This window comes from Nansenia antarctica (assembly GCF_963989245.1).
Source record: "Nansenia antarctica genome assembly, chromosome: 3".
Taxonomy (NCBI): Eukaryota; Metazoa; Chordata; class Actinopteri; order Argentiniformes; family Microstomatidae; genus Nansenia; species Nansenia antarctica.
In genome coordinates this window covers 7459459-7526177 of record NC_137688.1, presented here as the reverse complement: position 1 = coordinate 7526177, position 66719 = coordinate 7459459, and the positions used below count along the sequence as shown (strand labels likewise).

At 43.5% G+C, this 66719-nt stretch overlaps 5 protein-coding genes across 8 annotated transcripts; 3 read left to right on the top strand and 2 right to left on the bottom strand.

Moving 5' to 3' along the window:
* Positions 1-6043: 6043 nt before the first annotated feature.
* Positions 6044-22500, top strand: clnk (cytokine dependent hematopoietic cell linker; the record flags this gene model as incomplete). The annotated part of the gene is made up of 6 exons (XM_080526330.1): positions 6044-6091; positions 17349-17502; positions 21418-21512; positions 21665-21742; positions 21899-22054; positions 22348-22500. The coding sequence occupies 6 exons, from the start codon at positions 6044-6046 to the stop codon at positions 22498-22500; spliced, it is 684 nt and encodes a 227-aa protein (XP_080382456.1).
* A 371-nt stretch (positions 22501-22871) lies between these two features.
* On the bottom strand, positions 22872-25488 carry znf518b (zinc finger protein 518B; the record flags this gene model as incomplete). The annotated part of the gene is made up of 1 exon (XM_080526329.1): positions 22872-25488. The coding sequence occupies one exon, from the start codon at positions 25486-25488 to the stop codon at positions 23707-23709; it is 1782 nt and encodes a 593-aa protein (XP_080382455.1). The 3' UTR covers positions 22872-23706.
* A 4332-nt stretch (positions 25489-29820) lies between these two features.
* gsr (glutathione reductase) lies at positions 29821-38670 on the top strand. Its single transcript, XM_080526714.1, has 14 exons — positions 29821-30024; positions 30794-30980; positions 32434-32460; positions 33479-33567; positions 34079-34148; positions 34411-34558; positions 34984-35038; positions 35138-35237; positions 35374-35460; positions 35883-36050; positions 36194-36305; positions 36584-36715; positions 36953-37086; positions 37372-38670. Exons 1-14 carry the CDS (start codon positions 29951-29953, stop codon positions 37519-37521), a joined length of 1533 nt encoding a protein of 510 aa, XP_080382840.1. The 5' UTR covers positions 29821-29950; the 3' UTR covers positions 37522-38670.
* A 335-nt stretch (positions 38671-39005) lies between these two features.
* Positions 39006-51384, top strand: slc30a9 (solute carrier family 30 member 9). 4 transcript variants are annotated; one of them, XM_080525644.1, is made up of 20 exons: positions 39006-39082; positions 40005-40161; positions 40284-40493; positions 40837-40851; positions 40959-41006; positions 41230-41323; positions 41637-41729; positions 42276-42358; positions 42766-42824; positions 43509-43573; positions 44259-44361; positions 44489-44544; positions 44810-44945; positions 45054-45093; positions 45227-45298; positions 45648-45755; positions 46745-46910; positions 48239-48368; positions 48708-48821; positions 49392-51384. In XM_080525644.1, exons 2-20 carry the CDS (start codon positions 40053-40055, stop codon positions 49434-49436), a joined length of 1746 nt encoding a protein of 581 aa, XP_080381770.1. In that variant the 5' UTR covers positions 39006-39082; positions 40005-40052; the 3' UTR covers positions 49437-51384. The 4 variants fall into 4 exon arrangements, with proteins under 4 accessions (XP_080381770.1, XP_080381769.1, XP_080381768.1 ...); XM_080525643.1 differs by having other exon boundaries at positions 40956-41006; XM_080525642.1 differs by having other exon boundaries at positions 40834-40851.
* Positions 51385-56575: 5191 nt separating this feature from the next.
* Positions 56576-59624, bottom strand: grxcr1a (glutaredoxin and cysteine rich domain containing 1 a; the record flags this gene model as incomplete). Its single annotated transcript, XM_080526342.1, has 4 exons — positions 56576-56755; positions 57424-57489; positions 57691-57930; positions 59214-59624. 4 exons carry the CDS (start codon positions 59622-59624, stop codon positions 56576-56578), a joined length of 897 nt encoding a protein of 298 aa, XP_080382468.1.
* Positions 59625-66719: the final 7095 nt, after the last annotated feature.

The following is a 66719-nucleotide window of genomic DNA, read 5'->3' as shown; positions in this document are numbered from 1 at the left end:
GAAAACTAGGGTTAGGGTTAGGTGCTACGTCGACTTGGTACATGCTGGCATGTCTAACCCTAACTCTAATCCTAACCCTAACCCTAACCCTACCCCTAACCGTAGCACCCTAGCACCTAACCCTAACCCTAGTTTTCCCACATGTACCATAACATATACAGTATATATATATAATAGTTTATTATTATCTATAGTTTATCTATATACTCACAGGACACTGTATTAGGAACACATGTACACCTGTCAACAGTCTAACCTGATGGAGGTGGTGTAATGGTGTGGGGAATGTTTTCACACAACACAATAATTGTGTTAATACCAATCAATCATCCACATGCCAAATGTCAAATCCAAATGTCACCATGTCACAAAGCAAAAGTTATCTCAAACTGGTTTCATGGACATAATAGGTTCAGTGTAATAGGTTCAATAATGAGTTCAGTGTCAGGGTCTTCCCCAGTCACGCGATCTGAATCCAATAGAACAACTTTGGGATGTGGTAGAACGGGAGACTCACAGCTTGAAAGTGCACCTGAAGGGATTGCAGGAATTGTGTGATGCAATCATATCATCATGGTCCAGAATCTCAAAGGAACGTTTCCAACATCTTGCAGAATCAACGCCACGAAGAATTGAGGATGTGTTTGAGAGCAAAGGGAGGCCCTGCCCAGTATTTGTATAATGTTCCTAATGAAGTGTTCGTGAGTGAATGTCTGTTAATAGAGTAAATAGTAAAAGTGTTAAAGTGCCAGAATCTGTCCTTTCTCGGCATAGAGCATGATGGTGTGTGATTAGTGGCGTCACCTAGTGGTGACCATGAGTAGTAAAAGAAAACAAAGACACCATTGCAAAGGAGGATGATAACACACCATACCACACTGTGCTGTAATGGAGAACACCTTAGGGAATGCATTAAAGAGGAGAGGCTGGGCAGTGCTCTCAGATCCATTTAGGAGAGACTGAAGGTGAAGCTGACACCCATGTGTATTCATGTCTTCCCTGTTGGGGAGGCTGCTTTTGAAATTACCAATTACTTTACAAGGAAAGAAGTTGAACTACACTGAAGCTACCCTTAAGAGAAATATTGTTTGTCAAGCTGAAAATACTTAGAAAGTGTAAGTACCCTTCACTACATTGAAACTACTTTGTCCAACATACACCAGTCAGTTACTGACAGATGAACCAGTTCGTACGACAGAAGACAGTGAAGCAAAGTGGGGGAGACAGGAAGCAATGAAAGAAGAAATGCTAGAAAACATTTGAAGTTCAAGGGCTGGAATTCCTGTTATGTTATTTGAAGATGTAGTGAATTGTGATGATAGCTAAAGTTAGCTAAAAAAAATAAAAATAAAGCTTAAGTAACTACTAAAAAAGACTGTTTTACACAGTAGGAGATTTACAGGAGCTACAGCTTGACTTATTACCTGGAAACGGGTCTCCTCTGCCATGTCTGCATCTGTGGACATAATGTAAGGTACACTCATAGCACAGGTGTTTGTGCTCTACAAATGATCCAGGGAACATGGGAAAGCACGGCTTATTCCAATCTAACCACCGAGTTGAATTTATTATTATTTAGTGACTGATAGTCAGTCATGTTACAGATTTACCCCTTGTAATACACCACATATCCTTCTAATTACCTCCCTCTATCTCACAGGCAAGTTCAATTTCAATCAAGTCATTATAACCCCACTCCCATCCATTAATGTTCATTCCCTACGTATATGTTTAGGTGATAGGACAGTCGTAAGCCTACCTCCCCTAACGGGCCTCAAACACATGGCTTTTGTTAATTGAACGGCTGTCCAACTCTCAGACACCGAGGGGCAACGGGGATGAAATACCTCACGGCTGCTGAAGTTAATGTAGATGGATTAGGTCCGGAGTGATGTGGAGGCACATTTACTTGACGCTGCACCACTGCACTCTGGAGAGACGGATGCCTACTCCACACATCCTATTTCACATGAGACCTGGTGGGGAGAGGCGAGGCCAAGCCAGGCAGGTAAAGGGAAGTGCAGGATAGATTATGCTCCACAGGCTACAGACATTAACCTAAGGGGTCAGGATCCACATCAGTTAGTGCTGAGCTAATACCTGCCTGCTTACTTGGAATCACTGGAGCATCAGCTGAGCACTCTGCTTCACTTACAGTTACTCTACCAGAGATTTGTGGGATAATAATTGCTGAGTGTGTGTGGGTGTGGGTGTGGGTGTGGGGGCGGGTGCGCGGGGGGCTGGGTGGGTGTGTGTGTGTATGTGTGTGTGGGGTGTGGGGGTGTGGGTGTGAGGGATGAGGGTGTGAGGGTGGGTGCGTGGGGGGCTGGGTGGGTGTGCGTGTGTATGTGTGTGTGTGTGCGTGTAGGCGGTGTTCGTGCATGAATATGTATGAGAAAGTTATTTGTTCTCCTTTTTCCCACTTATTCCATTAGAGTGGAGGAAAGTATGCCAGCAAGCAAAAGAGGAATACATAATTTAAACTTAAACCATCACACACCTCACTCGTCTCATAAAACGGTTTAGAGAACTACTCAGCATTTTGAATGTATTCAAATGCAACAGTACTGATTTATCATAAGATCATATGAATACAGGTTTTAAACTGGGGCACCAATGTCTTTTACATTTTATTTTTTTCGCATTTAGCAGACGTCTTTATCCAAAGCGACTTCAGTCATCATAAGAAAAAGTAATCTATGCTAGGCACAGAGGCTGGTGGCAGGGACAATGCTAGAAGAAGGAAGAATTACTTGGTTTTTTTAATAGTCGAGAAACTGAGTGATACTCACTGTTTCACTGCCTGTTGTCTCCCATTTGAGACATTCCACTCAGAGCTCCATACCATTTTGAGAGACCATGGCTGGAACAACCATAGAATTAGAATGAGTAGTTAAGTTGCTTGCTAATGATATATGTATATACCTAATAATGTAGATAATGTATATACCTAATTCCTACTGTACTTATCATACTGTACCGTTTCACAGTGTTATCATTTCATACCCTGTACACATCCTATTTTGTCTACAGTATTGTGTCTTTGCACTATATCACTATTTGTGCTTCTGGTTAGATGTGAAAATTACAATAAAGTTGAATCTAATTTAAAACCCTAACCCTAACCCTAATCTAATGATGCCTTATTAAAACTTAAATTGTACACCAGGCACAGCCACCAGCCTAGGAAACGCTTTAACGAAGCTGTGTATACCTGAGTCACAGGCACCAGGTGTGAAGATACTAAATAAAAACATTAGGAGAGCCCCCTTACATGAGCTAATGTTAGCGTGCAGCGGCTAAGTGAGATGCTGGGTATTATCATTTGAATGAGTGCTGCTAACAGTTAGCCCACTGCATATCATGCTACACCCTGCTAGCTATCAGCATCATTCTGTAACACTGCAGCTCATTAGCTTTGGCTCTTCTCGGGCACATCTTTAGGGGAGTCCACAACACAGCAGGAGGAATGACTGGGATGAATAAGGGGGATAATCAGAGAGTCTTTCCGGCTGTGATATGACCTGGATTCAGGCTCCAAACTGGCAAGAAGTGTTGACTATTCTACCAGAAAACCATCATCAGCTCCATGAATGGATGTAGTGAGACTCCTGAGTGTGTGTTGTACATATGAATGTAACAATGCATGTAGGAAGCTTTGGGTAGTTGAGAGGTTTAGAGTGAGAGGTGTATTCCCCTTTTCAAAGGTTATGTCATGACACAAGATGCATAGATGAGTGGATGAGATTTCAATCTGTACACATTTTAAGACTCCAGGGCAGCTTATGAGTAACACACCAAACTACCTGTGATTAAGTTAACCAACTTAACCCAAAACCATAACTTCCTGTCAAACGTTCTCACTAATGTAAAACTGTAGATCTTAGGTCAGCTCAGTAACGTTAGGCACAAGTTTAGAATGAATGTTAGAGTTGCTCATTTCGTTATTTGCAGTACAGTATCTAGATGGCTCAGTTGAACCCCCTCCATCAATGCAATTGCACATCTAAATTATAGAGAGTTTTGACTGAGTCTGAGCACTTTGTATGCTTCTGCAGTAACTGGGTAACTGTTTGTGTGTTCAGAAGGGGCATGTGTTCTTATATATATCTAATATAGTCTGCTGCATAAGCTCACAAAATGTTGATGGAGGTCTTCAAAAGTCGAACTTTCTCTGAGGTGTGCACATTCACCTCAGGGAGCTGATACGTGTCTCGTATGAAAATAAGAACAAGGTTTCCACCGGCCTCTTGATATTGCTCATAAATCTGTAAATAGCCCCGATGTCTTTCAAAGGCCCTTTGTGGTTTAAGTACCGTATTGCTCCACTCAGTTGTCGTGTGAAAAACCACACACTCAAATAGTAACCCTGACCCTAACCCAAAATAGTAATAGCTCTGAATGCAAGAGATACAAGAGGCTTCTCAAAGACCAAGAGGAACACAGAATCCACAGAATCCAATCTACCCTGCTGCTGGAGATGGCAGACTCACCGGTGTATTCTTTTGCCTGTCACACCAAAACCAGAAGACCTTGCAAGAACTTGTGAATATACATGCAGTAAGAACACTTTTCACTAATGCAAAATGTATTTTGGTTATTTTGTCAAAACACCATACAATGACACTGTTCTTTATTTCATCTATGCATTACTATTATAGCTGTCTATGCCATTTCAGGAAATAGTACTGTAGCTAAGGGTTTTGTTTATATTTTATAGTCACAAAGTACTTCTCTTTCATACCCCAGAGTCACAGAACAAAAAAACATTCAGACTTTCCTGGGAGCTCTCAATGAACAACAAAAAAAAGAACGTAGTAGAAGGTTATTTTTGATGACCATGAACTGGAAAAAATATGTCAGCAGGTTTTTATTAAAGCAATGTACAACAACACCTAGTCATCAAATATAATAAGTATCCACCATTGGTCCTGGCTGCATTTCAGAGAGGCCTTACTGTAGGACTTATGTGTGCAACTATTTGTGCAGTACTGTATGTTTACTTCTTATTCATCCTTGGAGTGTTACTTTGTTGCAAAATGTATCTCTGAAAATTAAGTAATATCGTAAATTAAGTAATAGTGTAGCTGATGATAGCTTCAGCCTTGGTTCTACATTTGGGCAGGAAATAATGTATGTGGATGCGAGTAAGCAAGTATTCTGGTCAGATTCTATGTCTGTGAGAGATGCTGGGTCAGCCTTGGACATCCGCCTGTCCATCCATCCATCCATCCATCCATCCATCCATCCATCCATCCATCCATCCATCCATCTCATCCATCCATCATCCCCTGACCTTGACCATGGTGCCCTGGGTCTGGGTGCCCAGGGCTGGGCCTGGGGTGGTTGAGTAATGATGCAGCCCTCTCCCTCCTAGCCTGGCCCTGCCCCAGAGCCCTGTGTTCTGATATCCCTCCAGCCCTGCAGATCCCTATCTCTACCCCGGTGTCTGTCTGCAGATCCCTATCTCTACCCAGCGTTAATTATTCACACTGCTGAATCACACACTCTTATCAGAGAAGATAACTCACTGGCCAGACGCCCTCCTCGGTAGGCCAATACACACACACGCACACACACGCGTGCACACACACACACACACACACACACACACACACACACACAAACACATTCCGCACATATACAAAGATCATGGGAAGGACGATTCCAGGGCAGTCTATGAGTAACACACCAAACTACCTGTGATTAAGTTAACCAACCTAATCCAAAACCATAACTTCCTGTGAGACTTTCTCACTAATGTAAAACTCGGTAGATCTAGGTCAACTCAATAGTTACTGTTAGGCACAAGTTTAGAATAAATGTTAGAGTTTGTCAATACTTTATTTACAGCACAGCAGATGGTTTCAGTTGAACCCCCTCCATCAATGCAATTGTATTTGCATAAATTATGGAGTGTTATTATTTGTTTTAGCTGGTTCCTTGCCTTTCCTTGCTGTGCTGTACTGCTTTTTCTTAGTGTGTTCAATACTTTTTTCCTGTTTCATTACACTTTATTACACATAACTGTATTTACATAAAGATGGCATCCTCCGTCGGTAGGCAAACTGGTGGGGATCCAGTGTGGAAGGTAGGTGGTCTTTAAGGTGAGCCAGGACCAACCTCTAGAAGCACTTCATAATGATGGGAGTTATATTAGTGCAACCGGGCGGAAGTCATCTATCATCCTGCTCAGCTCGACACACCTGGGGGATGTAAGATTCAGCATCAACTACCTTTGAGACTTGTATAATATAATAATAATAATAATAATAATAATAATAATACATTAGACTTATATAGCGGTTTTCGAGACACTCAAAAAAGATTGAGTAATAAAAAGAAACAAAAAATAAATAAAAGAAAGTATAGGGGCCTAATTAAGGTACTTTTACCTGCTCGCGGCTCTGTCAGTATTGATTGATTGATTGACTGATTGACTGAACATTTTCATTGTGTGAAGCGCATTGAGTTACATCTTGTAAGAAATGCGCTATACAAATAAAATTTGATTTGATTTGATTTGAATTAAGGTAGTGCTGGGGACACATGGGAAGGGGAGGGGGAGAGGGTTAACTGATGAAGGCAAGCTTGAAGAGGTGGGTTTTGAGGGCCTGTTTAAATGTTGTATCCTTGACTCTATTGGAATCTAGTATTCAAGTTGGAAGAAATGACTAGACTAAAGTTCCAGTTTGCTTTTTGGTATGCAAACTTCACCAGGCAACAACCGACTGGGGGATGTTCCAGAGAGTCCACGGGGAGGACATAGATGGTCTGCTAGACTGTGTCACAGACTATATCAAGTTCTGCGAGGAGAGCATCGTCCCCATTAAAAAGGTACGGTGCTTTCCTAACAACAAGCCGTGGATAAATGGGAACATCAAGAACCTTCTGAAAAGGAAGAGGAGGCTGTTTAAGGCAGGGGACACTGAGGGAGCCAGGGCCACTCAGAAGGAGGTGAAGAAGGAGCTGAGAGCAGCCAAAGAGGAATACAGGAGGAAATTGGAGGGCGGGCTAGTGGCCCACAGCTCCAAGGAGGTGTGGAAGGGTTTCAAGAAGATCACGGGCCACAAGCAGCCACATACTGTGGTGGAGGGGACCCGAGAGCAGGCGGATGACCTGAACTGCTTCTTTAACAGGCTTGACCAACCATCCCCCTGTCACCCCCCACAGCCCCCGACCCTCTCCTCCCCTCTCCAATGTACCGCACCCCTGGCAACAGTAGCCCCCACTCCCCCTGACCCCCTCACACCCCAGCAGCAATTGCCTCCCCTTACCAACACCAGGAGCCAGGGAGCATGCTTCACACCTGGAGACACCGGTACTCACAGCTTTATAACATCTGAGCAGGTGAGAAGGCAGCTCTCCAGGGTGAATGTGAACAAGTCCAGAGGTCCAGACAACATCAACCCCAGGGTTCTGAAGGTGTGTGCTGGAGAGCTGGCGGACACATTCCAACATCTCTTCAGTCTATCTCTAAGACTGAGGAGGGTGCCACAGCTCTGGAAGACCTCTTGCATCGTCCCAGTGCCAAAGAAGGGACGGCCCAGCACCCCAAACGACTACAGACCTGTCGCCCTGACACCACAGGTCATGAAGATCCTGGAGAGGCTAGTGCTGCAACACCTTAAGCCCCAGGTGAAGGACTTCCTGGACCCCCGGCAGTTTGCATACCAGGAGAGCATGGGGGTGGAGGATGCCATCATTTACATGCTGCACAGGGCCTACACACACCTGGAGAGGCCACAGAGCATGGTGAGGACCATGTTCTTCGACTTCTCCAGTGCATTTAACACTATCAAGCCATCACTGCTGGCTGACAAACTAGCAGTGATGTGTGTGGAGGACTCCCTGACGGCTTGGATCCACAACTACCTCACAGACAGGCGTCAGTATGTGAGACTGCAGGGCTGTCAGTCTGAGGTGGTGGTGTGCAACACCGGTGCCCCCCAGGGAACTGTTCTGTCACCCTTTCTCTTCACCCTCTATACCTCCGACTTCCAGTTTAGCTCCGACCAGTGCCACCTGCAGAAGTTTTCGGATGACTCCTCTATCGTTGGTTACATCACAGACGACAGGGATGAGGAGTACAGGGCCCTGGTGGAGAGCTTTGTGCAGTGGTGCGACACCAACTACCTTTTGCTTAACACCAGCAAAACAAAGGAGTTGGTGGTGGACTTTAGGAGGAAGAGAAGGACCCCAGCCCCCATCACCATCAAGGGGGTGGAAGTCGAGAGGGTGGACTCCTACAGGTACCTGGGAGTACAAATTAATAACAAACTGGACTGGACTGACAACACCGAGGCTCTTCTCAGGAAAGGGCAGAGCAGACTGTTTTTCCTGAGAAGGCTGAGGTCTTTCGGTGTCTGCAACAAGCTGCTGCAAATGTTTTATCAGTCGGTGGTTGCCAGCGTTCTGTTCTTCGCCGTGGCCTGCTGGGGTGGAAACATCTGTGCCAGGGATGCTGCGAAGCTAAACAAACTGGTGAAGAAGGCCAGCTCTGTGGTGGGGACCGGGCTGGACAGCCTAGAGGTGGTGGCAGAACAGAGGATGGGGAAAAAACTGGCGGCCATGCTGGCCAATCCCTCCCACCCGATGTACTGCGAGCTGGCGGGGATGAGGAGCAAGTTCAGCCACAGATTTGTTCTCCCCCGTCAAAGTACAAAAAGATTTGGACAGTCCTTTGTTCCAGCTGCACTCCGACTCTACAACCAGGCCCTGCAGGGTGGGGGAGACCTGGAGCTGGAACTTTTGGAACTTTTTACTTATTGACCCTGCACTGTTTTATGTATTTTATTGAATGTTTTCTGTTTTCTGTATTGAATGTTTTCTGCCCTAACTGAGCTGTTTGACAACAAAATTTCCCCATTGGGGACAATAAAGGTTTTCAATCAATCAATCAATCAATCAATCAATCAGGCCCACACTTTCATCCAACTGGACTATTCTATTAAGAATTGCTAGTTTGTTCTATAAAAAAAAATATCTAACTCAATCAAAGTCAATTCACACAGCAGCCATAGCCCCCACACCAGACCACACCAGACCTGTCCAAACCATCCCCCTTACATCACCTCACCACCCAGGCTGGGTAACTGGAGATATAACTAGGAGGCGGGGGGTATTTTTGCTGGTGGGTTGAGGGTGCCAGATTGACAGTGCGATGAGGGTGGGGTGTGTGTGTGTGTGGGGGGGGGCTGGGGGTGCTCACAGCTCACAGATAAGCATCATCGAGAATATGAGAGGCCAGATGGTAATCTCTTTCAGAGGAAGTGAGGCTATACCATAGCAGAGGAAACCGCAGGAGAGAGGTTGACCTTGTACTTGCAGCGCACGCCTTGCCTCTTACTGCAGCTGCACAGCTTTTTGGGTTAGACAGGAAGGCACTGTGTCCTAATACCTTTCTCATCAGAAACGAGTCCAAAAAAGTTTAAATATCACTGACTGATCACTGATCTTTACTGCTGGATGGTAGTGGTCTGGTGTTGTGTGCCCTGCTTGTGAGGTAAGTTTTTCTGTAACACTTGTTTTGGAAGTCTGAGTGCGCGGCTTTATATGTGGTATGACCATTTATCTCTAAGCTTGAATATATTTTTCTCTTCATAGACCGGCTTGAGTGTTTATTCTCCTGGAATAGCAATCAGCCCAGATGGAGAGTAAATATAGTGAAAACAAATGTCAAAATGCCTCTTTGGAGAGCAAGTGTTGAAATGTCATGATGCTCGCTCTGACTAAAATGTAGAGCCTGTAAAGAGAAGACATTTGCAGCCCATCTATTTTGAACTTCAATAACTGAGTGGCACATTATCATTTCAGATGAGTGGATATGAGTGGTCAACACTCTCTGTTTCATATGAGAAATGAGTGTCTCTGAAGATTGATCTAGTGCCTGGTAGCATGGTGGCATGACAGTAACTGTCGAACCAGTTATTCAGCTGCGGCCCGCAGAAAAAGAGTGCAACGTGTACTTGTTGAAACCATCAACTCAAATCCTCAATTCATATACAGGAGCTATTTTCTGTTCAAAACTCAGAGGAGAGCTCACAGTATTGAGGCCAAGCTACTCTAGCTAGACCACATCATCTCAAGGATGTCCCTTAGCCCCCCTGTCTGCAGTCTTTGACATTTCTCAGTGTAGGCCTACGAAGGAAATTGTCACCACTACAGGAAGTGTTATGTGACTGTTCCAGTGGCCTGCTAAATTTAGCTTTTAGGTAGACTTCTTTGCAAAGAGTGACATATTATTTGTAATGTTTCAGGAATTATGAAAAGGCTGTAAGAAACACCTATCGGTATGTACTGTTGATTCCCTGTTAATTGTTTTACAGTTAGTTTCAGATTAAACTTGATAAATGCATACCCGTTTTACTGATATTGTGCTTGTTCTACTATTGTAAGCATGTTCAGAGGTAGAGGAAGTTTGTCATTGACTAATAGATGACATTGTAAATCTCTTATTTTTGTTGTCCATTTCAGGCTCAGCGTTGTCTAATTTGGTGAACATGCAATAGCAACCGTGTAGCCTAGCGAAGAATAATTGATGGGCTGTAGTGGAAAACAAATGTGGATACAAAGAGAGTAGACAGGGTTTGAAACTCATAACAAAATAAAAATGTGCAACCCAGGACTTTTACATCTGAGAACAACTTCGCCGAGACACTGAGAGTGTTGTTCGTTTTTTCATAAATTATATGGTTATTTCTTTCCCCCAACTGTATCCATTGTCCTTGTTGATGCTCTACCATCTCAATCACTTGTACAAGGCTCTTTTTCATTGCTTTATGGTTGTTTGCTTCTAGCTGCCGTTTAGTTAAAGTGTCTTGTAAATGTATGACAATGGCAATGTTCACTTTATCCTCTGCTTGGCTTATGATACAGTACATGGCACTGTTGACGTATGGTGTTTTCCCCAGTAAATAAAAGCTTCAGTGGATGTTTTGAGGAACAGATATAAAACTGCCCCATCAGTGATGAAGTCCAAGTAAACCATTTTGACACGAATCGTTAAACTGTCCTTTTTTTAAAAACCTGAATGATTTCACCCTTGACCATAAAGGTTCCAAATAATGTTGACCGAAAGTCGACAACAGCAATTTAGATTGTCGGACGAGGCCCCAACTCTCAAGTACAGCTTTTAATTGTTTGTTTTCCCCCTTGAGGGCAGCAATAAAAGGTCAAAAGCAAGGCAGTAATGTAGCTGTCCTCTGTTCGCCACTCAATTAACTCCATGTCAGCCTTGATTATAGTTCGTTCTGGCAGGAACCATGCAGGAAGTGGGACTTATCGAGTTATAGGTTGTTGATACCAAACGTGACTGGAAATCTCTAAGCAATGTCATCCCTGACTTTCATGCTAACTTGCCAGCAAAGACCTGCCATTTACTATAATAATAATAATAATTATTATTATTATTATAATTATAATAATAATAATAATAATAATAATAATAACAATAATAACTTGGTTTTATATAGCGCCTTTCTCAAACCCAGATTTTACAGACAGAAAGACAGACAGAACAGAAAACCCCCCCAATGAAAACAAGAAGACAGCAACAGTGACAAAACTAGACTAGGGGCCAAAGGCCTTGGTGAACAGATACGTTTTGAGGGCTGATTTGAAGGTGTCCAGGGTGGGGGCGTTGTGGATCCCTGTGAGGAGAGAGTTCCAAAGGGTGGGAGCTGCCACACTGAAGGCTCTGTCCCCGAAGGTCCGTAGGTTGGTGCGGGGGGTGGAGAGCAGACCCATGTCTGAGAACCGCAGGTTCCGGGATGGGGTGTGTTGGCAGAGAAGGTCAGTGAGGTACTGGGGGGCGCAGGCGTGGAGGGGTTTGTAGGTGAGAAGGAGGATTTTGTAGGTGATGCAGGACTTGACCGGGTGCCAGTGGAGGTGAATGAGGGTGGGGGTGATGTGTTGCCAGGGCTTAGTGTGGGTGAGAACCCTGGCAGCTGAGTTCTGCACATACTGGAGCCTGTCCAGGGCTTTGCTGGGAACCCCGAACAGGACTCCATTGCAGTAGTCCAGGCGGGAGGTGATGAAGGCGTGGACGAGGGTTTCGGCCACAGAGTCAGTGAGGGAAGGTCGTAGTCTGGCAATGTTTATTTGTATAGCACCGTTCATACATAAAATGCAGCTCAATGTGTTTTACATTTCAAGAATTGAAACAATAACAAATAAATATGGCAAGAACAAATACATACAACAGCATAAATGAAAATTAAAACAAATTAGTAGAAATACATTTAAAAACGTGTAGTGATCAGTTTGGCTTTGTGTGTTTGTATAAAGTATAAAGCCATGGAAAAGTAATAAGAAATAGCGTGGGGGGCCTATGAAACAACAATTATTTCAGAAGCACAAAACCTTCCAGTTGTGCATGTGTTCAGCAGATAAAAGCATCCAAGAGCACCCTGTTTTGGAATCCGCAGCCTTGTGTTCAATATCAGCCTAATGATGTTTTTTCGTCTTTGTTTTGCCTATACTCATTAGCTCAAGAGAGAGGCAACAGCTATGAGTCTACACTGATAATGGTGAGTAATGGTTCCTGTGTCCACACTCTTACCTGTTGGTTCCACATCATCGTTCCCGAAGGGGAATGTTTAAGAGCTCCCAGGCCTTTATGTAATTACCTCTTCACTGGTCCGTCTTCATTGAGGCACACATAGAGCATACTGATACACGGATGTTCAAGGACAAATGGATTCACTGTAGACTACAGTCCAACTTTCCATTCAATTTGAATGTGCGATATTCTTCTTGTTGTCTTTCTCTCAATGGTATTAAATAGAAATGTTGTTCTACAAATATCAGTAAATAGCTGAGGGCTGATACAGATACTATAGCTAACAATGACTCTGATGAAGGTCATGTGTGTCTAATGAAGGCAATGTCAACTGAAACATCAGGTTTTTAACTAGAATTGCTCAATAACATTCCAACTTTTCTCACCTTTAACCATTTAGCACACGCTTTTGTCAAAAGCAATTTACATCTAGACAGGGACAATTCCTGTGGAAATTGTGAAGTGTGCTTGCAGGATGCAAATAATTAGAAATTACAGGGACAGTCTCCCTGGAGTAATTTAGGGCTAAGTGCCTTACTCAAGGGCATACCAGTGGTGGTGTTCCCAGGTGGGGTTTTAACTCATGACCCTCTGATCACCAGTCCAACTCACTATCCACTAGGCCACCTTTCAGTGCAGTGATTGTGTAATATAAGGCAGCAGCTTTTTGTTTGTTGTTTGGGCACAAACTCCCTCTCTACTAGTAATAATAATAATAATAATAATTCATGTATATAGCGCTTTTCCGAGGCTCAAAGATGCTGACAATATGGGAGAAACGGAAAAACACAGAAACAACAAGCAACAGATAACATGGACACATGGAACACAGAGTTAGCGAACGGGGAGGGGAGGGGGGTGGTAGGGTTTGTACGTAAGACGTACCACTTGGCCAATAGCGCTAATCTCTTGGTGGTACAGTATTCTTTATGGCTTCTGCTGGCAACTTTGCCCCCCCAGCCCTCCATCAACCCTGCAGCCATTGCCAGATTGAAGTAAGCGTGAGGTGATAATGGGATGGCATAGTGCGCACAGAGAGGGCAGCACAGAGAGGGCAGCACAGAGAGGGCAGCACAGAGAGGGCAGCAGAGAGAGGGCAGCAGAGAGAGGGCAGCAGAGAGAGGGCAGCACAGAGAGGGCAGCACAGAGAGAGGGCAGCAGAGAGAGGGCAGCAGAGAGAGGGCAGCAGAGAGAGGGCAGCAGAGAGAGGGCAGCAGAGAGAGAGGGCAGCACAGAGAGAGGGCAGCAGCACAGAGAGGGCAGCACAGAGAGAGGGCAGCACAGAGAGGGCAGCAGAGAGAGGGCAGCACAGAGAGGGCAGCACAGAGAGAGGGCAGCACAGAGAGGGCAGCAGAGAGAGGGCAGCAGAGAGAGAGGGCAGCACAGAGAGGGCAGCACAGAGAGGGCAGCAGAGAGAGGGCAGCACAGAGAGGGCAGCAGAGAGAGGGCAGCACAGAGAGAGGGCAGCACAGAGAGGGCAGCACAGAGAGGGCAGCACAGAGAGGGCAGCAGAGAGAGGGCAGCAGAGAGAGAGAGGGCAGCACAGAGAGGGCAGCACAGAGAGGGCAGCAGAGAGAGGGCAGCACAGAGAGGGCAGCAGAGAGAGGGCAGCAGAGAGAGGGCAGCACAGAGAGGGCAGCAGAGAGAGAGGGCAGCAGAGAGAGGGCAGCAGAGAGAGGGCAGCACAGAGAGGGCAGCAGAGAGAGGGCAGCAGAGAGAGGGCAGCAGAGAGAGGGCAGCAGAGAGAGGGCAGCACAGAGAGAGGGCAGCAGAGAGAGGGCAGCAGAGAGAGGGCAGCAGAGAGAGGGCAGCACAGAGAGGGCAGCACAGAGAGGGCAGCACAGAGAGGGCAGCAGAGAGAGAGGGCAGCAGAGAGAGGGCAGCAGAGAGAGGGCAGCACAGAGAGGGCAGCACAGAGAGGGCAGCAGAGAGAGGGCAGCACAGAGAGGGCAGCAGAGAGAGGGCAGCACAGAGAGGGCAGCACAGAGAGGGCAGCACAGAGAGGGCAGCACAGAGAGAGGGCAGCAGAGAGAGGGCAGCACAGAGAGGGCAGCAGAGAGAGGGCAGCAGAGAGAGAGGGCAGCACAGAGAGAGGGCAGCAGCACAGAGAGGGCAGCACAGAGAGAGGGCAGCACAGAGAGGGCAGCAGAGAGAGGGCAGCACAGAGAGGGCAGCACAGAGAGAGGGCAGCACAGAGAGGGCAGCAGAGAGAGGGCAGCAGAGAGAGAGGGCAGCACAGAGAGGGCAGCACAGAGAGGGCAGCAGAGAGAGGGCAGCACAGAGAGGGCAGCAGAGAGAGGGCAGCACAGAGAGGGCAGCACAGAGAGGGCAGCACAGAGAGGGCAGCACAGAGAGGGCAGCAGAGAGAGGGCAGCACAGAGAGGGCAGCAGAGAGAGGGCAGCAGAGAGAGAGAGGGCAGCAGAGAGAGAGGGCAGCACAGAGAGGGCAGCACAGAGAGGGCAGCAGAGAGAGGGCAGCAGAGAGAGAGGGCAGCAGAGAGAGGGCAGCAGAGAGAGGGCAGCACAGAGAGGGCAGCAGAGAGAGGGCAGCAGAGAGAGGGCAGCACAGAGAGAGGGCAGCAGAGAGAGGGCAGCACAGAGAGGGCAGCACAGAGAGGGCAGCAGAGAGAGGGCAGCACAGAGAGGGCAGCAGAGAGAGGGCAGCACAGAGAGGGCAGACAGAGAGAGGCAGCAGAGAGAGGGCAGCACAGAGAGGGCAGACAGAGAGAGGGCAGCAGAGAGAGGGCAGCACAGAGAGGGCAGCAGAGAGAGGGCAGCACAGAGAGGGCAGCAGAGAGAGGGCAGCACAGAGAGGGCAGACAGAGAGAGGCAGCAGAGAGAGGGCAGCACAGAGAGGGCAGCACAGAGAGGGCAGCAGAGAGAGGGCAGCAGAGAGAGGGCAGCAGAGAGAGGGCAGCACAGAGAGGGCAGCAGAGAGAGGGCAGCACAGAGAGGGCAGCAGAGAGAGGGCAGCAGAGAGAGGGCAGCACAGAGAGAGGGCAGCACAGAGAGGGCAGCACAGAGAGGGCAGCAGAGAGAGGGCAGCAGAGAGAGGGCAGCAGAGAGAGGGCAGCACAGAGAGGGCAGCAGAGAGAGGGCAGCAGAGAGAGGGCAGCAGAGAGAGGGCAGCACAGAGAGGGCAGCAGAGAGAGGGCAGCAGAGAGAGGGCAGCACAGAGAGAGGGCAGCACAGAGAGAGGGCAGCACAGAGAGGGCAGCACAGAGAGGGCAGCACAGAGAGGGCAGCACAGAGAGAGGGCAGCAGAGAGAGGGCAGCACAGAGAGAGGGCAGCACAGAGAGGGCAGCACAGAGAGGGCAGCACAGAGAGGGCAGCAGAGAGAGGGCAGCACAGAGAGGGCAGCAGAGAGAGAGGGCAGCACAGAGAGGGCAGCACAGAGAGAGGGCAGCAGAGAGAGGGCAGCACAGAGAGGGCAGCACAGAGAGGGCAGCAGAGAGAGGGCAGCAGAGAGAGGGCAGCACAGAGAGAGGGCAGCACACAGAGAGGGCAGCACAGAGAGGGCAGCAGAGAGAGGGCAGCAGAGAGAGGGCAGCACAGAGAGGGCAGCAGAGAGAGAGGGCAGCAGAGAGAGGGCAGCACAGAGAGGGCAGCAGAGAGAGAGGGCAGCACAGAGAGGGCAGCAGAGAGAGAGGGCAGCAGAGAGAGAGGGCAGCACAGAGAGGGCAGCAGAGAGAGGGCAGCACAGAGAGAGGGCAGCAGAGAGAGGGCAGCAGAGAGAGAGGGCAGCAGAGAGAGAGGGCAGCAGAGAGAGGGCAGCACAGAGAGGGCAGCAGAGAGAGAGGGCAGCAGAGAGAGAGGGCAGCAGAGAGAGGGCAGCACAGAGAGGGCAGCAGAGAGAGGGCAGCACAGAGAGGGCAGCAGAGAGAGGGCAGCAGAGAGAGAGGGCAGCAGAGAGAGAGGGCAGCAGAGAGAGGGCAGCACAGAGAGGGCAGCAGAGAGAGAGGGCAGCAGAGAGAGAGGGCAGCAGAGAGAGAGGGCAGCAGAGAGAGGGCAGCACAGAGAGGGCAGCAGAGAGAGAGGGCAGCAGAGAGAGGGCAGCAGAGAGAGGGCAGCAGAGAGAGGGCAGCACAGAGAGAGGGCAGCAGAGAGAGGGCAGCACAGAGAGGGCAGCAGAGAGAGGGCAGCAGAGAGAGGGCAGCAGAGAGAGGGCAGCAGAGAGAGGGCAGCAGAGAGAGGGCAGCACAGAGAGAGGGCAGCAGAGAGAGGGCAGCAGAGAGAGGGCAGCACAGAGAGGGCAGCACAGAGAGAGGGCAGCAGAGAGAGGGCAGCAGAGAGAGGGCAGCACAGAGAGGGCAGCACAGAGAGGGCAGCAGAGAGAGGGCAGCACAGAGAGGGCAGCACAGAGAGGGCAGCACAGAGAGGGCAGCACAGAGAGGGCAGCACAGAGAGGGCAGCACAGAGAGGGCAGTGAGCGATGCTAAGACACAAGTCGTAGTCTCATTCTCGGTATCATCAGCATTACTCATGTCAAAACATGACCTAACTAACAGGTCTACTAACAGATAGAGGCAGGTTGACAGTGAAGTATCTAGTGTAGTATAGACAGAGGATAAGGACACAGATTAATTGATTGAGCAGGACTGATAGGAGACAAAATATTGGAGTGTTACTATTGGGTCCACAGACTGTACAAAATAATGTGGGGTATGGTGCTTTTACATGAATCTTTCTACACCTTAACAACAATCTAAATCTCACCACGAGTTGTTTGCAGTGTGTGTCGATTCTCACACACGTAAGTGGCTCTTTGCTTGTTGTTCACCACAGGAACCTTACAAGAGAGGCACCAGGAGCAAACAGAGATTGGGTCGCTATAGCAACGTGGAGGAGCCTGAGTACCATGTTGCGGAAGAGCCGGAGGAAGTGTTCAACGTGAACATCCACCCTGCCAGACCCACACAGTCTGACCGAGAATATGCAGGTAGGATTTCTAGTCACTGTCAATAGATATGCACCAAATTTGAGAAACAGCGGTAAAAAGTCGAAAACAGGGATTTATCTCATAGAAATAGACTTACTCGATACTCCTTCTAACTGAGTTAAAAGTAAGGTTAGTCAGTAGTCATGACAGCCACACATGACTCCCAGTAATCTCCTTTGCCTGTCATCTGCTACAGTAACTTCAGCATTAGTTCATTATTTTACAGTTCATTATTTCTTCTTCCTCCTTATCTTGCTTTTTCTAAAATATTCAAACAATGTAGACCCAACCAGATCCTCCACTGTGTGAGCAAACTGAATTAGAAGTAATGAAAAAAACTAAAGTAGGCAAAAAATAACTGTACCATTGAATACTCATGGTGAGAAAGAGAGCAGATTGGCAGAGTGTGAGAGAGACGTCATGCTGCTGAGAAAGGCCTGGAGTGAATCTCTAGGGCCATCTGTTGGCCAGCCCACACGGTGTGAGAGAGGCTATTATCCAGAAACTAAAGGAGAGAAAGCATGAGGAGAGTGAATAAACCCCTCATACACTCCTCTGGGTATGAAGTTATATCACAGTGCCCTACTGCTGTGACTTGTCTAATAACACTTTTTTGTGCTGTTTTGGGGGAGGGTGGGTTCCGCTGCCTCACTCTAATACTAGTATTCTAGTCACCCGTATTGAGTGGTGTAAGCTCTCATAGTATTCTAAGAATGGGTCCCAAGTCTTCTCAACGTTTTGCAAAGAGCCTTTAAGGGTGTATCTGATTTTCTCGAGTTTCAGGAAATGCCTAGTGTCTCTGATCCATCTCATGAAGTTAGGGGGTGTTTGTTCCTTCCAGGAGAGAAGAATGAGGCCTCTGGCAATCAAGGCTTCGCTTTTAAGGGAACACGTTTCAGGGGTAAAACCGAATAGGGCACATATGGGATTGGGTTTGATGACTTTAACTTTTAAATATTTGAGTGTAGGCACCAACATTTTTTTGAGTCTTCATTGCGTTGGGGAGATATGACCGTTGTGGAGCGGTTTCTTGCTTGTTTTGCTATCTCAGCCATCATTCTGGCTTGTACAGGCTGTTTGCATCTGCTAGTTGGTCGTATTAGGCCGGATTTGGTCTGCCCAAGAGTGGAATCCTCTATTTCTGGGCATGGTATCAGGATGACGTTTACTAAGCATAATGTGACACAATGATCGGCAATGGTGGTTGAAATAGGTTTTCAGGGGATCTCCTCCTGTTGGTGGTCTCAGGGGATCTCTTATGATGCATTCTCTGCCAGGGGACCTCATTCGATTAGATTAGATTCAACTTTATTGTTATTGCAGAGTACCAGACAACAAAATGCAGTTCAGCATCAGAAGTGCAAATAGTGATACAGTGCAAAGACATAATAGTGTATACAAAATAGGATGTGTACAGTTCTGAAATGATAAGTACAGTAGGTAGTAGGTATATACATTTTGATAAACTACAAGCGCTCCAAAGTATTATTGCTGCTACTACCACTTCATCTACCACCAGACGTACTAGGACCAGTAACTAGTCGGTCTTGATATTGATAATGGTATTCCCTTTTATTTCAAGACAGGGACTTTCAGAGATCCTCATCCACTCAGAGTCACTGCTCAAGTGTAAGTTTCCCTGTTGTCGCACAGCCCACATATACACAGTCCACCAGGAGTTTATGATTCACTCTTTAATGAGAAAGAGTCTCTGTACACTTAGCATCAATTTCAGAACAAGACCCACTCTTTAAAAGGTTCATTAATGTGTTATGGCTTACCTTGTAGGTCAGCCCTGTTATACCCCCTCGAAAGCCAAGAGGCCCACCCCCTTGTAACCCAGGTAACTGACTGATTACGGATAACCTATGAAATTTCAACGCACAATTTCTGAGGACATGAAACATACTTTGAAACTCAGATAAATGGCTTTGTTGGAAATTAGAAGATGGTCATGGTCTACTTTGTTTGTGGATAGACATATGGTAACATTTTAGTCAAGTTGTGTGTTATCACTGGAGCAGTTACTTCCAATTCTTGAACAGGAAGCCCAGCACCTGCTATCAACCGCAAATTGAAGCCAGGAAGACCAAGGGTGACTCCAATAGGTAACTATGGCAATCCTTTATTTACATAAAATATTCTCAGGGTATAATTGAAGTAATTATTTGTTTTTTCAGATGAGAGAACACAGGTCAAGAAGTCTAGAAAACAGGTACAAAATAAGTCCTCAAAACGAAAAATATGTAGTCTTGTAAAATTCAAAAGAATGACTGAACACAACACATGCAACGAATAACAGCAAATCATTTGTCAATATGTTTTATTCATTGTCATCTAACTTGTCTCTTTTACAGAACATGCACATCTCACAAAGGTAACAGTCTGCGGGGTTTACTAAAGTACTTCCAATGTGCTTATAATGTATATGTTCCCTCACTCTCCACTTTAAATCCCACCTCAAAACCTACCTGTTCTCCCATGCATACAATCTCCCCTACCCCTAACCATCTCCCCTAACCCTGCCACCCCCCTCCCCCCCTTGACATGCATACAACCTCCCCTACCCCTAACCACCACCATATATAAATGCAATGAATTATTATTATTATTATTATTATTATTATTATGATTATGTTGTGACGGTGCAGTCTCCATAGAACAAATCTAGTTTGATTCTAGGTCCCCTCAGTCTTTACCCAAGGACCTGCTGAACCTCCTGTCTGGGCTGGACCTAGAGACACCCTCCGGAAGAAAGTGAGAACTGTTCCATCTATGGACCTATCGCTAAGCCACGCCCCGAAATAGAAATTGTCCAATCATATCACAGCAAAAGTCACTACAGGCAGAAAACTCGAAAAATCTGATGGTGAAAAGCTTCTAGACTAAATATTCTTGTCATCTTTAAAAAAAAGAAAACATGTCTATCACTTGCTGTGGTAAATCAGAAATCAGAAATGTGTCAAGTCCCGCCATTGTAAGTCATTGAATGTCATTCAGTCAGGGTCGATCAGTCAGTCACTGTCAGTGAAGCGTTGTTTGTTTGTCCGAGTTTTCAAACGGGGCGTGGCTTAGCGATAGGTCCATTGTGGCGTTTTGGGGGGACTCACACAAAATGCTGTAGTAGAGCGCCACCTCTTGGTCAAATGTGATTCTATCATGATCACCGACCCATGTATAAAGGGTGCACCAATGCAAATGTCATGGAAATAATTCAAATCGTGTGTCTTTCCTTCTCCAACAGGCAGAGGGGACAACACAATGTAAGTGGTGGATTTACATACAGAATGCAAAAATCAGTAACCTATTTAGGCCTGATTTGCATGTGCCAATGTGCCATTCAATAACACATCCTGGCTAAAAACGGTGAAACCCATGTAAAAATGAACCCTTTGTATTCATTATACACATTGGTTATTCATTATAGGTGGCACACATTACTACCTTTGAAGGTTAGTACTGGTTAACTTAAACATTTACAGTAAGCCACATACTTTCCAACATAGTAATAACCAAATATGTGCTACTATATTTTAGATAAACATTGTTCAGACATGGAGCCGCCTAACCATACCCAAAGATATTCTCTGGACCTTGATTGTCCAGAACACACAGAAACGTAAGTAGTACAGTCACTGTAAGAATGTGAGAATATCTGTTAAAATGTTGTTAGAATGTGAAGACCCTTTCAGTCACTTTGGTGCGCATGTACAGTATGTATCTGTGTTGTATAATGTGAACACACTATTTTATCCTTTGTTAGGTTACATCAAAGAAACAATGTTACAGGTAAACATTGACTTTCTATCTCAATATATTGTTAAAAGTAGTAGACTTCATCTACTTTTTACGTCCCACTCAATCATTGATTGATTGATTGATTGATTTCAAATGCCCTCTATCTTTTCCATGCAGAGAGAACCACAAAGAGGCGTCAATACCATGAGTGGCCTCAGACTAAAGACGATGTTGACCAACACGACTTTGTGGCCATGGCAAAACCGTTTCAGGTACAGTATGCTACCTGAATACACACTGCACACACTCATCATGGTTGACATCACTACAGCATCTCATCATGGTTGACATCACTACAGCATTGATTGCCAATATAGGTTGCTTGTTACTGTAATGACTGTCCATCATCATTTCTATTTCACAGACGTACAATGAACATGAGTGGTACATAGGACCTTGCAATCGAGCAGAGGCTGAACATGCCTTACACTTAGTTAACAAGGTATTGCTTATGCAATGTGTAGAGAGAGCCATTATTATACAATAATTCAACTGGAGACAAAAAGTATTTGGATTGACATGCTGTACAGTAGACTATATGACCTCAGTATTTAGTACTGTTTATGATGATCTATATATTTATATCCCTCACTAACAGGATGGGGCATATTTGGTGCGTGATTGCTCAAGAAATACTGCCTGTGAGCCGTTTGTCTTGGTGGTGTTTCATGACAAGAGAGTTTTCAATGTGAAAATTCGGTTCATTGAGAGCTCCCGCAAGTATGTCCTTGGGAACAAGCAACGAGCAAATGACGTGAGTGGACCAATACATACCGGCCACTACTCAAATCTTGTATAGATCTGAGAGGATTGGATGGCCATAAGGAAGATTGCCAAAATGCCCTCTAGCCTACTAGAGGGCAGGGTGAAATCCATCTTGCTTATAGCTATTCAATCGTTTCCGATCTAGAATATTGAGAAGGGCTTAAAGGGAATGACATTAAAGGGATTGTTTCTGGCCTTCTTCTGAAGTATCTCTTGCCAAGCATACTTGGGGATCTCATGGGTGATCTCATGACACAACAATGCTCACTCTTCTTCCCTCAGATGTTTGATGCTGTGGCAGACATCATAACATTTCACTCCATCTTCCCAGTAGTCCTCATAGACGGGAGGAACATATCAGCTGGCAAATATCAGGGAAACTGCGTATTGACGTACCCAATTACCAAAGAGGATGTGTACCTATTGCTGGCATGAGAGGCATGCAGATCCGAAGTGAATAGAACATTTTCAGAGTTAGTCTATCTTGTGTACTTAGTTTTGTCTTTTCAACTGTTTTTTAAATTTTTTATTATTGTGTGTTCTTATGTGAATCATGTATCCATATACTTTCATAAAACGAATTTGATTAGAAGTGGCCTAATTTAACCACTCTGCTGATAGTCGTTCCAACACAGGTTAGTCACAGAGAATGAACATCTGTATCCACACTGCATTGCAATTATGATAACTTGCAAATAATAATACTCAATTCTTAGAAATGTTTTATTCAAAAGGATGCACAGAATAAAAGAAAACACTTGTTGAAATGATACAGAAATGACAAGAATCAACATTTCTCAGAGGGCACATTAAGATTAATATAGTTTACAACAATACCATAGAGTGCAGAACATGAGTGAGAACACTGTAGTTTGTCATGTGAATAATCTGAAATGTAACAGATTATTTTTGTCTGTTTGTTAAACTAAAATAACCATAGAATAAAATCTAATACCATGTCTACTGTAAAACAATGAAAACATTAATTATAATAAAAATAATAAAAAAGATGATGGAGAGAAGTACTATTTAATAACTGGGTCTTAAAAAAGTAAGGCAATACCACAGATTAAAATTCTTATTATCATTATTGTGTTGTTCTGTGGAAAAACTGAATGTGAAAAAGATAACTCATTTCTAGCATACTCATTTATTTGTTTGCATTTCTTCTAATACACCAATGTCAAAAGCACCTGTTAGAATTCTAAAGGAGGGTTGTAAAACATTACATTCACTATGCTATAGGGTAAATACTCAACGAGTACTTAAAAAGGGCTTGACATGGCTCCTTACATAAACTCCCAATTGAAAATAAACAATGGTGGTATGGCAATACTGGCATATTCTGTACAATTGCCCTCTCCAAAAGAACAGTATTTACAATCTTATACATAATCTGAAATAAACATTGAATGTAATTTCTGTCCTTTTACATGCGTCATCATTTGTACACCTGTGCTCCCAATGATGATATTGCAGAAGCAACACTTCTTTAAAGCAGGTTCAAATTAAACTGCATATCTTATTAAATAAATACAACTGGCAATACTTTATTAGTCTTGTTTGCTTTAGTAGAAGTCTCTATTGTGTCCTTTGCTTTAGTCATTTTTCTTCCATGATGACACTTTACCATGACCCTAACTACGGCGTGGCCCTGACAGTACATCCAACCACCTCATACGTCTCTCCTATAACTTTGCTCAACCTCATTTTCATGATATGGCACTTGGGGACAACCTCCTGAGAGGCTAGTCCATTTGTGACAGCCTCCCCCCCTGGTGGCCCCCTCAGGGCCTGTGGTTTGGGGTGGTTGAGAACCACCACAGGTTGGTTGGGGCCGGGCTGCTTCACTGGTTGGTCCTCTTTCAGAGGGGTTGGGCAGAGAACCACCGTCATGCCACATGACATGTGTGCGAATGTTGTTCGTCTGTGTGCCTTGTGTTGTTTTTTTCTTTTCTTCTGTACATGTAAGAGTGTGCTGCATTCCTGCCTGTGTGCCTGTGGATTAAGCGTTTCACTGTTATCCTCTAAATGTAACCTTTTCAGTGAGGACTTGTAGAAGAGTCTGGTAGGAACGTCCTGTTTGTTTGTTGTACAGCTTGGGACTGACTCTGTAATGCACTCAGCCACTAGGCTATTTGTGTGGGTAGTATTCTTATGCGTTTTCTCTTGCTGAACTGACGTGGGCACAACATTTTCAGTTTTCTTCTTGCTTTCTTTGAGCTTCAGAGCAGGTATCTTCACTCTTATGGTGATACGAGGCTTCTCATTCTTGGTGTTCTGAAAATTCTCTGTCAGTGTTTGGGTGGGCTGTGAAGATTTAACAGTATTTTCAGTGTCTATCTGGTTACAGGGCTGTGGAGTCATTAGAGGTTCCTGAATAGTGGTCATAGTCTTTGTGGCCACTCTTATGGTGATACGAGGCTTCTCATTCTTGGTGTTCTGAAAATTCTCCGTCAGTGTTTGGGTGAGCTGTGAAGATTTAACAGTATTTTCAGTGTCTATCTGGTTCCAGGGCTGTGGAGTCATTAGAGGTTCACGAATAGTGGTCATAGTCTTTGTGGCCACATTTTCACTCTCTCCTGCCTTTACGTTCTCATCATGTCCATTGAGCACAGCGGTCATCTTGTCAAGGACCACAGATTTCCTGATAGTGGACGTACCACTGTCCACTGCTATGCGCCGGAGAGCCACCATCAAGGTAGGAGGGCAGCCTCCGTCGGGCGGCTGACTCAGCGAAAACACAGATGAAATCACTGGGAAACTTTTGGATTCTGGACCTTCACACTCTATGGATCTCTCATTCCATCCCTCAGCCTGGATCCAAACAGATGTTTTGGGGTCAGAAAGATAAAAGCTCTTGGCGGGGAGGACACAGGATGACTCTTCCTTACATACTACAGATGGAGACGGACCTTGGACATTTACAGTGACGGACACACTTGAGACAGGGGAGACTGATGTCACTTCCTTCGGCTCGTCCTTCACTCTCACCAGCTTCGATTCATGGGAATTTCTTCTCAACTGCACACTATTTAATGAGGGGGCAGTTGATGGGCATTTTTGATTCAGGTTCATTGCCTCTTGGGTTGACCTGTTGGCTGTGCAAGATCCCTCATTCACTAGTTTTAATCTGTGTGGAGTGACGTCAGACACATACCTGGATGACGCGTTCCCTGAGGTGGCATTTTGTGAGGTTGTGCCCCTGCAGTCTTTCACTGGAGACCCGTCCAATTCTGGAGGGACTACTCTCAGTTTCAGTTCCTTTGCCCCGTTCACAGTTTTAACCTCAACAAGTTCAACAAGGCATCCGGGGGGAAGACTCACCTCGTCGGGGAAAGAGACAGTCAAAGGCCTGTTGTATTGGTATTTGAGTGGTTCAGTCAACGGGGTCAACAGCTCCATCTGGCTTTTGGGCATCATGTTTGCATTGGCCACTGTCCCGACCCGAAGTCCTTCCTCACCCTCTCTGGTCATGATATTCCTCGTCCGTAATGGTGTAACACTTGGATTTGGTGTGACCCTTGGAGTTGGTGAGACCCTTGGATTTGGTGGGATCCTTGGATTTGGTGGGATCCTTGGAGTTGGTGGGGTCCTTGGATTTGGTGGGATCCTTGGATTTGGTGGGATCCTTGGAGTTGGTGGGATGTTTGGATTTTGTGGGATGTTTGGATTTTGTGGGAAGTTTGGATTTTGTGGGATCCTTGGAGTTGGTGAGATCCTTGGATTTGGTGAGATCCTTGGATTTGGTGGGATCCTTGGATTTGGTGGGGTCCTTGGATTTGGTGGGATGTTTGGATTTTGTGGGATGTTTGGATTTTGTGGGAAGTTTGGATTTTGTGGGATCCTTGGAGTTGGTGAGATCCTTGGATTTGGTGGGGTCCTTGGATTTGGTGGGATGTTTGGATTTTGTGGAATCCTTGGATTTGGTGGGATCCTTGGATTTTGTGGGATGTTTGGATTTTGTGGAATCCTTGGATTTGGTGGGATCCTTGGATTTTGTGGGATGTTTGGATTTGGTGGGATGTTTGGATTTGGTGTGATCCTTGGATTTGGGCTCACTGGTGGTATATGGATGCTAATTCTGGGTACTCGGGGCAAAGCAGTTAGTGGTTTTCCACCGACTAGTTGACTGGGTCTTTTGTCAGACGGTGCATTGACCCTAACCCTAACACAGGCTTCCTTCTCAGCTGAATAGTCATAGTAATGAGATTTGAGGGGGGACAATCTGTTGTGTTTCTCTACATGATGGCTTAACTCTTCCTTGCTCCAACAGACATGGTTGCAATAGAAACAGTAAAATCTCATAAGCTGTACATCATGCTGCAACTTGTGTTTCTTGAACTGGGCAAAGTCTGTAGCCCTAAAGTCACATTTTTCACATTGCCACACTTTTGGTGAATTCACTACGTATTGCAAGTCAAACTCCTCACGCCTATAATCCTTTGAGAATGTTGGGAGAGCCTTTTGACATGCAGTCGGCTTCATCTTGGATAGGTCAAGATAATTCACTCGCTTGTCCTCAGAGTTCCACATGTTAAAAACCTCTCTGTTATCCATGTGGCAGAGATCCTTCCTTTCTTTAGTGGAGAATTAAACCCAATTCTGAAGAAAAAAAGGCAGGTCCTGTCTCCATCTGTCAAAGGTAGGGTTGATCTGTCTTCTTGTCTGTGTAGAGAAGGAAAGGAGAGAAAACGTAATGAGATCTTGAAACATTGGGGGCTTAGCCCAGCCCTAATTTTTTGTCGACGGGGTGGGGGGTGTTGTAGCTGAGTTTTTGTATGAGGTGTGCGCTAAATCATCAAATTGATAGCGATGCACTAGATCACATGCTTTTTTTTTTTTTTTTTTTACAGCAGTCATACATCACCCTGTCATCAGAACAACCATACCCCCCTTTTGGGGAAAATTGAGTGTGGAAAAGTGCTGGTGCCTCATTGGAAAAGCTAGTGTCACCATGCCTAAAAGCTGCTGCATATTATTTTGCACGTCAAATAATTTTAAAAGTCCCAGTTTTTTTTGATGCATAGTGTTTACATTTTTGCAGGCTTTGAGCAGCTGTTTTGGTGTGAAAGTTTGAGTTTTGAAGAGAGAAGGTGTGGTTTTGCTTATGTAGCTTTAGAAAAGTGTGTTGTGTTTAGAGTTTTGGGAAAATGGAGAGAAGTTTTGTGAAATGTGTTTTAGCAATTGAGAAAAACTGTAACCCTAACCCTACCCCTAATCCTAACCCTAACCTTAACCCTAACCTTAACCCTAGCACCCTAGCACCTAACCCTAACCCTAGTTTTCCCACATGTACTGTATTCCCACATGTACCGTAACATGTACACTACTGTATCACAACTCAATGCAAAGTGCAAACACTACAGAGGATCCATTACACACAACAATACTCACTGAAAACAATGTTCAGGGTGTGATGTTTTATTTTTTTGTTTATGGAACTATACCACACACACAATCATTTGCAACAAGTGTCTTACATTTTGAGTCGTTATGTTTAATGAATGAAGCTAGGTGTGTTCATTGTGTTCAAATTTTGCTGACTGTGGCAAGCATTTTGCATCACATGAGCTTTAATTTGAGAATTTGAGCAGAGTTTTTTGCAACTTGTGTTTTAGCAAGACAAAATGTGTTTAGACTTATGAGAAAAGGAGGATTGTGTTTTGTGAATTGTGTCTTCATGTGAAATGTGTTTATGGTTTTGGCAAATGGGAGCTAGTTTTAATAAATGTGTTTAGAGAACTGGTCATTTGGTTTAGAGAATTGGCTTTTGTGTTTTAGCAATTGGGAAAAACTGTAATGACAGCAAAATAGTGACATGACACTCATCAAGCCCTATTTCGGTAATTGTTTTCCAATATAACAACAACGACATACCTGTTTATCTGACTGCCTGGCTACCGGATTTGGTCTCCTGACAGACAAAACGCAGTACTGTTTACTTATTTCATGCTATTGAGTGTATATAGATATGATATATATATGTATATATAGATATTAGAGTGTATATATAGATATGATATATATGTATATATAGATATTAGAGTGTATTAATATAGATATGATATATATGTATATAGATATTAGAGTGTATATATAGATATGATATATATGTATATATAGATATTAGAGTGTACAGATATGATATATATGTATATATATATAGATATTAGAGTGTATAGATATGATATATATGTATATATAGATATTAGAGTGTATAGATATGATTATATATGTATATATATATATATATATATATATATATATATGATATATATGTATATATAGATATTAGAGTGTATATATAGATATGATACATGTGTGTATATATAGATATTAGAGTGTATACTATAGATATAGATATGATACAATATCAAAACACTATATTATATTATATATACTATACTAATATTCAAATAGCAAACACCTCGAATTTGAATATACCGCGGGAGGGGGAATACCCGGATGCAAACAGGCCTGTGTGTGAGCGCCGACCCAGCCATTCCCAGCTCACTGCTCACCTCCTCGTTCAACGTCAAGATGGTATAAAAACGACGGGAATAACACGACCTGAACTAATGGATCTATGTACATAGAAGAAAAACGTTTAAAGAAAAACACGGTTCATGCTGAGAATAAACGCATGATGCAAGATAATCTATCGGTTTCTTAGACCTACGGCCATGTTATCGTCGTGCAGGTCCGTTTGTTGGGCCAATAATAAAATGTGAACAAACCTTCTTTGTCAACGGCTGTTGTGACCTCCATGTTTTCTTCCACCAGCAACGCTCACAGTCACACAACCGGACTTCTAGAAGTCAGACGAGCGGATTTCACGTCGAACCCCTTTATGAATCGTTATACAACAAATGCAGAAGCTTACATTTGGAGATTAAATCTGTACATGTATTTTCTTGCAAATTCGCATTCTCGTAGCAACGAAACAAGGGAGTGGACACTGCTCCATACGGGTCTTTACGCTCACGCAGCGTAGAGGATCTGCTACATTGTGATTGGCTGCGCGGCAAAGAAATTTAACCCCTTGTTGCATGAATGTAATGAAGACGGCCAGCATTTATTAAATACACATTTTTAGGAAAAGCATTACACATGCACAATTGGCCTGTATATCATTCATTGATCTGAATGAATATGTTCCACACTCATGTACATCTCATGTATATGCACTTTATATTGATTTATATACTCACTGTAAAACCTTTTACTGCACCATGCCATTATTTGCATTGGTTAGATGCCAAACTACATTTGTCAGTACTCTGTGTGCAATGATAACAAAGTTGAAGCCAGGCAGGTGCACAGATAAGGCCCAAGGGGGGTGTCAAAAAGGCAATGAACCCTTTTTTGGCTGATGTTAATTGTCTTTTTTTTTCTTCTTTATTTGTTATTGAGATTCTATCAAATATAAAGAGGCAAATGTAAACAAATTAATAATAATAACCCCCGCCCCCCCCCCACTCCCTATATTACAAATATGCTACTCGTTTCTAAAGCAGGTAGTTATGTATTGCATAGTTTTGGTAGTTTGGTGATTAGGCTAGTCACCTCCCTTTCTTTATAGACAGTTTTCTAAAAACGTGATGTTTAAAAGTGTATTATTGTTTGGGCACGTCGCAGTGTGTTTTCCCTGTTAAAATTAAAGTTTCATCTCATTGAATCTAATTCGTTTGCAGGTGGGCTTTTAACTTGAAATATTCTCTGCAAGGGCACAGGAAGTGTTTTAATAACACGTTAACGGCATGGCAGAAAAGTGATAAAAACGAAAACGGGGCAACGGATGGTTAGCATAGTACTCAACACATTATTCATCTAAAGATGAGGTAATAGGCTACCCAGACCATAATAATATTCATAGTTAATCATGCAGTACGTCAGAATGTGTGGACAGTCGCTCTCCACCGTGGTAGGCCTGCATGTGACAGCCACACCGTTTAGGTGAGTGCGTCATTGATTCCTTGAACACTTGCAAGTGTTTTGCATGAGTCTTGTGAAACAAATTGTGACAGATCAGTAATCATTTTTGAGGTGTGAATGAATACCACAGTAGTTTACTAGCCGGAGGATATCCCTGCATGATGAGACAGAAAAAAGGTCATTCATTGTCATTGCAGAGCAAAAAAACAACAACCCAAAACTGTCAGTTTTGCAGTGTAAATACAGAATTGTTTAATTCTATTCAATTATACTTTATTTATCCCCATTTTGCCACGCCACTCTCTAAAAACAACACATGACAACACAACATAAAGGACAGACAAGAATAATACTGGGCCAGCCATGTATAGTATATTTAAAAAAAACTGTGAGATCATGATAGAAAAGTGGATAAAAAGATGGCTATAGTTATTATATTAAAATACTAAAAAGTGATGATGATGATTAAAATAAATAATATGCAAGTATACCATACTATAATTTGGTATGTATTTCATCTCTCAGGAGGAGGCCTTGTATATAATACAAAAACTATCACTATAGAAGCTATGACTATTGTTAAAAAATAGTTCCTGGGATTTTACAGACCATTGTTGTCAATTCACAATGACTAAGCACTCCTTAGGGTGGGACTGACCCTCCCATTTGCCCAAACAGCGTCCGGTTGTGTGCGGCGGGGCTTCCTGGTTATGGCAATAATAATACAGTGTACCCGGAACCAGGCTCCACTGATCACACTTAGCCGCCTGTCCCTGTCGCCTCCTTACAGACACAGAGTGACCCGTCGGAGCATAGTGACCCGTCGGAGCAGGAGCATGGCCTCAGACTCGGCAGCGACCAGGTTCGACTTCCTGGTGATCGGCGGAGGGTCCGGGGGCCTGGCCGGGGCGCGGAGGGCGGCGGAGCTGGGGGCCACAGCCGCCGTGATCGAGAGTCACAAACTTGGAGGTACCTGCGTGAGTAAAACACTTCTCCTGCCCTGCCTGGTTCTATCTAGCCACTGACTGATTAGTCCCCCAACAGTAACGACCAAATGCCATCGCATCGCAGTCCCTACGGACTGTCTCCATCTCTCTCTGCCCCTGTTTAACTGTCACACGTGTGTAGTTAGTTAGTTAGTTAGTTAGTTAGTTAGTTAGTTAGCAGCGGGTTCATCATAGCGAAGCCTCGAGAGCATCCTCCTCTTTTTGGAGGAATGTGGAATGTTTTTGTGCGCAATGTTGTGGTTTTGTTTAAAACTAGTGGTCACGGATAGGGTGCATGTATGAGCATTCTCTTCTGGTACATAGTCGTTTTCAGTTGTGTGTAACAGGTGGTAGTGTGATGGCTGCAGGTAGTGGCATTACCCCCAGTGGATAGTGTACATAGCCTTTATTTATGTAAACCAGCTCTTTCCCTTCTTGTTTTTAGTATTTTTTCCTAGCACCAGGGGAGCCCCCCCTCCTAAATTCCGTTGTATGGTACCTGTACTGTATTAATGACAATAAAGACCATTCATTCATTCATTCATTCAGTTAACATTTAAGCAAGCAAGCCTATACACATCTGTCATGTAAGGCATGCTCAATATCTGACATCCATTGCCTTTCATGTTAGATTAAATCCAAATTGGGCATCTAAATCAAATTCACATCCATTGTGTACAGTATGAGTGTACAAAGTAACGTTCTTTCGCTTTTCTGATGACTTAGCTACTTCTCCTTCTAGAGTCTGTGTAATAAATGTTCAGAGAGTTGTAGTATTCTTGCACAAGATCAGAGAATGAGGTTCCTCTTTCTTTAGTTCCCTCAACATCCTCCATTTCCTCTTCCTCTTGCATAGGAGTAACAGATCCCCTAAATGAGAAAGACAATGAAGATGTGTATTCATTTTTTAAAGTTGTTGTTATGCCATTGTGGAGAAAAAACCCTCCAAACTTTCTTATGGTTGGTCACAGTCTAGTAGTCTAGAATATTACATATTCTGTAATCAAGAAACCATTTTTTTAATGCCAAGTTGACAGAAACTTTTCAATACACTAAAATCATATGCACAGAGAGAGATCCTCTACACACGACTCTGGGCAGAGAAAAAACAAAACAAAGATCTCCTCTGTAGGCAGCCTTTTTATTCCCAAATCACCTCTTTGTTCCCATCTTTTCACCTCTCAATCTTTAAACCAGATGTAACCTTTCGCCTCTCCATATACTCAGAAGAGGTAATCTCTCACCTCTACATATGCAATCATAGGTAACCTTTCACCTCTACATATGCTCAGGAATGTGTCATTGCAACAATAGTAGCCAGAAAAAGTATTATTAATTGACAGTATAAAAAAATATAGCATTTAATAATCAGTTGATCAATGATCACAATCTTCCACAATATGTTTGTCATCTTTTGTTCTGATGATGTTATTTTCTTCTTCAGGTCAATGTGGGCTGTGTACCGAAGAAGGTATTGTTTTCTTTGCATGTGTGAATGGGTTGTTACTGGGCATATCAAAAGCAAGGGCATAGTAGAAGTAGACAGACCTGTTTATTGTCAATGTTTTGTCTCTAAAGCCTTTCTCATGGTAAGTCCTGGGGGACTGATGCCCCCTTTCCACCAACGTGAACCTAGTTCTAGTTCTGGGCTGGTGCTAGTGAACCTAGTTCTAGTTCTGGGCTGGTGCTGGAAGCGAACCTAGTTCTAGTTCTGGGCTGGTGCTAGTGAACCTAGTTCTAGTTCTGGGCTGGTGCTAGTGAACCTAGTTCTAGTTCTGGGCTGGTGCTAGTGAACCTAGTTCTAGTTCTGGGCTGGTGCTAGTGAACATAGTTCTAGTTCTGGGCTGGTGCTAGTGAACCTAGTTCTAGTTCTGGGCTGGTGCTAGTGAACCTAGTTCTAGTTCTGGGCTGGTGCTAGTGAACCTAGTTCTAGTTCTGGGCTGGTGCTAGTGAACCTAGTTCTAGTTCTGGGCTGGTGCTAGTGAACCTAGTTCTAGTTCTGGGCTGGTGCTAGTGCAGCTTGTTCAACTTGCGAACCTTCTAAGAACCACTTTGCTTTTCCACGGGCTAGAGAGCCACGTCATTACGTCACTGTACACGTCTCCGCTTTCCCAGTGTTGGTGCCACTCTGGAGCCAGTTTTCCTGGCTGAGAGCTGGTTCTTTTGCTGCCGAAACGCGAAGAACTGGTTGGAGATTAGGCACCGGTCCTCAAACTGCCTTGGTGGAAAAGGGCCGTGGTTACAGGAAACCTGTTCTGAGACTGAACGTCCACAATGAATAGTCATTCTCATATCCAATAACTACGTGTCTTTTCTTAGTATACTTTATACAGTAGCCACATTAAATAGTTTTTACTGTGTAGCAGTGGCACTGATCTTTCTGAATCTACTATGGCATATTTTTAACACATAGTTTGTGTGTTTATTGAAATGTCCAGTAGTATGTAGTCTAGACAGTAAAGTGTTTTCTTGTTCCTTATGTTCTTCAGGTTATGTGGAATGCTGCTGTTCATGCAGAGTATCTCCATGATCATTCTGACTACGGGTTTGAAGGTGGACACGCTCGCTTTGCCTGGGAGTAAGTTGGGCATGTGTGTGTGTGGGTGGGTGCGGGTGCCTGTGTGGCTGTGTTCTCATGCTTTTGTCAGATATCTTTCAGGGAAAGTAGCATTTCTCTCTTGTTTGAACATGACAAAGCATGACATGGCATTATAGCCAGGGTGTACCTTCTGTAATAACATCACATGCTTTGTACACCAGTCCTCCTACTCAGCTTACACACAGCATTCTGTTGCTTCACTTTAACCCACTTCCCTATGTTGGTATTGGTCAACCTGCTCCGCACCCAGGGCTTACTCAAGGTGATGGGCGGTGATAAAGTAGGCGGTGATAAAGTAGGAGTGGAGGAAGGAGTGGCCAGTGGAAACGGTTGTGGGCATGTGCTTCCTAGAGAGGCCATGATGTAGCCAGTATTGGAATAGTGGGAAGTTAGAAGTGATCCACAGCAGGTTGTTGGTTGGCTATTGGTGTGACTATTTGAGATTCTCATCTTTAAACAGTCCCCTAACCTATGTGTCTGTTGTGTGCAGATTGTTTAAGACCAAAAGGGACGCCTATGTTGGTAGGCTGAACCACATCTATCGCAACAACCTTGACAAGGTACTGTATGCCCAAACCAGTTCATATATTTACATCTTCCACTATATGTTTTCTCTCTGTAAGATGCTCAATTTACCATTCGTTGCCAATTCCTTACCATAGCCGACTACATTATGTTTGACGCAAGCAGCAGGCTTAAGTAGCACATACACCATAATAATATCCAGCCAGTTCACAAATGTATGATGTAATGCTTTTGTTCATTGCCCGAGCACACATGCTCTCTCCAGGTAGAATAATGTTGACCTTTGGTGTCCTTCAGGCTAAGATTGAGACGATTCTAGGTCACGCTAGCTTCACCGATGACCCTGAACCCACCGTTGAGGTGAATGGAAAGAAATACACAGCGCCGCACATCCTCATTGCCACAGGAGGGCGCCCTACCATCTTGAGTGACAATGATGTTCCAGGTAAAGTCAATGTGAACTGTTTGGTTATGCAGATGGTAATAAATGCTAATGCTAATAAAGAGGTCTGAAGGTTGACGTCTTTCGGAGTGGGTACTTTATTCAATGTTACATGGAAATGGTGTTTCAGGTTAGCAGGTTATCTCTTTCTGATTCTGATCTCCCAGAGATCGACATGCAAAGTAATTTGACCTTGGAGACCACAGGTCCCAGGCTCTCCTTGCCCTAGCATCTGGCGTTCTCTCTGCATTGTGTTAGATGAAAGGACAGGAGGCGTAAACGAACACTCATGGAGTATTGTACAATTCCAACAATGTATAACTCAAAATGCATTTGATGAACATCACATGAAATAAGAACGCATCAGTTAAGCCAATAGATAACCCAAGTCCATGAACATTTATTAACTTTGTTGTATGTAATTCTAGGGGCAAGTCTTGGCATCACCAGTGATGGCTTTTTTGAGCTCCAAAACCTTCCTAAGTAGGTTTATCTCAATTCATACAACTTCAAAAAAGTGTTTTGTTTGCAAGCAGTACGTCTTTGTTCTAAACATTTACATTTTGCATTTCAATCCAACAGACGCAGTGTCATTGTGGGTGCAGGATATATTGCAGTGGAAATGGCTGGCATCCTGTCCACACTGGGCTCCAAAACATCTATCATCCTTCGAGGAACAGGGGTAAGAACCAATACATAGACAATGGGCCATATTAACATACCACAACCCAATGTGGTGATTTTTCATTTTTGTATAGTCGCACCACGCAGAAGCAGCAGACACAAGATCTTATCCTTTTCACCTTTTCCCCCCACAGGTGTTGAGGAACTTTGATGGAACGATAAGCTCAAATTGCACCAAAGAATTGGTTAACTCTGGCATAGAGTTGTGTAAGAATACTCAGGTAAAGTCATTACCTTCTTTTTTTCCCTTTTTTTTTTGTGGGGCAGTCCCACTTTCATATTTTTCATTTTTATTGGAGGGAGAAAGACAGGAAATTAAGGAGGTGAGGGTTTGTCAGCATGGCATGGGGTGGATTCTAACCCATGCCGACATGGGCATATGTGTGCACTGTAGGCCATGGTGCTATACCACTGGACCCTCCCAGGCCACAGGTAAAAACATTACTTGTACTAGCACAGTTGATGTTGATGCTGTTTAACTACTGTCACGTTTTTCATTGTTATTGATTAACAGTAGAAGCACAATGATTTTGAATACACCTTGAATTAACATTAGATGTTTATGCATGTAAACAGACTGTAGTCTATCCTTTGTTGTTATTGTGGTTGATATCTTACTACCTGTATCTCTATCGGCTGGCAGGTAAAGTCAGTGCGTAAGACAGACAAGGGTCTGGAGGTAACACTTGTCACCAAAGACCCAGAGAAGAAGAACGACGAGGAAAAGATCAGCACCATCCAGGAAGTAGACTGTCTGCTGTGGGCGATTGGTCGAGAGCCCAACACCACCGGACTCAACCTCAGCCAGAGGGTAAGGATCATGTCGCTGCCTGAATGCTAACCCTAACCCTAACCCAGTAGCAACATCTTTGACTTGTTTGCTGTCAATATTATAGTCCCTCTCTGTGTTTTGTGTATGTAATGAGGTTATTGACTGGGGAGTGTCTCTGACAGGGTTTGGATACAGATGAGAAGGGCCACATCGTAGTGGATGAATTCCAGAACACCACCTGCCAGGGCATCTACGCTGTGGGGGACGTGTGTGGGAAGGCCCTGCTCACACCTGGTAGGCCTGCATGTTCGCCTAAGACCTGGCAGTCATTAGGGTTGTCTGGCCATTATGAACTGTAGTGGTGTTGAGATAAAGGCTTCATTTATTCCCTCTACACATTGTAAAGTTAATCTACAGTCCTGTCTGCAAGATTGATTAGTATAGATGATATAATGGTTAAGAAAGAAAATGTTGATACTCTTTAATATTGTCCTGCTGTGTAATTCTATCTCTGACTGTTTTGAGGGGTTGCAAATCTCCATTGTGACATTTATTGCGTTGGGTGTGGGAAGTTGCCATTGCTGCAGGCAGAAAGCTGGCACACAGACTGTTTGAGGGCAAGCCGGAATCCAAGGTGGACTACTCCAACATCCCCACGGTAGTGTTCAGCCACCCACCCATTGGCACGGTGGGCCTCACGGAAGGTGAGTGTGCCCTTACCAAAGATGTCCTCAGGTGGGTGGTGCCCTCAACAAAAATGTCCTCCACTGAGTTGGAGAAGAGTGTGGAGTTGGTGTGCCTTTGCCAGTCTTTCTGACATGCTGCATAACCAACATGTTCTTGTGTGAATTCACCCAGTAACTACAATACTGTACCATAAATGTACTTGCATTTCCGTTAAGAAGTTGATTATATTCTTACTATTGGTGCTTGCTTTACAGAGGAGGCCATTAAAAGCAGGGGAAAGGAAAACGTCAAGAGTTACAAGACGTCCTTCACCCCCATGTATCACGCCGTCACCACCAGAAAGAGCCAGTGCATCATGAAGCTGGTGTGTGTGGGCAAGGAGGAGAAGGTAAGAGCCCTCAGAAACAAAACCCTCTGAAACTAGACTCAGCAGTAGTCCTCCATTCTGGTCCAGGAGACTCACAGGGTGTGCAATGGAGGCTTTTGTTCTAGCCTAACACCACTTATTAAACTAATCTTCCGGCCTCGGATTGATTAAATCAGGTGTATTTATGGTATATTAATGCAACAAAAGCCTGCGTACCTTTTCATCTCTGTGTGCCAATTATTTAAGTTGTGTTTGCTAGCTTGTGTCTCTGTTTACGTCTGACCCATGTCTCTCTCTGTTCCCCAGGTGGTTGGCCTTCATATGCAAGGCATGGGCTGTGACGAGATGCTACAGGGCTTCGCAGTCGCCATCAAGATGGGCGCAACCAAAGAGGATTTTGACAAGACTATTGCCATTCACCCCACCTCGTCTGAGGAGCTGGTTACGATGCGTTAACTCAACGCAAAACCCTCTGTTACCTTTTCCTCTTCTATAGCACCAGCAAGGGTCACAATACCAGGAAAGAGTGATCTTCCTCTGCAACAGCTTGACTACTTGATGTTCCAAGAATTCCCTTCTCTTTCCATTTTCTTTCATTCAAGTGACTTCACAATTCTCTTGTGCACTTCTTTTTTTACAAATATTTTTCAGATCAACCCAGATGGACTAAGACAATTGATTTACTGCTTTCTTGAACTGTACTGTGGGTGTTTAATTAAGGATCATCAATTCCTTACACATGCAGGATTGTTTGAATGATTGTGAAATGGAAATGGTGCGTAGGGAGTTAAGAAACGTCTCTCCTTGTGTATGTAGAGTATAACCTCAATTGTCGGTCGTTGTTTAAGAAAAACAGCAAATACTGCCCCCCAATTACCTACCACCACTGCTAAGGTCACAATTTCACTACTGTAATGTAATATACAATTTAATAAACCTGCAGATTTTCTTATGCGTTGTAACAAGTTTTCATTGTCACTCATTTGATATTGTTTCTGTCTTTTTAAAAAGATTTTGTTGTAAAATACGTCGACTACATTAGATCTGTATTATGATGTTGAATTGAGCACATTGAGATCAGTCAAGTGTGCAATGTACTGCTAATTGATACAACTTGGAATGAAGGGAAGGGAAGGGAGGGATAAGGGGTTACTGATGTGTAATACACGACTTTGCCAAGAAGAGACTGCTGATGCATTGAAATCTTTCAATCTGTTTGAGCTAAATGGAAATGCAGAGTAAAGATGTACCTATGTCAAATCAAACTTTGTTTAAAGTAAAGTTTTAATTCTTTCAATACACTTTAACGGAATGATGAAGCCTATGTTGTTTTTCTTTTTACCACTCTTAACTATATTTTTGAAACTAGGAGCCTTGCCTCTATTTGGGACAGACAACCGCTTTACACATTGTAGCTTATCACCACTAACGTGGTAATCATTCATTTACATACCCCGAAAGATACATTTTTAAGGTGTACCTTGCCGCTAAAGAAAATGTAAATAAAAGATCAGATTATTGTCTGCTTCAGATCTACTGTGTGGACCAGCTTGCTTGTCAAAATGATGAGCATAATTGAATTGAAATACCAGATATTTTCTGTAATGTATTACATGGCTCCTTTGAAAGAGGCTTGATGACTCTCGACTTGGTGATAATCTCAGAGAAATGTCATATTGTTGACCATCATTAAACATGCGTAAAAAAAAAATAGTGACCTTGGTTTACACGGTGTGAAATATTACTCGCGATACTTCGTAACTTCTAGTGCGTTTCAATCAAAAACCACTGTACTCTCGCGAGAGCAGCGTCCTTATGTACTTGTATGTGTTTTTGTCTCGCGACATCTAGTGCGTTTCATCAAAAAACCACTGTACTCTCGCGAGAGCAGCGTCACTTGTGTGCTTGTATGTGTTTTTGTGTGCCTGACGCTATGGTCGCAGTTCGTTAGCTGCCGGGTTGACAGCAGCGCTCAACATTGACTGAGATGAGAGGCAAACCTCAGCCTAGAAGACAGGTAGCTATGGCTGTGCTAAAAGAACCTGTCATGGATGTGAAAGAAAGCTCTTGCATTATGCATAATGTACACATTATGGGTATTTGGGCTCCTTCTTTAGGGTTAGATCGCTAGCATGCTCGGGTTAGCCATGTCAGTGTCAGTGAGCTAGCTTACCTTGCATTTAATCGCCTATTTTACTGAGTCTAGCCTAATGCACTGACATTGTGTCGCCTGTCGCTTCGTGCTGTCATTGCCAGATAAATCAGGCTAGCAGTGAGTGTTGTCATTCAAAGTCTGGATAGAAAGTCAATCAACCAAGTAAAAACTAATAGCTAAGTCTGGTCACACATCACATGAGGCTATGTATGTCTGTCTGGTCTGACTGGTGGTCGTTAGCTAGCTAGCTAGCCGGCTCCCCTGTCAGAGAGAGAGCATTCTAGGTGGTGCACGTTTCGTGAGCTTATAATTAGAAGGTTCTATCTCAATTTTTGTCAAAATTGAGTTTTTTACATAACCTGATCCATTAGGTGTTTATTAATGCCTGCTGTGTGGTGTTATTTTTAAAATGTTGACTTTTTTGAGTTGAGTAATTCATAAAATACAAAGGTTCCATCTCACAGAACATAATGGAATGTAAAAACGTTGACGCTCAATATCTCTGAACTACCCTAAACTGAGATAGAACCTTATCATTCTAAGCTCACGGTTTGTCTCTCGTCTGACAGGGGGGGTGTACGATCGATGACAACAGGGAGGGTGTTGCTGTATTGCTTTGTTATTGTGATGGGATACCCATCTAGCCTTATGTCCTGTTAGCTTGCTTGCTTGCTACACTGAATGAAATAAGACATCTCTTTTGACTTTTAGGCCCCCAACAACCGGTGCCCAGTCAGTCAGTGCTTGAGTGACTGACAGCTCTGTCTTGTGATCATACACACAGCAGGTTCCAGCATTGCTCTAGTACCCAAGCCCCCCATCCACAGAGAGGATGTTCCCCGGCCTGGCCCAGAGACCGTGGCAGGTCTTCTGCAGGGTCTCCATGCAGAATATAGCCCCCCTGTCACAACGGCCCCCCAGGGTTGTCCGACCGTGCTATGGTAAGGATCAACATGTTGGGAGTGTTAGTTTTATCCTAGGACTCTGTTGTTGTTATTGTTATTATTATTATTAGTAGTAGAAGATGTTGAACCACTTTTGCTGCCCCTGCATTCCCCTATAGGGTGGCAGAGTGGAGGGCTACCCAGTCTGTGGTTCAGTCTCCCCGACTGTCGTGTAGCCTCTCTCACATCGGGCCAGGTCCAGTACTACTCGACGTCTGGCAGCAGTAAAGATGGCCCTCCTCCTCCTCCTACACAGCCAGGCCCGGACAGTCCGCCTACAGCAGAGCAGGTGCTATCAGGGGCTGTCCAGACCCCCCCAGACTCGTCAGGTAGGCTGACAGAACAACGCTTCTCCTGGGATGGCTTACATTTTTACAATTGACATTTTAGACATTTAGCAGACGCCTTTTATCCAAAGTGACTTACAGCAAAGTACATTTGTCTTAAGTAAGTTAAAGTGAATCATCTACGCGTCAGTCATCATAAGAAAACTGTATCCTTTTCAGGTTTACTGGGTATGGGGAGGAGGAATGTGTCCTTGAGGCCTTCTTACTTTCTAGTCAGCACATGCAACATGTTATCCACAAGCAGATTGATTGTTTGTAGCTAATGTGATTATTTTCTTGTCTTCTTTTCCCCCCAAACACGTGTCATCCCTAACCCCTAAAGCAGCTGGGGGTAGCGCTGGTAAGAACGCATTATGCTATATCTTGATGCTCAGCTATTAAGTTCGGATACTTTTGTATTTAAGCAGTCAGATTAATAATCCCTGTGATCTTCTTTGATCTCAGCAGCACCAACACCTCAGGGCCTGACGAAGACTGAGACCATCCAAGTGAAAGGTAATGATCGAACAACACAGCCTGTGTACAGTATCGTCTCAACGGGTTATGTTGACGTTTACAGCCTGTACAGTATCGTCTCAACGGGTTATGTTGACGTTTACAGCCTGTACAGTATCGTCTCAACGGGTTATTATGTTGACGTTTACAGGCCTTATGCTGAGTATGCCTTTTGAATAATGCTATTTAGGCCGACGCGTAGTGATGATGATTATGTTCTCAGTGCGGGCTGTCCTGAAGAAGAGGGCCACCTATGGGACTCAGAACAACTTCATCACTGCAGTTAGAGCCATGAATGAGTTCTGCCTCAAACCAAGGTAACTGAATCACTGGAGGATACCCTCAATCAATAAATGATTGCTATAACTGTGTGTATTGCAGATGATATAGCTATGCTTTTCTCTGTATCCAGTATATCTCTCCAGTACCTACTGGTGCTGCTATCTTAGGCATCTCTACAGGCATGTTATTGAGCTAATGAGTATACACACCGCTGTGATTATCATATTAAGCATGACTAACATGGCTGTGGTGACTCTCACTCTCGCTTTCTCTCTCCCTCTCTCTCTCTCTCTCTCTCTCTCCCTTTCTCTCTCTCTCTCGTTCTTTCTCTCGCTGTCTGACCTCTAGTGACCTGGAGCAGTTGAGGAAGATCCGCAGACGCAGTCCCCATGACGACACAGAAGCGTTCACTGTATTCCTGCGGTCAGACGTAGAGGCCAAGTCAGTACTTTTTACTCCCCGGCTCTGCTACCTTTTCTTACACTATGCCATTAAAAACTGTTTTTAGAAAACAAAAATCAATTGTAGTACTAGTAGTAGTAGTAGCAGCATTATAAATATGCCATTTAGCTTTTATCCAAAGCGACTTACATTGCAGTGAATGCATACATTTTTCAGTATATATGATCCCAGCGGGAAATTTTCTTGAAGTCAATCAATTCCTTGCTCTTCCCCCTGTACATGATCCCATTAGGTGGAATCATCAGAAAACGTGTGAATTGTCATAGTTGTGCTGATGATACTCAGCTGTACATATCAGTATTGCCTGATAATTCTCATGCACTCAGCTCGCTGGAGAATTGTCTGCGAGATATACAGTGGGGGAAATCACACATCAACATTTTGTCCAGTAAATGTATTTCCAATGAGCCTATTCAAGTAAAATTTGCACCAGACTTTGGTATTAACTTTGCAGGAAAAGTGCTATACAAGTAAAGGTTATTGTTATTATTATTATTATTATCATCATCTTTTTCTGACCTCCAGAGCTCTAGATGTGTGGGGCAGTACTGAAGCCCTGGACAGAGAGAGGAAACTCAGGAATGCGGTGGAGAGACAGTACGAAGAAAGTAGGTGTCCCCCAGCACTGCATCCTCATTCACTAGCACTGTCTGACTATACATAATTCATTAATTGACTGACTGACTTTTTTTCTTCTTTTCTTTCTTTTCTTTTTTTTAAAGAAGGATACAAAAACGTGTTGTATCCTTCTGAACAAGAACTTGAAAAACAAGGAGGATTGCTTTTTATAGGCGTGTGCTCAGTTAAAATACTTAAACTTTAAGTAACCAAGCCCAACCTATTTTGTGAAACTGCTGTGTTTTTCTTTGTGTCATTGCTCACCTGGTTGAAGCTCACTGGTTCCCCTCAGGTTGTCCTGTGGTTTTGAGTTGCAAGCTTGTTCCTCCTGCCTCAGACTGCCAAGCGTGTTCCTCCTGCCTCAGACTGCGCTCTCATTTTCATATTTCACTTCCAGACATATTCCGGAATCAGCAACTGCTGAAGGAATACAAAGATTTCTGGGGAAACACAAAGGTGAGCACCATTCTGTGACCCCCCCCCCAAAGCAGTGCAATGTGTTCCCCCTTTGGAAGGCCCTCAATCTTTGCTATTCTTTGGAGATAGTTTATCACTGATTAACAGAGAAATTCAGGTTTTCACAATTTCATTGAACATAAAAGGGACAGTCACACGAGTAACTTTGTATGATGGGCTTAGACAGAAAGAAACAAAAACGGAAACATTGCATGATAGAGACATTCACAGAAAGTAGTGCCTTTCCTTGTCCTGCTACCCAGCACCAGAGTGTCCTCACATAACCTCTGACCTCATTACCCCGCAGCACTGCATCTACATGACAATGCATTCACACCGTGCCTCTGAACTGTATGACGCTGGTCTGCTTTCACACTCCCCTCCCCTCACTAGCACATTATGGTGAATTCTATGCTGTGCTTCCTTTTTGTGCTACAATATGCTACATTTGACCTAGCTAGCTGTAGGAGGGTCCCTTTATGTTAAAATGAAATATGCAGATTTGCATAGTAGTGTTTTTGTTGTATTATAACCCTTATAAAATAGGATCTTATAATTACCTGGTAATTGTATGGTTGATCATTTGTTCTATCAGAGAGACACCTAATTTTAATCACTTGTGACAACACCTCAAACCATATTTGTTTTATTGATCGATCTATTCCATTCTCATGTCTGGTGTAGCCCAGATCAGGCAAACACATATTTCTACAGGGACCAGGCAAGGTGGTGATGGTGGCCATATGCATGTAAGTATCTCCTAGTACACTTCCCTCTCTTCTTCTGAAGCCCATCCCTAGTGTCATTATGAAATGTATGAAATCCTCAAAAACCTAGGCATTTCAAAATGATTGCCGTTATATTTTTTAAAATGTTGTTGTTGTCAGATTCAAATAAGTAAAGTAGTAGTAGTAGGAAGTAAGTAAAGACAGCGTAGATGTATTAGTGATCCGACGTGCGTTCTCACACGAGACATGGTGTGTCAGGAGGCTATTGGATTAGGGCCTATTGAGTTAGCAGGCATGTGCCAGTCACATGAAGGAGAGCCAAACCAGGCCTCTCAACTGTCTGTGCTCTCATTGACCTCCCGTGTCAGTCAGGAAGTATGAGACTTAATTCATTTACACCACAGTTACACAGTATGAGCCTTTGGATACATCATCAGTTATTTAGTAGCATTGATATTATCATGTTTATGTCATAGATGTTGAGCTTTTAACATGCCCTCTGATACAAGTACTGTACGCAGTGTCGCATGGAGTTTTTCTTTACAGTTTTCATACGTTTATTTAACTCCATATGCACCTGTAGTTGCTTTATCAGGTTTGCAGATTTGTGTAATTGTCATAATAATTACACTGATTTAAAATCTGTGGTTTTCTTTTAGCTGTATAAAGGGGTTAGGGTTCATTTTGTTGCCCTCTCTGCCCTCAGCAATGGACTGAATTTCTTCTTCAAGCTCCTGGCTTGGGTGTACACTGGATCAAACAGCATGTTCTCAGAGGCCATCCATTCACTGGCTGACACCTGCAACCAGGTGAGGCACTACACTACCCACTACCCACACCCACACCCACATCCTTATCCATCTCCAGTGTTTTTAACAATCACACAGTGAATTATTATTATTATGTAATCCTGGTCCATTACTCTATCTCCTGCAGGCTCTACTTGCACTCGGCATCAGCCAGTCTATCCGGAACCCTGATGCTGTCCACCCGTAAGGACCCCCGAAAAAACACTGTCAGCTGTTGTTATTACCCTAGTTTCAATGGTTGTTGTTGACAAAGGCAGAACTGGTTAAATACTTTTTTTGAGTCCTCAAACAAGCCAATTGCACAGTGAGTGAGTGTAACTTAGAATAGACCACCAGTCAGCGTTCCAAACACAAATTCTTACGTACTTGTAACTGTCTTGAATGTAGATGTTGATACCATGTCCATTCTCATATAACACCACCACCTGGTCCTCTGATTGGCTGGTAGGTACGGCTTCTCCAACATGCGCTACATCGCCTCCCTCATCAGCGGGGTGGGCATCTTCATGATGGGGGCGGGGCTGTCCTGGTACCACGGCATCATGGGACTGCTGCATCCACAGCAGATGGAGTCTCTGCTCTGGGTGAGTGGCTATACCTGACACCGATTACTCCCCTATGTTCATTCTGATGAAACCATGCACTGCTAATGCCTTGTCTCTTATTGGCTGCTTTGTGTGTCTCTCTTGCAGGCGTACTGTATCTTGGCAGGTTCTCTGGTCTCTGAAGGAGGTAGGTCACAGACTGGGCTCACCAGATCTAGAATGGGTTTGATGAGGTACCAGTTGAATAGAGTACTGCCGTCTGTGTGTGGTTCTGTCGGACCCAAGATTTAAATGCTTATTTTTTGCTTTTCCCCTCTCAGCTACACTGCTGGTGGCCATCAATGAGATCAAAAAGAGTGCCAAACAGCAAGAGGTGTCCTTTTACGAATATGGTGCGTATTTTTTTGTCAATGTAGGTGAACTAGGCATACTGCTCATTGCCTATCCAAATATTTCTCCCAGAAAATTGTTACAATTACAAATACTTTGGTATTCACATTTATTTATTTTGTTTGCCTTGGAGCAACACAAAAAAAGAATTCCACACAGCGCAATGTTATCAGATTAGGCTTTTTTTCCTCTGCTTTTTTGTGTTGTTCCAACGCAAACAAAATAAATAAACATGTGAATATACCAAAGCATTTGTAATTGCAACAATTTTCTGGGAGAAATGCATTATCTGACAGAAGTGCAGGGGTGCCGATATAGTTGTTCCTGACTGGATGTGTGTTTGATGTGTAGTGATGCAGAGTCGAGACCCCAGCACTAACGTGGTGCTGCTGGAGGACGCTGCTGCTGTGCTGGGAGTGATCATGGCTGCAAGCTGCATGGGGCTCACCTCTCTCACAGGTACACACACACACACACACACACATATACATATACACGCACACACCCCACACATACACATACACACACACACACACACACACACACATATACACGCATATACACGCACACACCCCATACATACACGTGCACATGTGCACACATACACACACACACCCCACACATACACATACACACACACACACCCAATACATACACACACACACACACACACACACACTCATACACACACCCCACACATACACACACACACACACACACACACACACTCGTACACATACCGCACACACATACACAGGCACTATTCATTCATGTAAACAATCACCCTTAAAAACACGGCCCCTCCAGTTAAGTAACATTGCGCAACTTAATTCCTTTAGGACCACACTGTGTACTGGTTTGTCTCCTTACCTACAGATGTAGTCCTGTAACCCTGATCTTACACCAGGTGTCTGGTCTCTCTGGCCAACAAAAGACTACACCTTGTTTTTGCCTTAAATGTGTATATTATATATCAGAAGGAGATCATTCTCCTTATTTACTTCTGTTACTACCTTATTTAGTTGACAGCTCAGAGTGCACTGAGTGCACGTTCTCTCTCTCCCACGTTCTCTCTCTTCCTCCCTCCCCCTGAAACAACAACAACATGGAAGAACAACTGATGTGATGTGATGAGATGCGGGTTCTGGCACAAAATGGCTACCATATGTTGATGGGGGCGGCTGTGTCGCAGGAGGTAGAGCCGCCGTCTAATGATCGCAAGGTTGGCAGATCAGCGGTTCGAGCCCCGGCTGGCAAGTGTCCTTGGGCAAGACACTGAACCCCAAATTGCTCCCAGTGAGTGGGCCAGCGCCTTGCATGGTAGCTTGCCGCCATTGGTGTGTGAATGGGTGAATGAGAGGCTGTTGTAAAGCGCTTTGGATAAAGGCGCTATATAAGTGCAGTCCATTTACCATTTATGTTGAATAGCACTCTCCCCCCCCCCCCAGGTAACCCACTCTACGACAGCCTAGGCTCCCTGGGCGTGGGCACCCTCCTGGGCGCCGTGTCGGCCTTCCTCATCTACACTAACACGGAGGCCCTGCTGGGCCGCTCTATCCAGGCCGAGCACGTGCAGAAGCTCACGGAGTTCCTGGAGAATGACCCCGCCGTCAGGTCAGTGACGTACCCTGCCAACCCCCCTCCCTCGATCCCACAACCTCCGTGTCCCCCAGCATTGGTCCCCACACGGCCCAACTCTGAGTACTGTGACTCTATACACCTTGATAATGTTTCTCTAAAGCACACAGGCTATAAATGGCCCCTGGTATTTATTACACTGCGTGCGTGTACATGCTTTGCCTGTTGGAAGTCTGAAGGGGGAGTGTTGTCACTCTGCCAAGGACTGTATGTTGCTAAAAGTGTTTTGTCATAAAGTTGAGCCAAGGATGCCAATCCAAATGGACCTGTTTCCATACAAATAGATGACTAGCAGCAACTGCAACCCAACTTCCCATTCGGGTTGCACACAAATACATAGACAAAAACAGAATAACACTCTGCCACGCTCTACCGCTGAAAAGATGTCTTTCTTGTTTGTTGTGTTGTTAGTTGTTGCAGAAAGTTTAAATGAAGTAAAAACAGTCACCAGTAGAGATGTTTTTTATCAGTTTTTCCCTGTGTCAGTGGGGTATTGCGGACGGTTGCCGGAGTCATTCATTTACATTTTCCACAATAAAGAATAACACAACAAAAAGTAGTTGACTTGAAGCAGGTTTTTATTCACTGTAGAGTGCGGTGGTGTTTTCTCTGTTTTCCTGTACTGTGTTTGTGTGCAACCCGAAAGGAAAGCAGTCAGGTTGGAGTGGTGCTATAATTAGCTGGTTTCTCAAACCCAGGTGAAGCCCTCTGCTGGACTAAAATCACTTTCACTGGGGAACCAGGACTGCTCTCGAATACAATAATAAGAATAATAATAATATAACTTTTATTTGTATTAGGGATGCACAGAAGGTTCGGACACAGAATGTATTCGGCCGAATAATAGCCAAAAAAGGACATTCTGTATTTGGCCGAATGTGTGAAAAGACAGAATGTTTACCGCCGAATAGTAGCAGGGTTATTCCTGCATAGAGAATTATGAGGCGGCCGTCTCCGTCATATTTCTTACCCCCTCCAGCTCTCGACAAAACTCTGACGGTTGTATTTTCTACAAGCGTTGCACTCGGTGGATTGATGTCATTTCTAACTGCAATTGCGGCATTGCGCCGATGTGGTGGCAGGGGCGCTATTTAACCCTAACCCTGGTGGCGCTATAGGCCTACTGCAAATAAGGTTAGCTTTCGTGTTTGCTGGTGAAATAGCTGTGCACGTAAAGACAAAACAGGGAACCAGCGCTTGCTGTTTCATTATCCAGAATGACAAGTTGAGCCTATACTAGCGTTAGTCAGCTACTTTTAATGTATTAGTTACATTAATAGAAATGTAACTCTCTCTGTGTCTAGGGCGATCCATGACGTGAAGGCTACAGACTTGGGGCTGAGCAAAGTGCGCTTCAAGGCGGAGGTTGACTTCGATGGGAGGGTGGTGACACGGTCCTACCTGGAGAAGCAGGACATCGATCAGCTCCTCAGTGTAAGCTTTAAGTGCCAGGTTTCCTTTCACACAAGATGGCTTCTGTTTTCCCTTGTTGTCAATTGCCCTGTTGTCTTGGGACAGGCGGATAGACTAAAGGTGTCCGCTCGTTTGGTCATTGTAAGGGAAAAGTTGTCAGTGCAACTGGGGCTTTCCATGAACCTGCACGAACACTTTCCACAACAGCGCGAGCAGTGTGATTCCCATACATAGTCTCGTGTCTATAGGCTATGGGGAAACACTGGAATATATGTTTTAAGACTTGGGTAATTGGGTTGTGTATTTTTCCCTCTTTTTGCAGTAAAATAGTAGTGACACTGGTTGTTGTCTGTTGCGTAGGACATCCAGCAGGTGAGAACACCTGAGGAGGTGGAGAGCTTCATGCTGAAGCACGGGGAGAATATTATCGACACCCTCGGGGCCGAGGTGGACCGCCTGGAGAAAGAACTCAAGGTACGTTAGAGAGGTTCTCCTTCCCCATGTGATACTCTGTACTTACTGGACCTCTCGGTAGTTCCGCCACCCACACAACATCCTCAGACCTCTATGCATAACACAAGATCCTCAGACCTCTATGCATAACACAACATCCTCATGCCTCTATGCATAACACAACATCCTCAGACCTCTATGCATAACACAACATCCTCAGACCTCTATGCATAACACAACATCCTCATGCCTCTATGCATAACACAACATCCTCATGCCTCTATGCATAACACAACATCCTCATGCCTCTATGCATAACACAACATCCTCAGACCTCTATGCATAACACCACATCCTCAGACCTCTATGCATAACACAACATCCTCATGCCTCTATGCATAACACAACATCCTAATACCTCTATGCATAACACAACATCCTCATGCCTCTATGCATAACACAACATCCTCAGACCTCTATGCATAACACAACATCCTCAGACCTCTATGCATAACACAACATCCTCAGACCTCTATGCATAACACAACATCCTCAGACCTCTATGCATAACTCCTGTTTGTCCCCCAACAGCAACGGAACCCAGAGGTTCGCCACGTGGATCTGGAGATTCTATAACACTACGGATCTATATGGGGAATGTCCTGTCGCAGCAAGAAGCAAACTAGAGAGAGGAGGTGGAGGAGGGCCTAGCTGACCCCTGACCCCTGACCTCTGCCTGCCATTCCCAGCAGCTTTCTCTCATCCTCTCCAACCAACTCCAACCAATTCATCAGAAGAAGTCTTACTGTAGAGTAGTCTGACGTCACCTCAGCACTAGCCACACCTGCTGGGACAGTGTTTATATTTCCTTATTTTCTTTTTAGTGTTGATTTAATGCAGACCGAGTGCTCTGAACACTGACTGTGTCACTCTAACCTCTATGGGACTTGGTCTCTGTGTTTTCAGTTCATGTACAGTTAACTTTGAGTATAGTTCATTTGATGACTTCTGTTCATGTTTCTTGCATGAAAGTAAAACAAGTTCAGTTCAAATCATGTCTGGACAATCCAGAATTAAAGAGGACCAGTATCTGTTATCAGTTAAAACTATCGAGCTTCATAGAACCACAGTCCCTCTGCAATTATTCCCTAACCCTAAAACAATGCAAAGAAAACGACAGTTACACTTCACAAAATCAGAGTCAAGAGTATCAGAATGAAGAGTATTCTTGCGAGTATGGTTTTGAAGTTACGCAGGGTACTTATGTACAGAAAAAGGTGGCATGTTGCCATTTACCAGTTCATGGAATGGAATTGTGAATTTGTGATGATTAGATTATGTTACAATAACAGACAAAAAAAGATGTTATCAATAGCATACCAGTGATGAGAGAAGAAATGTTTAAAGATGGTATAACAATGGTTGATTTGATATATTTAGTAGACTTGATTGAGCTGACTGATCTTGAATACAGTTGTACTTAATGAAAATCAAGCCAATACTGAAGAATAGCTGAGAAACGACAGAACTGTGCTTCTATCATTTGCAAATGTTCCAAGAAGTAGACCAATCCCATATCAACATAGGCACATTATGGAGTAGAAATTCCAAAGAGTACAATATTATGATTAACTAAGGTATAATAAATATTATTAATAATAATAATAACAATAGTAATCAATTATTATAGTTCTTAATTATTGTAATGAATATATTGTTTTTTTAATTGTTATTATTATTATTATTATTATTAACTAATGTGTTTGCCATTGTGTAAGTCCCTGAAGCAGCTGGGAGGCTGCTGACAGAGCCTGATGAGGCTGCCGGTCGTCCATACAGATACAGTACACCCCCACCGTCTCATTGATGTCATTCTAAGCTGGCGTGTTCCCGACTCTCACCTCTCTCTTCCCTCGCTAGTGCTGCTGCTGACCGCCGTTGGGGCGTTGCTGTGACGTTCTACAAACATGAGAGGGGGGGTGGGGGTCACTCTGTTTGCTGTCTCAGAGGCTTGTCAGTAGATGACTGACTCTATGTGGTGTTTTGCTCCAAAGATGGAAGTAACTGTCCTCTTTGGACATCCAGACAGGGCCAACGCCCTCCTGGCTGCCCTTCACCAGTGTAAATAATAGTGGACTGTGGGTAGCCATTTTTGGTTTCTGAGCCTAATGTGAAATGCATAATAATAAACTCTTGTGTTTATGTTTCATGCTGAACAGTGGTGTGTAAAGCTAAGGAACACTGGCCCGACAGTATAACGCGCAGACTCACAGCACTTGTATGGCACTTCACTCTCATCATTCAGTGGTCCGAGGAATAAGTATGCTCTGACGATTCCGCAAAAAAGATTGTGATGTATGTACAGCAGTTGTCCCATAGTCAACCTACCCAGCTTGATGTTTTAAGAATTCAAACTTGCAATGCATTCAGTGACTGCTTTCCTTCTCATTCTGCGCTAATAATCTGTGTTGACGTTCCAGAGGAGTCAGGCCAGCGTAGGTTGCGGGGGGACACCTCTGCAGGGTTAACCTGGGTTAGCACACACTGCTTACTTAGAGGTGGGTCAGAGTTGTTCAGTTTTGTTGGGGAGGGGAGGGGGGGGGGGCGGTGGGGTGGATATATATATTTTATAAAGGTGTCAATTGATTATGTAAGATTTCCATTTGGATAGAATGATCTAATTGCTGTACTGCTGAAGGACTTCAAATAAATTTCAATTAATTTATTAAATCATCTTTTGTTTCTTTGTAATGTCGTGATTGTTTTAATGTTGCCAATTTACATTGACATGAATGTTTCCTGTAATAGGTTGGGTTGAGGACAGGGCAAACACTTGCAAGAAGAATTTAGGTCCTTCTTGAGGTCAGCTGGTGGAGCATGGCGCTAACAACGCTTAGTTTGGGGGTTGGATTCCCGCTGGGACCATATATGCTGAAAAATGTATGCACTCACTGTAAGTGACTTTGGGTAAAAGCGTCAGCTAAATGGTATGTTATTATATATTAAGAATAACGGGCTGTTATTCTGTTACTCCAATTCATGAAAGCAGAGGTGCAGGTTAATGTAGTTGCAGAGCCGTTGTTAGGATCTTTAAACATTAGGGGGCTTAGCCCAGCCCAGGTGGCGACTTCTTTATTTATAGTTTACAAGTCAGAGGCAGACAGGAAGCCCATCTCCACAGCCAAGTCCCTGGAATGGCCTACAGTTTCACCATCTCCTCAGCAGAGAGCCACTGCTTTTTACATGGAGGCACCACCACCACTTCATTATCAGCCCATGCCTTTCTCTTCATCAGCGTTGTCACTCTGCGCTCATACAACTTTCTCTCCCTGGAGCGGACATGCATAGCTCTGGTCCTCCGCTCCAAGAAGAATCTGGACGTACCTTTTCTCCTCAGGCAGGTGATAGTGAACCATCGGGTTAAAGTGTTACAGCCAGAGGTAGTAGTCTTGCTCAGAGACATAGGAGTGGAACTGCCACTGCTGCCACTGCTCTATGTGGTCCATCTATCTGAGACAGAGGTTGGTGTTCTGCACCGGCTTGTGACCAAGGTCACATTGATTGTTAAATGGATTAAAATGTTACATTTCTAGTTGTCTCAATCTTTTGGCAACATTTTGTTGACATTTTTTTGTTGATATTTTTTTTAAAGGAACTAAAACCCAAAATATATTTTTACAGTGTACACTAGTTATGTTTTACTTTCAAATGAGTGATCCACCAAAAGAAAACCAAGAGTGTTCTTTGGATATTAGGCTACAGTCCATTAGATGTTCTAATTGGATTATGATCCAGCAAATGCTCAATGTTAAAACAACATTTAACTTAGGTTGATAGTTATCACAGAGAGAGAGAAACAGAGGGAGAGAGAGAGAGAGAGATTTAGACACTGTTGCCCCAGTGCACAAACATCAGCACCACAGGTCACATCCACAAAGTTGGAAACGATCTGAGAGACAAGGCAAGGAGGGCTTTCTACACCATCAAAAGGAACATAAAAGTTGACATCCCAATTACATTCTGGCTAAAAAATACTTGAATCAGTTATAGAACCCATTGCCCTATATGGTTGTGAGGTCTGAGGTCCACTCACCAACCAAGAATTCACAAAATGACACCCAATCTCAAACACCCAATTGAGACTCGATGAGTGTCTGAGTGTAGAACATAAACCCAAAATAATGCGTGCAGAGCAGAATTAGGACGAGTCCTGCTAAGCATAAAAAATCTGAAAAGAGCTGCTAAATTCTACAGCCACCTAATAGGAAGTGATGCCCAAACCTTCCATCACAAAGCCCTAACCTGCCGAGAGATTAACCTAGAGAGGAGTCCCCTCAGCCAGCTGGTTTTGGGGCTTTGTTCACAGACAAACAGACCTCACAGAGCCTCAGTACAGAAACACTATTAGACACAACCAAATCATGATTAGATTAAAAGAAAATGATTTGACACATTGGAAAGAATTAACCAAAAAATTAACAAATTGGAATGCTGTCTGGCCCTAAACAGAGAGTACACAGTGGCAGAATACCTGACCACTGTGACTGACCCAACACTAAGACCAGCTTTGACTATGTACAGACTCAGTGAGCATAGCCTGGCTGTAGCGAGAGACCACCATAGGCAGACCTGGCTCTCCAGAGAAGAAAGGCTATGTCCCCACTGTCCACACCACAAGGTGGAAACTGAGCTTTATGTGTGTAATGTTTTATGTGTTACGAGCTTTATGTGTGTAATGTTTACCATATATTACTAATTGTTTATTTACATTTACACTTGAAATGTCTTTATTCACTTGAACATGTTTATGTGTGATGTTTCCTGTTCCTGCCAATAAAACTAATTTGAAGTGAATTTAATGAATCTAATTTAATTGGGAGCGAGAGAGAGAGAGAGAGAGAGAGAGAGAGAGAGAGAGAGAGAGAGAGAGAGAGAGAGAGGGAATAGGTGTATATCTTAGTCTTATCTTATCTTAACCACCATCTTATTACTTAGTACTAAATAAATCAATTGTAATTCAATACATAGTCCACAGTCCATTAAAAGTCAATGGTTTGAGTTGTCAATCAGAGGGAGAGTTTACAAGTCAGAGGCAGGGAGCAGGAGGAATCTCCACAGCCAACCCCAGAACGCCTCGAGTTTCACCATCTCCTCAGCAGAGAGCCACTGCTGGTTGGAGGTCACACACTGCTTCCTACGTGGAGGCTCCACCACCTCTTCATACTCAGCCCGGGCCTTTGGCCATAGTTTCACATAGTTCTAGTAGATTTTTTGGTTAAGCTCTCTTAAAAGTTATTTGGATTAAATCAAATAAGGGGTAGAAAGGACAGGATAGGAGACCTTTATTGAAGTAGTGAACTATGTATTACGTTTAGCATAGGCTTTATTTCTTCCATCTACAAATCTAAATAATAAGAATGGAAAGGTAGACCGTTAGATGGTGCAATTGTAGGAATACGGAGGAAAAACTGTAGCCTATGCGCTGACGTCAATAAAAAAAAACAGTCATTTCCAACCAGCTTGCGCATTGACCAACCATTGAGAAACGTTACGCACGGCGTCGCGGCAGAGGGGAACCAACGTACCGATTGAAACAAAACGCTCTCCATCGCAGAAATATGCAGAAAAAGGGACGCGCTTCGTTCGCTCAAGGTTTTTCCTCATTAAATGTTGTCTGACACATTTTCACAGGGTGTTTAAGAGGGGCATCAGTCATTCAGTGTCATGTCTCGTCATTATCATTCCCAAGTCAATTGTGCCGCTGCCCATCTTGTCATTTCCTTTCGTGTCTCCCTGTCTCTCTCCCGTAGGTAATATCAGGCGCTTGTTATGCGTGATGATGAACCTAGACTTTATTGATTGATAGTCTATGATGTCTTATTATTGCAAAAGCTTTGAGGATAAAACATTGTCGAGAGCGCGCGCGCGCGCTTTTAAAAGCATCTTTAAAAATATCACCATATTTTAATTATCACCTGCGCGGCACTGTGGACCGCTATTTTCCAACGGCACCGACCGTTAACAGGAACCTGCATTTTGCATATAATAGAGATCATGCCTTTGATGCCATTTTATAAAAAATATATTTTCCCTTCTATTCCAGCCTGTATTTTGTTTTCCCCCTTTCTTGTCCATTGTCCAAGATACAGTTGGGGGCGCAATTGACCGCGTTTGTGCATGTTTTGGGGTCTCTCTCTCTCTCTCTCTCTCTCTCTCTCTCTCTCTCTCTCTCTCTCTCTCTCTCTCTCTCTCTCTCTCTCTCTCTTTCAGTTCAACCCATTATTCTAATATCCTTCTAAAACGCTCTGGTTATGATTAAGCAATCGAATGAAATATCACCGATGGTGTATGCGGATACATTGTTGTCATACTGTGCATTTGAAACAGGAACATGTAGTCTAAATGCCATTATTGCACAGTGAGGTTGACACATACTGTTGCTGGCTTATCTGTCCAGTTAACAGTCGAGGGAGCGAGTGAGCCGTCTTGATCTATGCTTTCAGCCTCTTTACAGTGCTGCCTTGTAGATGAATGTTCAAGCAGCATTGTACAGGGCTATGACAGCACAGAGATCTCCTCCACAGAGATGCCTGCTGCTGCCTACATGGACACTCTGGAAGCCAGCCAGAGGATGACATCACCCACATCAGAAGAAATACAGCAGCAGATTCAACAACAGTGGCGTTCTAATGCTGCTACTTTGGACACGGCTATTCTTGAATTACAGGGAATCATTTGGATTTGTTTTTGCTCTGAAGCAGTGCTTTGCCAATATGGACACAAGCTACAAAGACATGTGAGGGAGACACATATACAGTATATGGGTTCCTCTCCTTTCTCATCATTATAAGAGATTGTGTTTCAGTCAAAGTCCTTTCATGCCTTGAATAATTGAATGGAAACCTAACTGTATAAATCCGTGGCTAAGATATACATTATTGAGCCTCTTACAAAGAAACCTGGTTTAATTCTTAGAACTGTCAGAACCTATATCCTGTACTGTACTGTATGTAAAATATGTTATCTCACATTTAAGTGTGAAAGCATTGATTAAATACTCCCTGTTACTGAAGTAATATTTGTTTTTACTTCTTCATCTACTCCATGGGTTTCAACACTATGAGAAAAGAGTATTTGATAGCCAACTTTGACATTCTATATTTTGATTAGGGTCATTGAACTTTGTGTTAACTGAGAGGAGAGGCCTAATTGCATACTTTATACACAGAGTAGCCAACTTTCCCTCTCTACACTGTCACCCTTAACCTTGTCTGCAGTGGGATTAGTGATGAAGGCATTGTTAATGAAGGAGACTCTTCAATGGTAATTATCTAACAAGTTTCAGGTCACTAGAGAGGAGGGTAGTACACTACCACACTGTACTGTAACACCGATTGTGTTACACCTCAGAGAGGCCTAGATTGGCCTGAGGGACTGATGGTAATGGACATCTGTCTCAAACCTCACTGTTAGGCCTGGGGTATCACCCTGCCACCATACCAATTTCACTTCATGAATATTCAATAGACAAACAACAGAATTGTATCAAAGATGAATATGTATTAAAAACAGTAGACAGTTACATTTTCTTGCAAAATGTCATTCATGTGTGTGTGTGTGTGTGTGTGTGTGTATCCGTGTGTGTATCTGTGTGCACGTGTGTGTGTGTGTGTGTGTGTGTGTGTGTGTACAGAGCCTTGTCTCTGATGCACTCTGATGTGTGGTCCATAAGGGCCTGGGGGAGGAGGACATTGAGGTCAGGCACTTGGAGGTCCTCAGTGGCTGCAGTTTGGACATGGCCGCAGGCCGTTCTCGTTGCATGAAGTGCACTTGAGAGCTTTGAAGGAGTCTGTGAAGCAGTTGCGGAACACAGACATCTTGCTGCCATGGCACATCTGGCACGGGACGAAGGCAAAGCCCCCACAGATCTGGCACGTGTGGGGGTGCTGTACCCTCTGGGAAAAGAAAACACACACACACACACACACACAGTCATGCCACTGGCTGAATTAGAGACTAATTAGCGTAATACTATATGCATGACCTTTGAGGATTTGTGTGCTTCGTAGGTCTAATTGGCGTGCTCACATGGCCTTGTATTTTGTTGTTGTTTTCCTATGCGTTTTCTGTGAGGTAGGCTTAAATATACACTAATACAGGACCCTTTACTGGAGCATGATTCTTTATTTATTGATTCATTATTTGATCGAAAAAGCCCAGTTCACACACTCTCAATTTGCACCTTTATGACCTCACTAGTGTGTTTGATGTGTTGGATGCAGAATCAATAATGGCTCTTCCATTATTGATGGTCATTCATTGATGCACATTTTTTATGTCAGTTTACTGATGCATAATTGATGTCATAACGTTATTATTTTCATTCTTCACTGTTGGGCTGCTCGATTCTGTATGTATATCTCTATATCTGAGATAAATCAATAAATACATTATTTCAAATAATAAATAAATAAATAAGTACTTATTTCAATGAGACCAACCCAATGTACTGTAGTGTTTCATGTTTTACTGACAATTAAATGAAATCCAATGGTCTAAGTATTAAAAGCGAAACACAATTCTAGTCGAGTCACAACAAGTAAATTGATGCATGACTATTTACCTCAATTTTGGTCAGAAGATCCTGAAGCTCTCCGGATTCATTCATATCCAGTATTTTCTTAGCACCCTGCAAAAAGGTCACAGGTATCAATGACTAGAGTAAGATCACAAGTTCATCTGATATGTCAAACTATTGCATACCCTGTCATCAAGATGTATGATTAGATGTATGATAGAAGAGTCATTGAGGTTTTACAGCAGCAAGTATAGCAATTTGAAGCATACAACTGATGTCATGAAATTAACTGTCTATATGTAAAACACTCACTCCAAGATAGTGTCCATCGATGAACACAACTGGTAACGAAGGTGGTTCTTCCACCCGCTTGCATCGTTCCTCCAGGTCCTTCCCATACTCGATATCCAGGGCAATGTTCTTCTCCACAAACCTCACCCTGTGATTCTGGAAGATCTTTCGGACCAACTCACATCGCTCAAACGTGGTCCGTACCACACGAAAGCTTGTGGTGTAAATGACTATCCTCCCAAACTCTAGTGTCAGCTCTGGCTAGGGGAGAGAGAAACAAGAACATGGGAATTAGATACAACTGAATGTACGTAATTCTCCTTGCAGGTTTTGGTTGCTTCAATTCACAGACCGTGTAACACTGCCTCCCTCTCAATAGAAGTTTAATGCCATAAATTATGCATCATATTTTGATCAGGCTGACTTTGGCCTTGAGGTTTCTCTTTTTTGTTGACTCTCATTAGACATGAGATTGTACGTGGAGGACCATGGACCTTTAATCACATCAACCAAGGTTCCCATGCATAGCAATAGCCAGAGCAATGTTAAAAGCAGTTTTTTTGTCTATGGAGGTGATAATAAACTATTTAACATTACCCTCATCAATCCCTCTGTTCAAGGCTTAAAGATAACATTTACATGATTTTATATTCTAGCAACTTTGTTGATACAATATGTTTTTGCCCATGCATAGGCGGGTATAGTCATTTATTTCTGTGGGGACTTTGTGTGTAATTTTACAGCCAGCCTTGACCAGTACAAACCCTGCAGTGCTGTGCATTGACTGCACTCCTGAGTAATGACTTAGGTAATCCTACTGGATGCCTTTCAGTATTATCTAGTCTCAGTCTGGGGTATTTGCAGGCCTCATTCCATATTATAAAACTCAGCTAGGTTTCCATTGCACAGTATGTCACTCAGAATACCCACTTATTGTGAATACTTAAGGCCTACTACTTGTTACCTAATAACAACAAACAAACCTCTTTAGGCACAGAAACTACTAGAAAGCGAAGGCCTGAGAATTCATTAACCTGATTAGATTGGCTAGAAAACACTTAACGAAATGTATCATTAATCTTTAATTGTTCAGGCAGTGACCTTGTCCTCCTTTGTGTTCATTTGTTCAGGGCATGAGAGAGAGAATACCTGTAAGCAGATGTCAGCCAGTGGCATTGCAGAGGAGGAGGTACTGACCTTTCACAAAGTTAGTGCAGACTTCGTAAACACATGGATGATTTCAGTAACAACAACAACAGATCATTGCAGTAGTTTTGCCATTTGCAAGTAGGAGATGCATTAAGCATTATATATTTTAAGGCATAATGCATCTCCCACTTGCAAATGGCAAAACTACTGTAACTACTGTAAAGTTATGTTTTCTTCAGTTTCCCATATCATATTTGCTTATTATTTAGTATTTTCTAAATATTATAAATTATAACATTTAGAAAATACTAAACGATAAACAACTATTACATGGAAAACGTACAAATAAAACGTAACTGAGAGGGCACAATCACACATTCAACAAGAATACTTACTCCATTGGCATTGGGGAGGTTTTCAAACAACGCCTGGCCGGCACTGACTTTGTGTTTGACTCCCCTCACAGTTCCGTTTTTGCTGAGGATGTTGACCCTCTTGGTGCTGAACACTCCTCCTCGGTCCTTACAAGCACCCACGTACATGAGCAGGTCATCTGGCTCGCTCTCACTGTCGTCCAGCTCAGAGCCCAGGAACCCAAACAGGTGTCCGTTCACATCTCCACTGGTAGAAGGGGTGCTGGCCCGGTCCGCGTCCGAGCTGCTGGTACAGTCTGAATCCAACGAGTCCGAAGGCCCCTCGTCTTTAAACATCTCCTTCAGAACCCGGCCGCTGTTCCCTGAAGCCACGCGGAACCTCACCCGCTTCTGAGGCTTGTCCTCTCCCGGCGTCAACATTGTCCCCTCCATTGGAAAACAAGCAGTAGATTACATGGTCCAGAACTGTGCTCTGCAATCCCCCGTCTCTCACTTGTAGCTAGACGTACTGTAAACCTTAGACAAACTATTTCTTCTCATGGATTACCAGAGGGTGTAATCCTCGCACTTTGAACGGTTCTAAAAGAGACCGAAAGCCTAAGCTGCCGTCGGAGTCACAGAAGCAGTAAATAATGAATGCATTTCTACCATGGTAACTTAAGTAAACCCGATAGCTCCAGTTGAATAATTCATCACACTTTGCACTGTTTTCTCTGAAGCTTTGACAAAACAAAACAACTTTTTATGTCATTCACTTTAACAACCACATCTCTGTTTCCCTTATAGGATGGATTAGTAGAACAATTTAGGATAACTAACTGATACTTCAAAACGACCTAATGAATTGTACTCACTGTCTATTCCACAGTCTCACACAGTAGTGCTTCTAATCTGCCAACATTATGTGCAGTAACTTTCCTCTGATCAAAGCACACGTTGCGACCAAACCACTTTTGGTTAAGTTCAAATATATTTCAAGCAAACACATTGCAAGCTTTAACATTGCTAAAAATGCATAATAGATCAGCAAGGCAGTCAAGTTCATTTTCTGAGTGGCCATTTTGAATAGTATGGAGGAGCGTTGGGCTGAGGAGTAAGTGCCTCGTCCTGTCTGTGTTGTGACTACCTACCTGAACACACCTGCTGGACATGAATGAATGACATAAGGGAACGTGTGTCCTTTGTTCTCACTGCTCTAAACGTCCCTCCCTGTGCACTCTAGGGTAGCAGCGCTGCTGTTACAGCCAACGTAGAGCAGGAGGCAGGTAGAAAAGACAGGTGTTCACTGAACACATTAAGTAACGGCCACGCAGCAGAGGTGGAACAGACCATATAAAGTGTCACAGTCACACAATACCTTGTCCGCAGAGACACCTTGCCCAGTTATTGTGTCACAGGTGATGAAGTGTCTCTTTAGAAAATGTGACACATCAGCTGCAGCTGTGACAATACCACCCTGTTGGCACAGGCCTGCCCCCTCTGACCTCTGTCCACCTTTTCTTGTTGCTGACAAGAGGAGAAAAGACAGGAGGGAACGTCTCAGACTAAGATTTACTGGCACCTCTCAGACTCAATAGTGTGGATTTGGCTGGAGTGCCAATTCCAATTGATCTAAAGCAGCTCTCATTGTCTTGTAGAAGATATGTCTTCTCTTGTTATGAGGGTACAGAAGCAGCTTTTAAGAATATGATATGTAAAGGCCCATTGCATGTTAAGGCTACTCAGTGTTAATATAAAGTGGTGAGAAGCCAATATGGAATAGTGACAAGAACAACGTGCCTCTCGTGGATTAGATCCCACATACTGTGAATTGGACGGTCGACAACGACATTGCGTGCAATGTTGTATAGGCTGGAGCTACTATTCTGCCCGTGAGGCTGTTTAGTTACTCGTGTGCAAGCATGTTATGTTGCTATAGGACACGTATTCATGATAGTGAAGCTTCCATACTCTTCCTCGTGTCATATTTGAGTGAATTCACCACCAAATGAATTCTTTGTTACCTTTTGAGAAGATGATTACTAAGGCCCAGACCAAGGTGATTTGAATGAATGAATGGTCTTTATTGTCATTGATATAGTACAGGTACCAAACAACGAAATTTGGGAGGGGGGGCTCCCCTGGTGCTAGGAAAGAAAAAAAACTAAAAAACAAGAAGGGAAAGGAGCTGGTTTACATAAATAAAGGCTATGTACACTATCCACTATACTATACTATACAAATAAAACACTGTGCTGTACTCTATGCTATGCTATACCTATTCTGACATTTCCTATTCTCTGCAACCTTATGTACCCTAGGGTTGTCATATTGCACATAGTGTTATTGCACATTCATTTAAAGTGTCTCAGTTTGCAGGCTTGAAATGTACACATTTACTTGTTAGGGCTTCAATGAGTCAGGTGAATATAATTCCAGGGTTGAACTATATGTTCTAAAGTAACTCTATGCCTTCTAAAGTATCCGACTGTGGTGGCTGTTGTGTCTGCTGTTAAAAACCATGGGTTCTTCTAAACAGTTGTCCAAGGATGTTAGGATCAAGATAGTTCAATTCCAACATCAAGGAGAAGGCTACAAAAAAAGTCTTGCAACGTTTTAAACTACCCATTTCCACTGTCAGAAACATCATCAGAAAATGGAAAATAAATGGAACAATTAAAGTCAAGGCAAGATCTGGAAGACCAAGAACATTTTCAGATAGAATGGCCCGAGATCTGGTGAGAAATGAATCTGGTGAGAAATGAACCCACACATCACTGCAAAAGAGCTGCAAAAAAGAGTAGCAGACACCGGTCTAGTTGTTCACAGGACAACAATACAGCGTACCTTAAACAACAAAGACCTACTTGGCAGAGAGAAGCCTGTTCAATGCAATTACAGTTATTGTTGATGCGACTATAGTCGTTCAGTGAGAGGGCTTTGTAGATTGTAGAGTGTCATCCGCATAGTTGTGGTAGGCATGTTGTTCTTTTTTATGATGTGTCCCAATGGAAGCATGTAGAGATTGAATAGGAGGGGGCCAAGGATTGATCCTTGGGGAACCCCACATGTCATTTTAATTTGGTTGCCAACAAAGTTGCCAATGTAGACATAATAGCTGTCCTTGTAGGTAGGATCTAAACCAGTTTAAGGCAGTGCCTGAAAGTCCTACCCAGGTTTTTAGTCTATCTATTAGAATGTTGTGGTCTACAGTGTCAAAGGCTAAGGTCTATAATACTAAAACTGAGATTTTTACGGAGTCTGTGTTTACTCAAATGTCATTAAGGACTTTAATAAGAGCCGTTTCAGTGCTGTAGGGGGCGAAAGCCTCATTAAAAGCCACCAAAGAGATCATTCAGGGTCAAGTAATTGCTAAGTTGTTCTTGGGCACCTATTTCAATTATTTCTCCTATACTGGAAATGTTTGATATGGGTCTGTAATTATTCAGTACAAATGGGTCTAGGCCGTTCTTTTTTAGTAAAGGCTTGATAACTGCAGTTTTCAGGGTTTCAGGGAAAACTCCTGATGAAAGGGAAGTGTTGATTATTTGTATTAGTTCACCTGCCACAGCTAAAAATGCTTTTTAAAAAGCTTGTTGGCAGGACATCAAGGGCACAGGTGGATGGTTTAAGACGTGACATGATTTTGTCTAGAGTCTTGTTGTCGATGGTGTTAAATTGTGACATGGTTGTTATGTCGGCCCTATTTGGGGGTGTTAGTGGAGACGTGTTTGCATGCCTGACACAGAAGAGCTTGTGCCTAATACCTGGTTTCTATTTTATTGTTAAAAAAGGATGCAAGCTCATTGCATTTACTAGTCGAGTGAAATTCCTGAGCATTGGGTGTTGGGGGATTTGTTAGTCTGGACTGAAAAGGATGCGGGTGTTATTGATGTTATTGTTTATGATCTTAGAGAAAAACGATTGTCTGGTGCTTCTTATTTCTAAGTTATAGTTTTGAAGATTCTCTTTATAGATATCATAGTGCACTTGAAGGTTTGTTTTTCTCCATCTGCACTCTGCTTTGTGACATTCTCTTTTTTGGGTCTTTAAGGAGGGGGCAGTTCTCCAGGGAGCTTTTTGTTTACCATAGATGTGTTTGGACCTTAAGGGTGCAATACCATCAATGGTTTTAGTGATTTTTAAGTTGAAATCGTTTAGAAGGTTGTTTACTGAGGTTGAAATAGAAGTTTTGGGGGCGGCTAGGGAAAAGGTCTCGATGAACAATATGTTAGTGTTTTCATTTATATGTTGTTTGGAAATAGTTTCAGTCATAAGGGAAAATAGATATGTCAATATGACTATGCAAAAATGATCAGATAGGGCAATGTCAGTTACAATAATATTTGAAATATCTAGGCCTTTGGTGATGATAAGATCCTTGATTATGAGGCGGGAATTTCACATGTTGTTGAAGTTCAAAAACATCTAAAAGGACAGAGTTCTTTGGCTCATCGAGACCTCTGAGATACATGCATTGGAATGTCATTGAGTTTGTGGAACCCACCTGTAATGATATTGCTTAGCAATCTGCATTTGTTAGGTCAGGGGCCATGTCAGGAGCCATGTTCTCTCGTTTGAGCAGATTCAGAAAAGAGGCCTCTGTGAGTGTGCCATCTTTGACCTAGAGGCTCTTCCTCTCAGCGTTCTTCATCAATGGCACCAATGTAGCCTAGCTGGTTCCCTCAGCTGTCCTTACAGCTGTATTACAGCGGCCATTCATATGGATAATAATTTGTTTAGTGCTTAATTTGATCCTTGTTGACTGGATGAAGCTGTAACAGATTGTGTGAGAAATGTTTTCAATTTGACAGTTAGTAGCTACTCAGATGGACAGTAAGTTTTCAACGTTTACAGTTGGCACTATTAAGTGTATGGTTGCTTCAGTGTCGTCTTTTTTTTAATCTCAATTCTATCATTGAATTCTAGCCATTTTTGTTGATGAACTTACAATACTAAATAGGTGTGTCTCCCCTCATTTAGGGCTTTTGTGAGATCCGTAGTTCCATTATAAGCATAACTTTAATAATCATTGTATCCAAGGGACAATGTCTACAATCTAGAATACACCATTCATTCATTAGTTTATATTTCAAGTGTTTAGAGCTGTTGATTGGATTACACAACAGTTATTAAGATCTATTACACTGGTCTTAGGTGGTTCATGCTTAAGGAATCCAACTATTTCCACTCATTCAAAGGTTCCTCTACTATGCATTGAAATTCAAACTAATTTATCCTCTTACAATTAAATAATGGAACAATGTCCACCAGGGGGCAGGCTATAATTCAATTTGCAGTGAGCTGTCAGACTGCCCCATCACTTCTACAAGGGGCAGCGACAATGACTGATGGCCGTATATAACACAGTATGAGCTGGCTCAGCTCAGGCCTCAGGGCTGCATAAGAGATCAATCTCCTTCAATGAGAAAATCATTCAAACCCCCTGAACAGGAGCAACTGCTCTACATCTCAGCCAGAGACGACACCGGACAGCCATGCTCCTCCTGACTCAGGAAGGAAGACACCAGGATGCCAGAGATTGTAACAACTGTACACATTGTGTTACCACCTCCTAAAACCTATGGAAGCTGAGGCATTTTCATTCCTCTTAGTATTCAGTTTATCAAGATCATGCGTTCCTTCCATTAGTTCAGTTCAATACTCTACGAATTGACTACGCTCTCGTTATCTGATCAAGGAGCGAGCTGTGAAATTAGAAGCAGCTGACAATGAACCTTGCACCAAGGGGAAATACATAAAGATGAGGATGCCTTTGTAGCCGATGTATCCTATTAGCATAATCAAAAACTCCATGAATGCAGAATAGGAAATATTAAATGAGTCTCTCACAGAAATAATCACATACTGTATACTGTATTAAGTGTTATCCTGTCAAAAATTGTTTCCATTGTTCTACAGCACCCCATTCTCGTGTACATTCAGTAGAGCTTGATAAATACAGTAAATAAATAATAATAATAACCCAAATATATTAGGTATCGCACAAAAGCACTTACGCCTGGGTTGGTTTGTGATGTGTCTGATCTCCAGTACTAACTGTTTTGTCAGGTGTCAGAAGCAGGGCTGCCTGTCTCTCAGACCACAGATCTCTCTGACCATGGTTGCCTGCAGGCAAAGAAGTGCAGACTCCATTACAAAGAGAGTGGGCAGTTATGCGATATTAATGGATCAAGCCATGAAACAAGCCAATCCATGATAGCCTCTCAACTAACTTGTTCCCAGTATAGGATGCAGTACAAGCTCCTGCTTGAATGGTAACTGTGTTTATCGACAGGCCTATTCTTCTCAAAATCCTTGTATGTTCTTGATAATCTCAACAGAGGATATTAAGGCATAACATGAGGTACTGCTAGGTAAGGTCCCTATGGGGCAGCTCGTGCAATGGTAAGGTAACCATCGATACAGTAACATCGATACTGACTCTTTATAACCTTTTGGCAATCAAGCCGTCTTATTATCTTCTGAATTTATGAGCAGAGCATGATCTTAAAATAGTAACATAACAGATAATGGTTAGTTACACATGTGATATTAGATACTGTATATCACTTGGCATGAGTGTATCATATTGTTTGTGGAAACTGAATCCATGGCAATACACTGTATCAATATTTGTGTTGTAGCTGCTCCATATGCCTATTTCTTTTGTCAACCAATCCAAACAATACTGTAATTACAAGACACACGCTATGTGTACTCAACAATAATGTCTATAGGCCTATTTCTAATCCAGTTAACCTTAGTAAAGGGTTTGTAATATTATGCCATCATGCCTATTTTAGTGGGAGTCTCCTCTCCTGTGATAATGGAAAAACCCAACTAATCAACAAAATTACAGTGGGGATTCATGGCTTGTGTGATTCAGGCTGATTTGACAGGGAGGGAGAGATGCAGACGGGTGCGTGAGTCATTAGCGAGACTGTTATGCGCCGAAACATAGAACCGCGCACACATAATCGGAGAGGCAAGGCTTCTTGTCACTGTTGCTAAGCAACCTCAGGAGCCATAGAGCCAAATCCCTGTGGTGGCGTGCTGATGTTGAATTAGGTGGAGAGAATGAGAGAAAGGAAATCTTTGGGCAAGATTCCGTCTCTAGAAAGGTTGGAGAAGCCTGCTTAAGTGTTTATTTACATGGATTCAAGGTCCCATGTCATAGGCCCACAGGATGCACGGTAGTAAGTAATGGTTTCTCTTGTTTCTTCTGAAGATACCATTCTGATAAACTATTCACATTACAAACCTTATGTCGTGTCATGGTCTCTTGGATTTGACAATGAGGTGGATATGTTGTCTATTGAAGTAGAGTAGCCTCAGCCTGCTCACACGTTTACCATTGCTCACACACCTCCAGAGATACATGTTGCTCAGCTAAAAGGATCACCCGCCCCCAGCCCAAACATGGTTCCCATAGATCAGACCGGCTGACAGGAGGCATTGCCGGCCGTGTGTGTGCATAAAGGATTCATCTTATTTGATTGGCAAGAAAACAGAAACACAATCCCTGAGGTCATATTTCATTGTAGC

Excerpts from the sequence above, each read along its gene's own strand:
- gsr (XM_080526714.1), top strand. The coding sequence starts at position 29,951 with ATGCAGTACGTCAGAATGTGTGGACAGTCGCTCTCCACCGTGGTAGGC. Across the intron at positions 30,025-30,793 it reads GTGACAGCCACACCGTTTAG|ACACAGAGTGACCCGTCGGA; the intron begins GTGAGTGCGTCA and ends GCCTCCTTACAG. Across the intron at positions 34,149-34,410 it reads ATCGCAACAACCTTGACAAG|GCTAAGATTGAGACGATTCT; the intron begins GTACTGTATGCC and ends GGTGTCCTTCAG.
- slc30a9 (XM_080525641.1), top strand. The coding sequence starts at position 40,053 with ATGTTCCCCGGCCTGGCCCAGAGACCGTGGCAGGTCTTCTGCAGGGTC. Across the intron at positions 41,324-41,636 it reads GAGTTCTGCCTCAAACCAAG|TGACCTGGAGCAGTTGAGGA; the intron begins GTAACTGAATCA and ends TCTGACCTCTAG. Across the intron at positions 44,946-45,053 it reads AGATGGAGTCTCTGCTCTGG|GCGTACTGTATCTTGGCAGG; the intron begins GTGAGTGGCTAT and ends TCTCTCTTGCAG.